At 35.0% G+C, this 66,501-nt stretch overlaps 3 protein-coding genes across 3 annotated transcripts; all 3 read right to left on the bottom strand.

Annotated features, from left to right (window-relative positions):
- Window positions 1-27,482: 27,482 nt before the first annotated feature.
- Window positions 27,483-38,479, bottom strand: LOC123539992 (uncharacterized). Its single transcript, XM_045324776.2, has 2 exons — window positions 38,145-38,479; window positions 27,483-30,263 (listed from the first exon to the last, which is right to left on the bottom strand). Exons 1-2 carry the CDS (start codon window positions 38,477-38,479, stop codon window positions 28,907-28,909), a joined length of 1,692 nt encoding a protein of 563 aa, XP_045180711.2. The 3' UTR covers window positions 27,483-28,906.
- Window positions 38,480-47,467: 8,988 nt separating this feature from the next.
- On the bottom strand, window positions 47,468-53,557 carry LOC123540243 (E3 ubiquitin-protein ligase TRIM33-like). The gene is made up of 2 exons (XM_045325097.2): window positions 53,223-53,557; window positions 47,468-50,392 (listed from the first exon to the last, which is right to left on the bottom strand). The coding sequence occupies exons 1-2, from the start codon at window positions 53,555-53,557 to the stop codon at window positions 49,447-49,449; spliced, it is 1,281 nt and encodes a 426-aa protein (XP_045181032.2). The 3' UTR covers window positions 47,468-49,446.
- A 5,437-nt stretch (window positions 53,558-58,994) lies between these two features.
- Window positions 58,995-63,433, bottom strand: LOC128545972 (uncharacterized). Its single transcript, XM_053533682.1, has 2 exons — window positions 63,426-63,433; window positions 58,995-60,327 (listed from the first exon to the last, which is right to left on the bottom strand). Exons 1-2 carry the CDS (start codon window positions 63,431-63,433, stop codon window positions 58,995-58,997), a joined length of 1,341 nt encoding a protein of 446 aa, XP_053389657.1.
- Window positions 63,434-66,501: the final 3,068 nt, after the last annotated feature.

Below are 66,501 nucleotides of genomic sequence, written 5' to 3'. Positions count from 1 at the left end.
CTTTATTAACATCATCACAAAGTTGATTTAATCGAACGTTATTATCTCCCTTTAACTGGTTGATTCAGTACTCTAACGCAAAGGTATTAAAGGCTAAACACCACTGAATCCGTCTCATTATCATTTGATATAAAATCCCCTTTTTATTAACTTTTTTTCTCGATGTTTTCTAAGATATATTGTTTTCTGAGCCTTATATTTCCGTGAAGAACTGATTCATTTCTATAGAAAAAGAAACAAGAGGACCAAATGGTCCTAGGTCGCTCACCTGAGGAACAAAAAGGTGCAAGCCCTATTGCATACCATACACAAAGTTTTTCTTTGAGTTGACATTGTGACCTTGTTTTAACCGCAGATAAATACTAATTTAACCTGAACTAGATTTCATCAAAATAATCATTCTGATCAAATTTCATGAACATCCAGTGAAAAATGCAGCCCCTTTTGCATGCAAATTGTTTTTCTTTGATTTTACAGGGTGACCTAGTTTTTGACACTAGATAACCCATATTCAAAGGTGTCCTAGATTTCATTATGACGGACGATGATCTTGTCCGGGTAAGCTTAAAGGGTTAAGGGGTATTAACGTTTTTATAAGACTTCATTAAAACTCCCTCTTCATATACTCTTTTTCGCTCCTTTCAATTTCTATTTTCAAGACATAAAATTCTTTCGGCACTATTTTTATCTAGCACGCGGCTTCTGAAGAATGCTCTATATATAGAAAATTGGTTGTTATTGAGAAAGTGCAAGATGAGAGGAAGAAAGATTAGGACAATTTTTATTTGACAATTAGACCAGCATAGGCCTACATTGAATTTTGGTAGTGATCGCTTTATTCGGATTTAGCATCCATTCTCAAGATACACCTATTACATAACGATGTCCATAGTTTCTTTACACAATAGTCAGAAAATCTGGAAAAATGAGCATTTAATACGGGACCCTTTTCCAACAATACGCAAAATATAACACTGTGCAAGCAATATCTTGCATTTCATTAAATTGTTCATGCAAATCTGCTTCAGGATCCATTTAACAAATGTGTACGTAGTATCGGCCTGACACACTTTAAGAGGGGGTGCGTGGGCCCTTAGATTTACCATTGTCCATACGTCTGCCCGCCCGTCCATACGAAATAGTGTCGTGCATATCTCATAAAATAGCTGACCTAGAGTCATCAAACAATTTAGTATTGTTATTCAGCATGTAAAGTTGTGTACCTAGGGTTTTTTTCATGTAGTAAGACCATAATCATGGCCCTTGATAGTCAAAAACATGCATAATGGGAACAATTTTAGCCTATTTTACTAAAAATAACCAGCGTTTCAAAACAATTGTATTAGTAATGAAAACTAACAAGTCAGTATCTCTTAAATCTGCCTGAATGAATTAAAACTTATCTAAGTTTTAACAATAATCATACCTGTGCGTCAAAGCCATGCAACTTGTGCAACCCACCACGTCATGGTTTCCACAGTACATATCCATAACCTTTACTTTATGAATCTTGCATCTCAAGGTCGGTAAATCCGGGAGGTCCGTCGTAATACCTGTCGACTTAAAATCTGATTTATCAAGAAGCTGATGTCCTTCTAAAGTAGGAAAATCTTCATGTATGTCTACACATGACTTACAACAATATCCCTGACACTCCACACAGTATTTTACCGCTTCTCTGTTCTTATTTTTCTTGGCACAAGGCGTACATTTAAAGTTAAATATTTCATCCGAAGTAACTTCACATCCACCTGTCGCCATTTTGTTCAGATAACAATTTTACTTCCTCTTTTGTTTTCACGGGTCATTGAAGTTATTCATGATCTAAAATGACTACAATATCGAGGTTACGATAGAGAACGATACGTACACCTGTCTATTTAGGTTAAACTAAAGGATAGCGCTAACCTTATACATGTTCACATGCAGTTTATTGACAATTGTTTTTTAAGACAATGTATATCTCTGAATAAGATTTCGTATATTATTTTGAAATGTTTCCTTTTTAAAAGTTGTCTCATTGAATTATTATCATGGCCGATCTATTTAAAAACACTTGAACTAACCTTGATAAAAGCTACTCTGCAATGCCGTGACAATTTCAAAGTTTAACGTTTTATAACATCAGTGATGTCACGTTCTACTAAACTGATTATTTAAAGATGCCTAGTAGACTGCATACAATTAGCGAAATTATGGAGCGAACGATATCTACGTCACATTATTAAACTGACAGGGAAAAAATACATTTCTTATTAATAGGGATCTAATTTTATCTAATGTTTCCTGCTGATAGTTAAATAGGTCTCTAACAGTTTATACAAAAAAAAATGTTATAAATTATTGCGAAAATGTGATTGGCCACCTTTAACTTAAACAAGTGAGCGGTGGTCTAGCCGTTAAGATGTCGGCCACTCAGCACGGAGGTCGTGGGTTAGGCCGCGACCATGCCTTCTCATATGACACCAGTACTGGAGTATTTTCCAGGAAGCGGACTAAACAGTGATTCAAATAAGCTCAAAGGTTTCATCACAGTCGAGCTAAAATTTATAATTAGAATAAGCAGATTTAATTTAATTGACTGGCAACATAAGAAGTAGTTTTAAGTTTCATTTGAAAAATACTTCATGACTGAGCTGATCTTTTTACCTAGTAAGATTGTGTCCTAAGTCTATGCATACAAGCATATGAAATTTTAGAGGATTTCATTACATTATTGTAATCATTCCTCTATCAACTCAGAGATGATCCTGGAAGAACATGAACAACTAGAGGTGTACTGGTCAGGAACCCAGGCAATCCTTGCGTGTATCAGTGCTATACACTGGGCACGTTAAAGAACCAGGCTGTCTATTCGCAACGAGCTAGGCTAAGTTAGCCGGACAAGCCTGTATCTGATTTCTGATCTCTCTGTCGTGGGGGCTTTGTCTCACTCTGTCCCTCTGGTCAGATCGCTCTGTGTCTGTACTAGTAGAGGATGAATTATGCGCCCTGTGTGGCTGCATTTGAACTATGTAAAGCGCCTTTGAACGTGAAATTGATCATGAAAAGGGCGCTATATAAATCTGGTATAATAATAATAATAATATAATAATAATATAACAACGCTGATCACTGTGATGGGATCCATGCCAACAATCGAGAGCCAGACTGATGATCTTGTGGAACACGTGGAAATCTGGAGTAGGGCCCATATTCAACTGAAACTTAGAAAATGTGCTCTGGCATGGATTGCAAGGAAACCGTGCTGCAGCTAATGCAACAATTTGGTATTTATAAAAAAAGATGGGCTAACATATACAAGTGTATCAGTTACCAAAAATTAAAAAAAATGCGTTTATCACATGATCTTTACAATGGCGATGCCAAGTAGTAATGACTCAGAGATCCTTGTAATATGTTGATTAAAATCATTTGAAACTTTTTAATCTTAACCGCAAGGGTAGTCAATTATGTAAGATCTTGAATATCAGTTATTCCTGGTCTATATTAATGTTTTCATGAATTAAAAAATGCTAGCGCAGGTTTTTCTTGCATATATATTATAAAAATGGTGAAAGTATCGTGTAGTCCATTTATATTTGAGAAAACAAATTTATAATAATTAAAATCAAAGCACTGAGAGGATTGATGTGGGCAGCGGTTGACAGCTTCTGGTAATTGTCATGAACAGTTAGCTTGAGTTTGGTGATTCTAGTTAAACTACGTTTGATTAATAAGCATTTTCAACCCTTATTTTTTTACCAAATAAATGGGTAAAACTCTGCTTTAACTCTGTCATTGGGGATAAAAAAATATATGAGCAAAGCTCATTTGCTTATTGAAATTTTGTGAGGATTAGTTAATCTTGCTCAAAATCTTTTTTGAATTATAAGCATTCTTTTAATAAATCAATGGGAAAACACTGCTTTTACTGAAACAAGTGGAACAACAGTAAATGTGAGCAAAGATTATGGACTAATTGATAATTATATGATGTTTGGAGATTCTAGTTATAACCAGAGCTTGTAGTGCACTTGCATGAAGTAACTGACAAGGAACAGAAATTATTTGATCACTGCCTACTGGACATTACTGACCTTGAGTTAATAATTATGGGTCATTTACCAGTCCTAAATGACCTCCGTATCAATTATGATCTTAGACCAAAGCATAATCTAGTTTTCTGACCTACTGAACTCAATTTAATAGGGGTCATCTGCTGGTCATGACAAATCTCCCGATCTCATGATCCTAGGCCCAAGCGTTCCCCAGTTATCATTCGGAAACCGATTGGTCTACAGACCGACCAACATCCATCATCAAACAATAATATTTACAGTATACTCCTCCTCCTTCGAAGGAGGGCAGTTAATTTTCAAATTAGAAGATACCCATGTCTCCGCCAATGTATAGTTGTAATCGTAATAGGCAAGAAGTCAATAAAGGATAGGAGCGCAAGACAAAGAGACACTTAATATGGTTGGCTTCAATAAAAATCATCTACTTGGCATGTCCAATCACCCTATGAAGTTTCAAAATTCTGCGTCAAGTGGTTCTCAAGTAAACCGTTTTCCATGTTCAGGCCCCTGTGAGCTTGATCTTTGATTAAGTGAGCCCAAAATCAACAGGGGTAATCTACTCTGCATGTCCAATCATCATATGAAGTTTCAACATCTGGGTCAAGTGCTTCTTAAGTTATTGATCCAAAAAGTGTTTTTCCATCTTCAGGCCTCTGTGATCTTTCCCTTAAGTCAAGTGACCCCAGAAATATTAAGGGTCATCTAGTCTGTGATTCCTATCATCGTGATTGAAGGTTCTGGGTCAAATGATTCTAAAGTTCTTGGTTGGAAACTGTTTTCAAAGTTCTGGTTCCTGTGACCTTAACTTTTGATCAAATGATTCAAAAATCAATAGGGATCATCTACTCTACTCTCGTATATGTCCAATCATCCTATGAAGTTTCAACATTCTGGGTCAAGTGGTTCTCAAGTTATTGATCAGAAACTGGTTTCCATGTTCAGGCCCCTGTGACCTTGACAGATGATTTTTATTTCTTTTTCAAATGAGATCTCATCTTGGCAAAAGCAGGCTATGAACATATTATACATAAATTACATAGATAAAAGACACTTCAGAATAGTTCTTAAACTAAAAGCAACCATAAAAGAATATTAACAATAAAATTAAATGTTTCATTCAATTTTAAAACAACCGAAACAACTACTTCTGTCTCCACAAGAGCTCGAAGAACACGAAATGCCACCCTTGATGCATTCAGTAATTGCACAAGAAACAGAAATTATTTGGTCAATGTATACAAAAGGTCTAATGTTCTGGATAAATGTGACCTCGACCTTTGACTTATTGACCATAAAATAAATAGAGGTCATCTGCTGGTCATGATCAACCTCCCTATTAAGTTGCATGATCCTAGGCCCAATCGTTCTTGAGTTATCCTCCAGGGCCCGTATTCAGAAAGCTCCTAAAGAGAAAACTTAGGAAAATCCTTAATTTTGTAAAATTTCCTTAACAACATAGCACAAAAGAAAACTGTATACTTAATAAGATTTTTTGACATTCTTCATTATTATGCCTGACTCCATGTGACAATATTTTAGACATTCCAACTATTTCGACGATTGTCCACAAAATGCTTTGGAACTTTTCCCTTAGTAAGTCCCTTAGTGAAAATTTTCCCTTAGGAGCCTTAGGAATACCAGCCCGAAACCGTTAAACTGTTCGGGGACACTATGACCTTGACCTTAGACCTACTGACCTCAACATCTGCTGATAATGATCAACCTCCCTATCAGTTTCATTACCCTAGGCCCAAGCATTCTGAAGTTATCGTCCGGACCACATATAAATGTTCTGAGTCACTGTGACCTTGACCTTTGACCTACTGACCTCAAAATCAGCAGGGGTCATTTGCTGGTCATGATCAACTTCGCCATCAATTTTCATGATCCTAGGCCTAAGCGTTCTTGAGTTATCATTCAGAAACTGTGACATTGACCTCTGACCTACTGACCTTAGAATAAATAGGGGTCATTTGCTGGACATGACCAATATCCCTATCAACTTTCATGGTCCTAAGCTAAAGCATTCTATAGTTATCATCCGGAAACCGTTTAACTAGTTCGTGTCACTGTGACCTTGACCTTTGACCTCAATAGGGATCATCTACTGGTCAAGACCAACCTTCCTTACAATTTTCATGATCCTAGGTTTAAGCGTTCTTAAGTTAATCCGGAAACCATTTAACTGTTCTAGGTCACTGTGACATTGACCTTTGACCTACTGATTTCAAAATCAACAGGGGTCATCTGTTGTTTATGTTTAATTTCCCTATCAACTTTCTTGATCCCAGGCCCAAGCGTTCTTGAGTTATCATCTGGAAACGGATTGGTTTACATACCGACCGACTGACAGACCGACCGACAGACAGACATACCGACATCTGCAAAACAATATACCCCTCCTTCTTCGAAGGGTGGCATAAATATCAGCACACATCATGATCTTCAGGTTGCATTCTGTCATTTTTCAGCTGTACACCGCCTCGGTAGCCTAGTACGTGGTAGAGCGTCCGCTTCGAGTGCGTGAGGTTGTGGGTTAGATCCCCGGCCGCGTCATTCCAAAGACGTAAAAGATGGTACTAGTAGCTATTTCGCTTGGCGTTCAGCATTTAGAGGATAGTGCTAGGACTGGTTAGCCCAGTGTCAGTATAATATGACTGGGTGGGTTATCATGCCATGTGTCTACTACGTGATTTCCAGTGAGGCCGTACTATGAAGCTGGGCGTTGTGCTGATTGCTACAAGTAGATACCGTCGTTAATATGACTGAAAAAGATTGTTGAAAAAGACGTTAAACCAAAACACACACACGCACTAGATTAATGTAATGTGCCTCATAATCATGACAACAGGCATGTTTTATTGTTGTAAACCGCCCGCTTGGCTCAGTAGGGAGAGCGTTGGTCTACGGACCGCGGGGTCGTGAGTTCGATCCCCGGGCATGTGTCTGAAATCATTCGTCCTTCACCTCTGATTCATGTGGGGAAGTTGGCAGTTACTTGCGGAGAACAGGTTTGTACTGGCACAGAATCCAGGAACACTGACTTGGTTAACTTCCCGCCGTTACATGACTGAAATACTGTTGAAAAACGGCGTTAAACCCAAAACAAACAAACAAAGGTAGCAGATGCCGGTTTTTTTATAGTACTTCGGACTTCAGAGCGATGTGGTCAAGTCAGACGGCTTCTGATATTTTACGAGATGCAGACCTGAAAATAAAAAGATACCTGTTTACATCTTACTTAAAGAAGAAATAAAATACATAGTTACTTCATACAAAGCATAGATTTTTAAATCCACCAGCCACATAAAAGATAATTTCAGCCCGCGAAAATACATGACATTTCAGCCCAAAATAGCCATTTTTCCATGTGGCCTTAAAATGTTAGGGGAAATGATAGAGCCAAATAGCTACTTGCATTCTGTACTCAGTTTCAAGTATTACTTGCAGAGGTGGACAAAAATACCTGTCAACCGATTACTTTTTTCACTATTTTCAACTGTGTGAGGCCTATATGATATTTGGCAGTTCACGAGAAGCTGAATGCTGATAGTGGTATATACGCATTTCAAGCAGTTATACGAAAATAATGCCACCAAGCTTACATTCGCATCTGCCAGAATTTCTGCAACATACCATTCTTAAACTTGTTAATCGAAAACTCACATCAACAAATATTTCAAACATCAAAACAGTCTTCACTTCAAGGTTTTATCTCTAATGACAGATTTTGACCCTGGCCAATCTATGGCTGGAAACTGTTTTGGTAATAAGGTACAGTTACCTGCCCTTCGTTAACTAAAGGAAGTGTATCCGAGAGAAAAGAGGTCCCTCATTTCGTGATGGATTTGATTGTAAATAGATATCCTGAGCTTCTGAAAGTAGCCAAATTTTATAGATCTGATGTAAATGAAGAGAAAGGGGTAAAAATTTGCTGGAAAATCATGTTTTCTTTTGCAAATGACTGTCTGCGGATTTGTAAAAAAGTAGGCTGGACCGCTTCACTTTGTAAAAATGCAATACACTATTCATTCTGACAGATGTGAGGAGAAAAGTAGCAGGTCAACAGGTCACTCCAAAGTGATTTTTGTGTTTCTCTCGGATAGATTTCTAAAGAGAAGGTATTTGCATTCTTCAGAACATTGTGTCAAAGTCTTGCATTGATATATTTGTATGTAACCCTATGGGAAATTAATAGTACTTTTGGGCCTTTTAGTGTTGTTATATTTTTGATCCTTTTGGATCATGGAGTCCATTCAACATAATGTGTAATAGAGTTCCGCTTAAGCCGGTGCTAGGGGGCGTAAGAGGTGTTACACATTTCATTACCTGTTATGAACAGACTCATTCAAACCGAGTCTGCTATTATTCTTCCTGGTTGCATTCTATGCTCCCAAAGGATCATTTTACGAATTTTATTGTTAAAAAAAAGAATTTTTTCAAACTTAGTTTGAATTGTCTCAAATAATTTGATTGCAGTCTTCCGAATCCCGCTATTGTATAATTATCCGATAACAAATCTACGCCAGTACGTGAATATTTGGGGACGAAAACACCGCGAATCTACTGGCGATTAAAGGGCGAACTTGTTAAAAATAATGTTTCTTTCGAATTAATTATACCTTTAATGATATGTCAATCACAAACACCAGCTAGAATCAAATTGAAGTGCATATGTTCGTATTTTCGTAAAACAGGTTCGAATTTTTCGCCCCCTCCGTTACGGCTGCAATAATTTTCCTAAGTCGTGCAAATAAAAATTATTTACGTAAATATTATGAAAGGGTCGTATCTTTCTCTATGAAAAATAACTAAGATAACACCTCTTTTGTTGGTTTAATGAAATATATCTTTCCATAAACCCATTTCTATGCTACAAACTTCGACGGATACACGGGTGCAATTTTATCATTCAGTATCGTATCTACGTATCGAAACAGAACGCACGCTGTGATAGTTCGTATGACTAAAACAAGCTATTTGGTGTTGTTATAATAATAAAATTTCGATTAGTATTTCTAACAGGAATTGAGTTTTTATTTAAAATGTTTACAAAAGATGCAACTTTGTTTTAATACCGATTATAGATCTACGCTGATGGTACTTTTTTGTAGGTTATTTATAGTTTAATTTGATCACGTGATGAAGAATTGTTTTGGTCATGTGATCAAAACAAGCATGCTCATTTTCATACACTTTGTTTTAGTTATAAGAGTACGACAAATATGTACTTAAGCAGTGCATTTTTTTGTTTGATAAAGTTGAATCTCAGAAGCTTTTGGAAAGTAAATCAGACATGAATTACGTAAAAATTATGGAGGACATGGAACTACTTGTTCTTCGGTTCCGGATAAGCGTATCGCCTGTAAATTTGTGGTGTGGTAAATCTGTGGACACGCTTCACTGTCCACAAAAACAAGTGTCAAGCCGTCTGGTAACTGGAGGCCTAGGCTGCATTCTAGCTATCCTGTAACCGGACGGCTGGCATATCTTAATTATATAATTTTACCTATTCGTTTCGCCATTATTGCCATTATTGATTTTGGCAACCTTCCGTTTTATCGGCTGAAAATGCAGTACCTTAATCTTTCAAAAAGGATTTAAATATTTACATTTACATTTACATTCACAGTTTTTATTGGAGTTTAAGGTTAGGCAAAGCCTCTTGTGTCCAATGTCCGTTGGCTACGTTCGAGTGGTGGTCTAATCTTTTTATGAATGTTGTAACTGTCTGAGCACTTACATCCCTTTCGAGCAATTAATTCCATGCATTTACTATTCTGATGGAGAAAAAACAATTTCCGAAGAAGAAGTCCCTTCTTAAGAATCTGTTTATAGAGCATGAGTGCATGTCCTCAGGTAGATGAAAATCTGATAACTTGATAAACTTTTCAGGATGAAAATTGTATTTACCCGTCAAAAACTTTTAGGTTTCAATCAGGTCACCTCTTAAACGCCATTCTTTCTGACTATACATATTTAATTGATCCAAACGCTCTTCCTGATTTAAATCCGCTAACTAGAGCACTAACCTTTTTGCATATATATGTACTCTTTCAAGGCATGCAATATCTTTCACAATGTATGGATTCCATGATTGTACAGAATACTTTGGTATGTTTTCAAACAAAACTCTGTTTGCAGGTAAGTATTATTGTCAAATTAAATGGGATCACTCAATAGCCCCTGACTAAAAAGAAAGTGCCTTTGTACACCTAGGAGTCCTGATCGTGAATGGGAATATACTAGCCATTTCAATAGCGTATTTCTCACCTAAACAGTTCGTTCAATGGATCCCATGCATACTGACCAAGTGGTAATTTATCCATCGTTCACCATTCACACTGTCTCAATGCTTCTTATTGCAGAGACACTATAGTTATGTTTTCGTCGACGTTACAGAAAAATTGGACGAACGTCCCTATTTGCCGTCCGGCCGAGCCGACAACATATATTCTGGTTGGCTGACGTAGGCATGCATGTTAATAATCGTTTCATCTATACATCTACACTTATATGTGTATGTGCAACATGAATATACAGTGGGAAAGGTTTAATACAAATAAGTATAAACTAATTGCCCATGAGAAGAGTCAAGTGCACATTTGAATACATTTTGGAGAGGATCCTATTTTAATGCTACAGACCAAGTCTTTTTTGAATATTCATAAAGCAGTTGATGAGAATAAGACATTTGATTTGATTCCTATTTTTTAGCTTTAGCGACCCCTTAAAGTGGCCAAGCGCGCCCATTAAACTAAAAGGACCTTATATTGATGCTACTGTTTAACTTTGCTAACTTTGATGAAAATCCATAAAGCGATTCATGGAAAGAAACCGTTTAAAGATATTTATATTTTTAGCTCCAGCGGCCTCTACAAGGGATCGATTGCTCCTATTTGACAAAAATTAGGAGAATACATGTGTAAAGCTTTAATTCTTCAGATTTTGGTACATTTTATTGAAAATTCGCTGTTTCCTAAAGAATTTCTCTCGACTATACGTTGCCAAATACATATACATGTATTTATGCAGATTTAACATAGATTATAACAAGAAATGATATCATTCGTAAAATCTAAGCTGTCTGGTATAAACTGCGCATTTAATTCAATTTTAATACGACCTTGCATATTTTACACACAAAAATCAACTTGCGACGTCCATTTCTCCTTGTTTACCGAAACATACTGTTTTTATACTGCAACTTATTTGCAAAGTCGTAGTAAAATTTATCCGGGTTTGTATCACAAATTTACGCTGGTTCGAAACTAGTTTATAAGATTTTAACGATAGTTTAAAATTTCGTCCTCTTTCTGTATAGACGGGCATTTTTCCCAAACAAATTTAAATGCAATAGTGCATGGAAAAATGAAAATAATATCAATGCATGTTAAACAGATGAGATCAGCCACGTATCTTCAGTTTTTATTTCTTTTCTTTTTTCTTTAGCGGACATCTACATCATTCGTCTGAACACATACGAGCAAGTAAGATCTTAAGTCATATAAGTCACACATATGATAAAAAGTTATCAACATGTTTCTTTTTGGAATACAGAATGCAAATGAACTACATGTATATGGTAGCACAGTCACTCCGTTTGCCTGAGTCCGTTCAAGAAATGTAATCAAAGCTTCAAAACCCCTTATACTTCTATCACCGACTGAAGCGGACTTCTATTGTAGCAGGAATCCATGAGCCGACAAGACCAGGAATGATATCAGCAATCTGTCCAGATACGGAGTGATGTGTTATGACAGCCAAATGATGTTGTTTATATACAAATGTAGAAGAAATTCGGGAATCCAACACGGTCGCTGGTGATGTAATGCGAGCTGCTTACTACTGCGCCCCTGGCGTTAATCTATAATTTATTACAAACCTCTCTAGAAGCATAAAGTGATAGTAAAAGATAGTAGCGGACTTTCCTTTATTAAAGATATTAATGTGACATACAAATAATGTGCAACTGCAACTTTTCATCGAGACACCCTCAGCTCAGCTTGTCAAACTATTAGTCCACATATGGAGACGCTTTTACATAAAACTTTTTTTTCTTTCTTTTTTTTTATTATCGTTCAAGGACTAGTTTTATATTTCAGCAAGTATAGATCACATTACCCTTAAAAGTCGTATAGAGATACCCGCAGCTTGTCAAACTACTAGTCCACATGTTGAGACGCTTTGACATCATAACGTTATTGAACATTTGCACATATACCGATGTTTATCTTTAAACTCGGCTTCAGCTGTTGCTTATCCATTATTGTTTTGTATTTTACAAGACTAGTTCAGGACTCATGTCGAGAAGCTTAACAAAAGGGACATTTAAAAAGTGCATATCAATCTTACCTTAGGCAATCTGATAGGAGGGCAAGTCAAATGACAGACCTTTCTATGCAGCTGGAACCAAGGATTCCATTTAATGTATCTGAATGAAAGAGTTTTACGAAAACCGGTGCCAGGGACGTGACATGCTATTTTATTTTTGTTTTTGTGTTGGTTTTTTTTTTGTTTACTGTCAAGACAGTCTTTATATAAATTTGATGTGTAACGGCTGTATAAATTCTCCAAATACTTAGATTCAATGTTGTTTTGATTCCTTTGATTGATGCAGTCCAGTAGATCTCTGCTACATTATATTAGTTGTTTGCGCACTTTTAATGGTAATGTGATCTATACCTGCTGAAATACAAAAGCTAGTCATTGAACGACAATATCAAATACCGTATAAGTACTTAATTCTGCGGGCTTAATATTCTGCAATATTTTATAAAATGTGGTGGTATTAAATTTCTGCGTACCTTATTTCTGCGGTGTCTTCCTTCTCACGTTTGTGATAGGATTTATTTCTGCGGTTCTGTATTCACCGGTTGTTTCATTAATTTCAAATAGACAGGTACGTATTTTGTTGTTATTTTGACAGTTAAGTTGGCTTCCGGTTTGAAAATAAAAGTTGACGGATACTGATGTAACATCGTCATCATCACATAATGCAAGGAGAAACAGTCATTTTATGAATACGGTCATGCCAAACAGACACGAAAAATGCCTGAATCTATATTTTGTAAACATTCTCAACTGTGTATTGTAACGGTATGATATTTTTTGTTAATCACGCCTTTTTCGAGTCCCATACAAATAACGATAAATATGACCATCGCCAGACAGATCAGTTAACAATAGACACAAAGAATACAATGTATTGTGTTTGTCACACAATTTAAGAAAATTGAAACTGACAGCAGACTGCTCAATGGTGAACGTAAATTAAAACAAATTCGATGTTTTTATTATGGTTTATTTAACAGCAAAGCAATAATAAAACGGTTCTATTCTTTTACTGTTACTACTAAAGTTTCACCTTCGGCTACATGTGGGACAAAACCAATAACGCTATCGGATTATAATGGCGGCTTGTATCGTCGTATCACGGCATGTCAGGACAAAATTTTCTGCGGATTTTAAATCTGCGGTCATATTGTCTTCCGCAGAAAACGCAGAAATAAAGTTCCTGCACAAAAAAGTACTTATACGGTATTTGGTAAACAGTCTGTTTTGAGAAATAACTAGTCATATTAAACATCTCCATATATGGATATAAAACGAATAATTTTAACGAAAATGTATATTTCGCTATAAAGTGTATTCTTCAAGAATTTTCACATGTTATATAACAAATAAGATTCACTTAAATACAGTGTTTGCATCGCCGAATATTTGCAAATGCTAAATAATTTTGGAAGTGCGAGTCCAAATATTCGTATTCTTAAGTCTTTCTCAGAGAGATTCTGAAATGTATATTTTAAACCAACCCCAAAACAATCGTTAGATTCGACTCATAAGCCTACAATGAGTGGTGCATATAATAAGACCAATAGAAGCTGTGTTGCTATGTTGTGACATTTTTCTTTTAGATGGAATTGCTTTTCAAACTAATTTCCTTCTAAAATAGAAATCTGTCGGACACTATATTCATTCAATACTTCCAAATATTACATTTTCATATTATAACTCAAAGCTGATATCGCCGATGTGCAGAGCAAATTTTACGCCTTTTCTATAGATGAAACATTGTAACTGTAACATAGCACACAATCATTAAACTATTTTTCCTAACTGCATAGGGCATAAATATATTCTTTGGAATACAGGCCTACATGTCTCCATATTAAAGAAAGAAATGAATGAATAAATTATATTAATAATTCTAATATGCTTGTCTCTGTTAAAACACTCTAACGCTAGAATGACGTCACGTGAACGTGTGGTGACGTCAAAGTTTTTGTTGCGACGAAAAAGAGGGCTTCTATATTTTATCTACTGTTTTATATTGAGGACATATTAGAATCGAAATAATTTATAGCAAAAGAGTGCTTTTACACTATTTATACACTCGGGCGGTAAAACGTTCTACATATAATTTCACTTTGCTTCGCCCTCGTGATATTATTACGCCCGACGTATAACCACCCATCATGCATAAATAGTGTTAAAACACTCTTTTGCTATAACTTTTTTCCTAAATAAAATTTTGAAAAATAAAGTTTATTAATTATTGAAACATAATGTCATAATTAAAACTTGCTTCCTTTGGAATTATCTGTTGTGCCAATTGAATAATGCATATGATTTTACATTACCTGACAGTTTCAAATAAGCAAATTTTAACATCGTGTATTTGGTTGATTAGTTTGAGTTTCAGTTTTGAAGACGTGTTCTTTTATGAACGCGAGTGATGCTCAAGCAGAGGATTTTTCGGGGATTAAAAATGTTGTTTGCTCTATATGATAGCTTCTTATTATATTTTTAACAAAACTACGTGCTTAAAGGACTGATATAAAATACCCTGACTATCTGTTTTATACATAGTTCTTGTTTATTTGTAAACATACAACAATCTTTCCAGAATACGAAATGAAAAAAGAAAAGAATGTTATATCTAAATGTCACGTTAGGGGCTCCGTAGTAAATGAAACACGTAACATATTTACCTAGAAGTTTTTTTTTAATTTTTCTCACCTTGATATAATATTTTTATTCAGATAATACAGGCTGTAGAAATAGAAAACAGAATACTTCACTATGTTCATTTAAAGATTAATTTAACTTATGTTTTCACACGTTATCAAATTGAATTCGTGATAATTACTGAAAAAAAAACCAATTTATTTTAGTATATTTCTAGAATATTACTTGTACTGAAAGATGAAGCACAAAAACATACTTAATAGCGAGCATAGCTCGCCTTACGGCAATGTGTAGGCGAATTTAACAAAGGTGTGCCGAATGAGGCAAAGTGATGCACCTGAAAAATTTTCGTCGACGTCAGGGCGCCGCCATTTTGTTTTACTTCCGTCAATGTCGGGAATTTTTTTTTGTGTGTGTTTTAAATTTCATATTTGATTTACAATCTCTATATTCATTTAGGTTTTTTAAATTGTTATTTTATGGAAATAGTTTCAATTTTACGTTTATTTTACGAAAAACGCGTCCTTAGCGGACAGGTGCTCACAGGAAATGCTTTTCTCTCAGTGAATATAAAACTTCATTTGATTGCTGAATATTATCCATCACTCAAAAATAATGCAAGAAAGATTTCCAGTTGAACAAAAAAAATATTATTATTTTCTTTTAAAAGATCAAGCATTGGCTAGAAAATGGAATAAAATGTCATTAATAAGCGTAAAGCCACATGAACGCGGCAGTTAATGATGTCACCGTAACACCGGCTTTCCATAAATTTTGCAACGTATGATATTCGCTGTTACAGGTACGATGTCACTAATTTTCTGTTTCTTTTCAAGTGAATAGGTTCTCGCGAATTATTTTGAGCAGTGAATAGTTCCTTTGACGTTTAAGCTACGCTCGCTCAGAGGCTTTGTCTTTTTCATATTAGGTGATGAAAATCCCCGAGGCGGTGACGTCCTTATATTATAGTTATTCGTCTTTGTTGTCTGAATATATCGATGCAATTTTCTCGATGTCTTCCGGTTCCGTTTTATATCTTTTCCGCAGACTAGTTGTCTGCATGAGTAACAGAAGCCCCAAATCAGTTTCAGAAATACGTAAACCGTGCAAACATGTTTTGCTTTTTTATTTCGTTTGCGATTTGAAAATGTATTTGCAACTGAATGGGTTTTTTTAATTTTCCAAATGTTTAGGAAGTGTAAAGGCCGTCAAGTTTCTGCGCGGAGTGCAACCACAAAAAAAGAAAACCCTAGATTTATCAAGCGAGAAAGGACAAAGATATACTTTTTTTTCTCCGATGTTTATTAAAACATAACTGCTAACGAAATGAACTTTATCTTAAACATTTTATTATGTATGGACAATACTGAAACAAAAATTAGGATAAATCGCAAGCTTTGAAATTGTGTGCAAATTATACTAGAGTATCATATATTGTCAATGGCGGAACTCGACAAGTGTGCTGGTTTTTATCTGGTTGCAACAGCGTGATGCATGATGACTACAATGTATAACATTGTCATTTGAGTCATTTGTCCTCGATGTGTTTTTAGAAACAAATCGTGTTTGGTTTTAGTGTAAAATGATATTTATAGACATAAATGTTCTACATATTAAAGTTTCAAGGCTATCGGGGTATAATCAAGATCCGGAGACAATTTTCATTCTTGTTAAAAAAACCCATCTTGTAATTGAACCTATTTTAATAATGTGTATAATATTGTTTGCAGCCAGCACCTACGCTTATGACTCAGTATTATATTGCATTTTGTTATTGTGGAAATAAAGCTAACTAGGACGGTACGCAATGACGTAACGTGCTTTTCTTACAAAAAAATATGGGGAGCAGTAAATGTTATATTGAAATTTTCGAGTAAAATTACATTACACTACCCCTACCCTCAAATCATAGCTTAGTTTACTTGCTTTTCTGATATATCTCTTTTAAAATCTTAATATTTTACACTCTAATTCATCAGAGGTGGCTCATTACATATGTGAATCGCGGTACGTGAGTAAGAGAGTTTTCTTTTCAAAAGAGGTCTTTATAACTGTAAAACTGGCGACTTAAGTTCAAGATGGTTTCAATACAGAATGTTTAACATACGCCATGCGACAACTTTGCTTAAAATACTGATCATGTTATTTTGAAAATGGCTTTAAATATATTTTCTATATAATAATGATTGTTTTTTCTCGTCTTTTTCTTATTCAAAGTACCAATAAACAAGTTTTCTGTTGTAATACACTTATGCATATTTAATTGTATATATCATTATTGTAAAATATCATAGTTCAATATTATACAACAAGTTCAAATAGTTTTAAGTTTATGACCATTGACTTAACCGCCCCGCCACGGGAGTAAATGTTGTTTGAATCTTGTCCTTTCTTGTTATTATCCCTAACCCACCCAATAACTTCATATTAGGCGCATTCCATCTTAAGTACCGCGATAGCTATCTAGCTTTATCCTGTCACTTGCAGTATTTTCGACCCGATATGAGGGTGCCGTATATCTTTTTTGATATACCGTCAATTGACACGTGACCAGTGATATACGGTCAGTTGATCATGTGACCTTATGATCGATATTGTTGTCATAAGAAAATGAGTGGTCAAATAATGAGTTTTTATTTAAAAACGAAGAAGTTATTGCGATTTTGTCGTTGATTACGTCATTATATAAGTGACGTCATTACGAATATGACGTTATTAAAACGGTTGTCGCACGCTTATTTTTGTAAAATAAATTGCCAAATATCGGAAAATGAAGTAATGACAAGATAAATAGAATAATAGGTTAGTGCCTAAGATGGAGAAAGTTTATCAGGCTCGACTCCGGATGTTATCAGGTTCGCCTTCGGCTCACCCGATAACCTCCTCCACCTCGCCAGATAAACTTTCTCATCTACGGCACTAACCTATTATTCCCTATATCTCGTGGCCGAAATATGCCACCATAATTTGCGCTAACAGATTTTTCTACATTGTATATATTAATAAACTTCTCACGGTGGTAAAATAAAAATATGATCTACAATATGGTGAAATGAAATGTATCTAGATTTGTGTGCTGGTTTTTGAGGTATTTGCCTATGATTAAAGAGACCTGCACATTTCACGCAGATTATAAGACATTATTTGGTATGATTTAAAGTGTTAGATATTATATTCTCATACGCTTGTCTCGTTTAAAACACTCTTATCTTCTGTTTTAGATTAATGGCATATTTGAATCGAAATAATTTATAGCAAACCCGTGTTTCAACACTATCTATACACTCGGGCGGTATAATACGTCGTACAAATATTTTCCCTTGGGCTGCGCCCTCGTGATATTATTACGCCCGACGTATAACCACACATCGTGCATAAATAAAACACTCTTATGTTATGAATTATTTCTTAAATAAAATCTGCCTTTAGAAAGATACTTGTGACGTAATCTTAACCGCCATTTTCACTTCGGTCTGATAATACATCCAGCACAATCATGTACGGAAACAAGCAAAATCATTAGAGTCTCACCTCCAACAATAAATTGCAAGCTCCGGAATGTAAGAAATGAAAGTATTTTAGTTTTCTGTAGGCTATATATATTAGTTCATACTCATCAATACTTTCCAATCAAGTTCATTGTTTTACGACTTTTATTCCTCCCTTTGAACGATACGTGTTTTTTTTTTTCACAAAGATGGAACATTCCTCTCTTTGCAAAGCTTGTTATTTCTTCTCTTTAAACATTAGGGTATTTTACAAATAAGGCGTATATCCTACTATTGAGAGGATAGAAGGTTCCCCACTTTCCCTAAACTTGAGAAATCATATGTAAACAGTGTATATTTCACATTATTTTCGAAATTTATAAGACAATACTTAGAGCGTTCCTCCCTTTTATAAAACTTTCAACGAAACATATTTTTACCAATAAGGTTTACATGTAAATTATACTGAAACAAAAGGTGGAACATTCCTCCCTTTTGCCGAACTTATAGAATCATGTCAAAGCAATTGATATATCAAATACATGTGTATTACAATTAAAGTGCATATTCTACCAGTAAAAATGGTTAAACGTTCCTTATGCGAAACATAAGAATTCATGCTTAAGTAATTTTAATTCCACAACCACTTCAAAGGGGAGGAATATTCTCCTCTAAATTGTCGAATTAAACTTCAAAGGCACAACACAGAACGATGACAATAGATTTTTGATACTACAAAATACGGTGTCGGTGTTCCATACATTTTTAACATATACATGAGATATTTGTTCGCCAATTTTTGAAATGAAAATAGAATATGTACACAAGTATGGTTATAATAAATCGGAAATTCTTTGCAAAAAAGACTTCAATAAAATATATAAATGTATATAAATATCTACACTCCATCGTACTAATATATAAAGAAAACAATGAATGCCACGCACCAAAAACGTAGCCTCCTCAAAACGAAACCCCCAGCACGCAGACGCGTGCACCACACAAACACACACACACACACACACTCAAAGCCAACACATAAGGACAAAACGAACAACACACACGCACACAAAGCCAACACATAAGGACAAAACGAACAAAACACACGCACACAAAGCCAACACATAAGGACAAAACGAACAACACACACACACTCAAAGCCAACACATAAGGACAAAACGAACAACACACACGCACACAAAGCCAACACATAAGGACAAAACGAACAAACAAAGGAACACAGTGGGGCACCGCCTTGGAACGGTCAGTGGCAAAAACACCACTGGGGAGCTTAAACCGGTTTATGGTGCACCTAACCTCACTCTTACCCACACAATGTTCCAAAGACAAGGGACAGTGTAAATAAAAGTAATCCCTTCCAGTTGAATCTCTTACACACGTAATGGAAACAAAAAGGCATGGCATGTAAAACACAAAAATGCGCGTGTATAAATATATAAAAAACAAACCTTAAGAACCAAAAACGTATGTACTCAATGCCTTTTCAGAAGACAGAGCAACAAGAGAAACACCCTTAAGGGCGCGACGAAACAGGCCAGAAGACAAATATCAAAACAGTTCAGTCCTGGTAGGATTTAAAAACTGCTTATCATAGAGTCCTCCCCCTCGTCCCTCAGACGCAATCAAAGAGGGAAGCGTAGTGTCCAACTGTAAACGGGTTGAACACTAAACATGCGGTATGTCTCAAAACAGTTGGGTCGTAACCTCTTTTAATAAAACGTTTGATAATCTTTCCAAATACATTTGGAAAATTACCGTGACCCAAGATCTTACGAAGTTTGTAAACCACATCCCCATAAAAAACGGGTTTAGAAATACCTTCTCGCAGAAGTGTCTTTAAATTACTATTGAATTTTAAAACTAAATCAGAATTACGATAATAAAATTTAGCAAAATATTTACGCAATTTGTAATAACGGTAGCCTTGCTGAAGAAGTTTACCTGTAATATATTGATTACGTTCATTGAAATGCTTGACATGACTACACGCTCTGGCAAACCGAATTAATTGTGAAGTATATACCCCGTAAGATGTAGCCTGAGGTACATCCCCATCCAAATGGGGAAAATTTACAATACTAAAATTAAAATCATCCCTCTTGTCATAAATTTTGGTATGTATAAAATTGTCATAAAAAGAGAGATATAAATCTAAAAATGAAGCATCAGTATCCGAATTGCTAGTTTTAATTTAAGCCTGAATTCTTATTAACTATTTAACCGGGAATGTTGACAAGGTACAATGCGCATGTCGGTGCGCAGGTAAAATGATACATAAAATAAAAAGATAACAGGTTTGTTTCAGTGTAACATCGAAAGCTATTTCACCTGTGAACTTTTTTTAAATTTTCGCTCGTGGCTGCGCCACTCGTAAAAATATTGAAATATTGCATGTTGCTTCACTCATCGCATTTTTTTTATCTTACATTGAAACAAACAAATATCCTCTATGTAATCGTCTAACAGTTGTTTCTTGCAAATATGAGAGACTGTCAAACTATCAACGATATTCAAATAGACAATACTGGAAAATATAGTTGAAAATATAGTTGACATTTTATATTATGACATTTTGGTACATAAGGCAGCTGTTGCCTTTTTATTCAAATACTGGACAACATTTATTTTATCTTTTTATTAAAGATTAGTATTTTCCTATAAGAATTCGTGAAAAAAATCCGGGAAGCATATAAATGCACTATAACGTTAGACGTCGATTATCATAGAGTCATTTCAATGGTATGGTAATAATTGCAGTTGACTGGTGATATACGCAACCTCTTTAAGCATATGATATAAGCAAAATTATGATTTTCATTAATCTCGTTACGTTAACAGTAAGGATTCACATTTTATGTACTTTACAGCTTGTTGCAGATGGTTTAGATATTTTACAATTTAACACATGCAGGATTATGTTTCATGTTGTGTGACCACCCATAAGGCAAGCAATAATTCTATATTGTCAGTCAAACTACATGTATACTTGCACACATACGAACACAGTTGTTTTTTTAGTACAAGTTCGTTATTAGGAATGCATACCCATTCTGAACAAAAATGTTCTAAACAAATGCAAATACTTTAAAATTTTGATATCTAAAATAAATAAGTATTTCATATGAAACGTTTTCAAAAGGACATAACGCCGCCCGGCGTCAGATACCACGTTTATTTAAACTGTGAAAATATTTTTTAGCCGAATTTAGAAAATGCTAGATATTCTGTCTGTTCAGAAAGGTGAAATATCGTCAAGTGACAAAACCGTATAAATTCATCGTACTATTTTCGTTTTTTCAGCTTCCAAGAGAAAATAGTATAAAAGTTGAAACATTAATTATATCCCGAAAATAAACAAATTAATAGCATTTAGTTATAGCAATATTGTTCTTCCCGTGCACCTGCTCTTGCACGCGAACGTTAGGGTTCGTTTTCTAGGCGCTAGCATGTTATATCTGAAGGTAGCGAGCTGTACATGCTCTACTTGAGTCTATAGCTCTACCTATGTAGATGTTAGGATATACAGAAGTATAAGAGGCCGGCTGGCTCAGTCAGGAGTCTATATCATGTACTCTATTAAACTAATGGCCCTGGGTTCGATTCCAGGTCAGACTTCATTTCTATAACACAGCTCTTTCATACTGGGGACCTCTTCGGGTTTGTAATAAGTAGATCTATATGGTTACTACACTACATAACACAACACAACCCCTGCTCAAGGTTATTAGTTTTAATGAAGTGATAAGTATCTCTTCATATATAGGACTAAGCTCAACGTATGATGTATATATAATATAGGCTCTTCGTAGTAGCTCTATATAGTGTACTGTAGAGAAAGGATTCTATAACCGTAGACAACAAGAGTATACCTATTAATAAGAATATATTTGTATACGTTCATAGTGTTCTTGCACAATATAGTCGTCTAAGTAGTGTAGATCTTAGTAGATAAACAGTGTAAATTCTATTTATCCCTCTGGGTGGGGTAATTTTGGGGGAGACCACAAGTACCAGTTAGTATAGACCAGAGCTACTCATTGTAGAGCTTTATTGTTGTAGAAATGTAGAGACAAACCTCGCTCTTTGGTCTAGGCATAAGTACTAAGCTCTTCTAGATCTAAATATAGAAAGTAACCAATGATGTAGAGCTAAATTCGATTGACCTCCAGTAAGGGTCAACTTCACTTTAAGAGGAGATTTGATTGGCAAAGAAGAGACGGAAACCGATGTATTTATACCCGTCATAGATGTCTGCCTACGTCATCAACATGATGACGCAGAAGAGCTCCGATAACGCATTTCGGGTGTTTCCGTGGACATCGAACTCGATTTATTTGGTTTCGTAAAGAATCGAGCACAACCGGAAACAACCGAAGTAAACAACCAAGATGGCGTCTGACCTAGGTAGAGCAATGTAGAGATGAATATGATTTAAAGGACAAATAAGGGTCTAGGGGCCAAGTTGTAAGGAATACCCGGGCTAGTTGGGTAAGGTAGTTGATAACCAATTGAACAGATAGGGTTGACCACCGACAGCCATGGATAAGCTGGGAAAACGAGGAGGGGCGGGCTGGCACTGGTCTCCCGGTGAGATCTAAAATCTTGGATACAAAAGTAAATGGTAAATAACATCAAGTTCTGACAAGGCGGGGTGCCTAACAATATTGCTACATGGAAGTTCCTCGAAAACCGCGTAAAGGGATTTTACTTCAGCTTTTGAAATAAGTCGTGTTTCACGTTAACTTCAACATTTTACTATTATGCCATTTTAAAATCTCATGTAAGTGCGATAATTGAAACTAGAAACCTGAGATGTGTCTAGATAAGTGTAATTGATAATGCACGTGTGTAAGAAATATTTTGGATACTTAAATTTCTATGACCTGAAAAAAGGTGTTTTTGCCTCTCCATACAAAACATATATTGTATGCCTCTCCATACAAAACATATATTGTATGACGATTTCCTCCTATGTTAAAAATAAAACAACAAATAAATGCTCCTTATAAGGTGTTAAAAATCAAAATTTGAAATGATAAATAATTGAAAGGAGCAGAAAAAATTATGTTTGGTCTTAAAAGTTGTTAGAATAGAAATAAGTCAAATATGAGACAATCTTCTTCAAATGTAGAGTTGTCTAAAAGTTTTTAAATACTTTTTCCCATTTAACCATAGATTTGAAACAGAAACATGCAAGTTATTTTAATTAAAAAATGAGCATATAACTTTTTGTGACTTTTACCATTCAGAAATTCCGGAATGATACCCAAATGGTTATGGTATTTAAAGTACTTATCCTACTTTTGAACTTCGCCAGAGCGTGTACTTCATAAGGATTAACTCCATATTTATTCACTTCAGCTGCGCCATAAAGTTTTTGAAGTGCGTTTTGCCTCAATATATGTCTCTTGGCAAAATGTGAAAAAGTCCGTTTCCAACACATTAATAATGCACATGAAATTATACCGATATAAAAAATTGTCAAGAGAAACAGAATTAAATATTTGTTTACTCGGAATTTTACAAGTTACTTATCTAGAAATTATCTATGACAGAGATAAAGATAATTTTAATGTTCATAGACATGCATATGTTGCACACTCGTGAATGTCGATCTTCACGCCAATCCTGCTATGCTCAATCTTGAGATTGCGCACGCATTTTAAGGATCCCTAAATTGAGCAATATTCCTAGACTGGGTACAACAGAGTTAGCAATAGAGCAATAACAGCATAACTTCCGACCGTATTACTGCTATTACTGATGGAACTTTATAGCAGACACATCTCTATTACTTCTATTACTGTTGCTGAAAGTTAAAGAAGTAACAGCAGTATTACTGCAAAGTCACAATGTTTATGAGGACTTTGGGACGCATTGGACAATCAATATATAAATAGCGGACTTGTTAAAAATAGAACATACGGCATTGCCAACGGATTTTAAATATCCCGGCGTCATGTGTGCAAAGGAGATCAAATTGTGAAATCTGGACATGTTTTGGTTTTCAGTTACTGCTGTAATCCGCAGTGGTCACGAATCAAGTTTTGGTAAACCTAGATAGTACTGCTGTTACAGCTGGATGTAATAGCAGTAATATAAGAATTACTGCTATGACTTTTGGAAGTTACAGTTACAGTGTCAACAGTGTAAGTGTTATTATTACATTAACTAATAACAGCAATAACGACAGTATTACTGCTACTATTGTGATAACTACCAACAACAGAAACGGCTGTATTACTATATCATTTGTTACTTCTATAATTTACAATGTTCAGGAGGGCTTGTGGATACATTAGACTATGTGAATATATTAGCGTGCCTGTTAAAATAGTCCATACAGAATTGCCGAAGGATTTTAAATATGCCCACGACATCCGTCCATAGAAGATCAAAGAATCCAATCTGAACATGTTTTGGTATTCAAATTACTGCTGTTATCAGCACCGAAAGGGTGGCCTCGAGTCGATATTTGGTCTACCTAGGTCACAGTCGGTGATTGTTCGAGAAACACTATGTAATCGGTTATAGCAGTCATTGGTTCATGCATTGACAAAAAACGATCAAATCTATTTACTATTGTAATTTTAGCTAATTCTATGTGTCGTAAAATGTGCCAAGTCTCTATTACTGTTGTAATTAACAATGTACATGCAGGCTTGAGGATGCATTAAATCACGTTAAAATGTCGCTGGTATTATTCTCCAGTACATTAGCACCGTCCAACATTGCCGTCGGATTTTAGATTTGTCGGCGTGATACGTCCAAAGGGGATCTTTACGGAAATTATATATATTTTGGTACCCAGTTACTGCGGTATTCAGTTATTGCTGTACTCTGCACCAAAACGATGAACTTCAGCCATGATGTTGTCCGCTCGGGTCATCGTCGGGGACTTTATGAGATACACTAAGAAATAAGATATTCTTTATTCCATAAAATAGTGAAATTGTATTTACAATGCGCATACAATTTTATACAACCCTGTATAAGTTTATAACATCTAAATACCAATACCTTATGTTTTCACATTTAATCATCATTTATATAAAATGTTTATCACCAAAATATAGTTCAAAATGGTATCCTCTATACTCTCATTATCGTCTGTACCCCATTTTTTGTAACATACCATTCTGATGTTTCAATTCTAAATATGAAGTGACACATACAGTAAACCTCACTTATAAGGAACTCGGATATAAGGAACACTCGGTCACTTAACAGTTTTCAATTCCCCGATCTAATTCCTTCTTTATTCAATGTAAAAATCCTCTGTTATAGGGAACTCGGATATAAGGAACACTTTTTCCTGTCCCAAAGTACGAAATTCAATGGAAAACCCCTCGGTTATAGCGAATATAAATTATTAAAAACCGGAAATAAACTGGAGAATCGCTGATGACGTCAGAGTAACGTCGGCACTTTCACGCACATAAACACCAATTATTTCATTACTATGATCTATAGTTTGTTAATTTACGGATACGATAAAAAGAAATAGATAATATCATCATTAACATTTACCGGCGAATACTAGACGATTATGTATTATGTTTTGGTCTTTAAAGTATATTCGTAAAAAAACCAACTTGTGCTGTTTAGTTTATATCCAACATTTGTAGAGACTCACAAAAAGTATTATAATCAACGTAACCAAATAAGACAATACGTTTATTTTATTCCTGTGTATGATGACGAATACAAGGACGCTCGAAAATCCCAAACGCGTTTCCCCGGGACGCATTTTTTTTTGCCATGCGCGTGCTTGCTCAATACACAATGAATTACATTAACGGAAAACAGTTGCGCCTGTCAGTCAAAAGGCGGAGTTTACGATGACTCTTTTTGCTGCTGGCCAATCATAGATCCACGTTTTCCAATAGGTGAATGGTCGATTAAGGTACATGTAGTATTGTGTGTTTGCGTAATCATCAACACGTGACAAACCACTCTGATTATGTCACAAATGATTTTAATTACACGCAACGTACTTAGGAGTTTTGAATTCGCCGCTAATTGGATTAAATGATGATTGAAATTAGAATGTTTGCAGAATCACAGGACTTGATTGTATTGTTTTTCATAGCCGTTCCCGAATCAATTAAACAATAATTGGCTCACATTGTTTCCAAAATGGATGCGGTACGAAATATATTCCTTTTGCTGGTATCGTTTGGTCATTTTAAGAATAGAGTTTCCTTGAAAATATAAAAATGGACAGAGACTCGCAACTTCCTCACATAAAGATTCATTGTCGGTCCGGAATGAGAACACATAGCCCTTTTCAAACGTCAGTCAAATAGTGTTAGCTATACAAATTGTGTTCGTTATACCAATCTCGGTTACAAGCAACTTGTTTGCTATACGGACATAAGGAACCTCGGTTATGAGGAACAATTTTTAAAGGTCCCAACTTGTCCTTTTAAGCGAGGTTTACTGTATAAATATTCATGATCCAAACGAAGTCTTTAACTACTGTCTATATCACATTTTGTGTAACACAATGATATGTACCAAAATTTATTCTAACACAGTATATTCTACATACAGTTGTGACAACTCTGTTTTATATAGGTGTTACACTTACAACTTAAAATCATTTGCAAAGCAATTGCATTTATTTCAAGTGAATTAACAGATTCTTTGAAAAGATACACAATATAGCGTGGCCATGTTTTTCAACTGTCTCGCATACAAGGTGTTCATCCGGAAGTGCTTCCGAAGAATTGGAGTTTGTTCTTATTTCCAATCAGTTCCACTGATTGAAGTTAAATGACTTTGAAACCTTGAATGATTGTTATTATAAAGTCACGCGATAACGTCATTAAAGTTTTATCGGCAGAAGGCAGAGAGATGTAACTTCATATCATTATGTTATCATATAACTTTGTTCGTTATACTGAGGTTAACTTACAATGGTCTTTATTTATTTTTTACTGTTAACGAAGTAAACATTATTTTCGCGTGTGGCGAAATAGCGTCGGTTTTATCTCTATGTGTTTAAAAAGGAAACAACCCTAGACAATAAAATTTAATCCCGTAACCAGGACAGGTTACGTTGTTTTTTATCAACCCTCGTACTTATTAAAACAGTTTAGTTCGTTGTTTTGTCTTAGTGTTCTTAAAAATGAATGATTGGCTTTTGGGCTCGAGTCCTCCTGGTAGACAATCTGACCTTAGAAACTGGTCATTACGTCGCCGTGTGCTTTATTCTGTTGCATACAGGTATACTTAAATGCATTTAGCCAAGCGATAAGAATACATGTTTCCATGCATAAACGGATTCTGGGACAAATAGTCGTGTTTTACATAGAACAAGCATTGTCACGAATTAGTTATTGTGTGGCCACGAGACACTATTTCGTGCAAACGAGATACTTTATTTATTTATTTATTATGGTTTAACGTCGCACCGACACAATTTTGGGTCATGTGGCGACTTTCCAGCGTTGATGGTGGAGGAAGACCCCAGGTGCCCCTCAGTGCATTATTTCATCACGAGCGGGAACCTGGGTAGAACCACCGGCCTTCCGTAAGCCAGCTGGATGGCTTCCTCACATGAAGAATTCAACGCCCCGAGTAAGGCTCGAACACACATCGATGATGGGCAAGTGATTTAAGTCAGCGACCTTAACCACTCGGCCACGGAGGCCCCTGCAAATGAAGCTCCGGAGCACAAGTGTGCGTTTTTCTTAATCTCATGGCTACGCGATAGCAAACGAGATATTATCGCGTAGCCATGAGATTAAGAAAAACGCACACTTGTGCCCCGGAGCTATATTACATTTAACACAGTTTTTCTTTGCATAATGGTTGCACATAAACGTCATGAAAGGAAAGGAACTATTTAACGACGCATGTAGTGGACAAAATTATACACATTAGTCATAGTCATGTATGGTAAACTTTATGATAATATACCATACCACCAATCGTGTTGTCTTTGCCTAAACTGGCATAGAATGATTCATTTCATGACTCCTTATATAAATCGCCGGTCCACAGTTTGTGTCATTAACCTATCTATAGTTCAAGACAGGTTTGTTGTAAAACGTTGAGAAAAATGCACTTTGAAATTCATTTCTTATGTCATGTAATAAAAAAGTTCTGTTTATTGACCGGCAAACCATTCAATAAATAAATAGTATTCTTGTCTAATTTCAGTGTCTTTGCTTTTATACAGAACAATGTGTATGTAAAGATTGATATAGTGTGCTCATTTTCATTTCAAATTAAAGACTTTCATTTTATTAATTGTTTCTTTGTGTGACAAACAATATACATTGTAGTCCTTCTTCAGTGTCTTTTCACTCAACCTAGATGTGCTTTGTCAGGATCTGTATAGTGTAAGTATGTTCATTTAAAATTAAAGACTTTTATTTTGTCATTACTGGCTTGAGTGACAAATAACATATTCTGTTTTGGATCAAAACAAATGGAGCATGGCCTCGCAATTCCATCTGATGCTGTTGCGATCACTCCTTTCTTCTTTCCATCTTGTCCTATCTGTACAATGTTGTTTGATCCGTATCCACATACAAATATGTTGCCTCTTCTGTCAGTATCAACTCCTGAAACTTGAACTAAATCTGAATCGGTGTATGTATCTGTATGTTTTCCGTGAATATCAAGAGTTCTCATCCTATTAGTGAAATCGACGGCGAACATTTTGTCTCTGTTGTCGCTGAAGGCAATGACTCTGCTACATGTGAAGAGGGGATTCCCGGAACTGTCTTTTGAGACTGTCTGCAGCAGATTACCTGCCATATCATGTATGTAAAGAGAAGAAGTGTTATCAGTAATGTACAATTTGTCTTCCTTGTAAGCAATACCGTAACAACGATGACCCAAGGTTATTTGGCGTGTTTTTGTCATTTGGTTTCCGAGATAGACAAATTGAACTGTGTTGTCATAAAAGGTAACTGTTGCTTCCTCTTTATTTGTATTGCAAACAAAGCAAGGGCCATAAGGAAAGTCGCAATGATCTATCGCAGACAAATTGGTAACGTATGTACGTTTCAGCTTTTTATTGCTATAATCAGTTAACAGCAGCATTCCTGTTTCTGTTAAACATGATCCAAAGATACTACATGTGTTTCTTTCATTTGGTAATTTGATATTCATATCATTTGTGCCTGTAATTGAATAGACGCTTGTCTTAGGTTTCAAGGCTGCGGAAGAACAAATGTTGAGTTTTCCTAATGATTTTAATCGATGCAAAGTATCTCGCATATCTGTGTCCACTTGAAAGTATATCTTTGTGTTAGGAGGTGTCTTCAATGAATTGATGAGCTCATTTGCATTTGTAGCTTTCTCTTGAGCGATTTTCATACTGACAAATGTTTCAGCTTTGTTTGTTTCTAGTTGCCGAATATCATTATCAGCTTGCTTCATATCTTCCATTTCAGTTTCAGCTTTCTTCTTCTCTTCCTCTAGCATACGCTCCCTTTTGTGATATTCTTCTTTAACTTCATACATTGATTCCTTTTTAAGATTCTGAAGTATAAGTTCCATTTCTTTTATGAAGTTTGCAATCGCAGTTATTGCTTCAGCCTTCGAATCTTTCAACTCTTCAATAAGTGACAAACGTGTGCTTATAATTTTCTCCAACTGCTTTATCTTCTCCTGTAGCTTTAGTGATATTGCACCTGCGTCTTCCTTTTTGAAAATAGTGTTGATAATTTCGGGTATCAGTTGTACGTCTGTGCAGCTCCTGAAAAGTTGTGAAATGCTTAAATGTAACAAAAATATGTGATATTTATCTGGAATATTATCCTTGGAGACATTTCTACAAGAGATACTAATCGTAGAGTCGCGAGTCATATATAAATCGAAGAACATCCATGCGCGGATCCAGATGGGGGTCCGGGTGTCCCTCCGCCCTCCTCTTTCTCGGCCGCGATTTTTCTATTTCAGCCTGTTCGACAAAGACTTATTGACAACCCTGTTCTTTTATACGGCTTACATCCAAAAACACAAAAAAACACACACCATCAGAATATTTAGTGTATAAAGACACATGTTTGTCATAGCTGGAACGATTGATACGTAATTAGCTAGACCTTCCTGGTCTTGATGAGGGGGGCCGCTGGATCCGCGCATGAACATCAACGAATACAGATTGTAAAAAAGGAAATCACTATATATACAACACTTGATATTTATCAAAATCTTTAAAGGCAGACGTTGATATTTTATCAAAGTTTTTAAAGGCAGACTTTCAGGGAACAGCAAGGGAAACTCGAAAATAAATCATATTTTTGCACTTCCGTTATACTACCATACATTTATATTATTCAGTTTCTGCGATACTCCTAGAGCCAGATTTAGGCAAACTTTTTCAATATATCCTCAGAACAGTTTCCATAAAAGAAATTCAAATTACAGGTTGCTATAGATGCTACATTTTGCGTCTAGCGCATCTCTAATGAGTTTGTAGGGTACAATACCAGAGCTGTCAAGGGAGACAGCATTGACAGCACGCGCTCGACTATTGCTGGGTAGTGAAACAGTGCAAAGCTAAGGGAGCTAGACCTGCCACTGAAGTGTTTAATGACCTTAGTGTAGATGAAAATAGTTCAAATGTATTTAACAGAGATAAAGTGTGGCATAACATTAACTATAACATTTAATATAAAAGGGCCATAATTCATGGAAATGTTCAGCAAGAGTAATGCAGCATGTGTCATATCATGTCAGTTTCAATCAAATTTATTTAGTAATAACTGAAATAGAGCAAAATTTCATTAAAACACTCTCCTGAAATCCTTAGTTAAGAGAGCACATAACTCATAATTAATTGCTGCCAACGGTATGGAGCTTTTGTCATATGATGTGGGTGATGATGTGAAACAATCATTGTAAGTTTGTATCAAATCCATTTAGTAACAATAAAGCTATGGTGAAAAAAATATCAAAAGTAAACTGAAATTTTAAGAAAAAGGGGTCATAATCCAGAAAATATTTGCACCAGAGTTATGGACCTTGTGTCATGATGATGATGATAATGTAGAACAACTTGACATTTTTGAACCAAATATATCAAGTCAAAACAAAAACATTGTTAAAGTGCACAAAACCTGTCTAAAATTCTGAGTTAAGAGGGGACATAATTCATGAATAATTGGTTCAGGAGTTATAGCTCTTTTCTCATATGATGTGGGTGATGATGTGGAACAGTTATTTTAAGTTTAAATCAAATCCTTTTGGTAGTAACAGAGATAAAATGAATGTGCGTCAAAATTTAAACCTGAAATTTTAAGTAAAAAGAGGGCATAATTTATGACAAATTGGTGCAAGAGTTATGGCCCTTGTGTCATATGATATGTGTGATGATGTAGAACAACTCTTTTAAGTTTGAATCAAATCCATTTGGTAATATCAGGGACACAGTGAAAAGCATCCTAACTTCTAAGTAAAAAGGGGCATACTTCATTAAAAACTTGTGCCAGAGGTATGTACCTTATGTCATACATTTGTATGATGTAGGACGTGACGTGAAACAATTATTTTAAGTCTGAAATAAATCCATTCAGTAATAACTGAGATAGAGTGACAGTTCACCAAAACTTTAACCTGAAATTCTTAGTAAAAAGGGAATAATTCATGAAATATTGGTTTGAGAGTTATTTTCCCTGAACCCTGTGATGTGGGTGTTGATGAGGAATAACTTTTCTAAGTTTGAAGCAGATCCATCAAGTAATTATAGTAAAAAAGAGAAAGTGCACTAAGGTGTGGCCGCGGAACGGACGCTGACGCCGGGTTGAGTAGGATAGCATATAGTCGAGCTAAAATGACATATATTTTCCACTAAACGGACTAGTGTTCAAACAAATTAGACATCATATATGATACATCTTCCTGGAAAATCATTGAAAAGACCGATAATATGTACATTTGAATTAAATTTTCATCCGTTCTTTTTTGTGAAAGGCAGTATCAGCTAAAGAAACGAGATTTATTTATAATCTATATTGTATAGTGAAACCTCTGTGGTAAACTTTGGTTTTGGAAGTGAAATATTTTGCTTTTTGTTAAAATCTAAATAAATAGTTTCAACTGAATGTTTTGGCCATATATTACAGAGTATATTATAACGAAGCTTTGCTGAAACGGAACTTCATTGGGCAAATATTGCTGGAATTATCCCCAAAAATATAGTTCCTAATACTCCCGACTTCGGGAAAGATTATCAGCAGAAATCAATAAATTCTCTTAAAGTTAAATTTTACATTTCTGGTGCCGTTCTCTTATTATGTATGTTGTAAATACATGTCTTAAAATATATGCAAAGTTTGAGGACTCGACATTTTGAAGTTTTAAAAAAACCTTGAAAAACGTTTACATTTTTCTTGTCAACTAACTTTGTGGCTAGAGCCGTCCAAAGAAAATTATTTATTAAAATATTTTAAAGTGTTTTCATGAAGGAAACTTTACGTTCATGTCAAGAATGTTGGTTTTGAGTTAAAGTCAACTTTATAGATGTTTTACAAGTTTTGATTTATTTCTTGAAATTTCATTTTCTTATCTAGAAATTGTATGATTTCGGCATCCCCTTTACTAAGTCCTTCGTAACAAGAGCCGTTTGTAAAATACGTATGTCCCCCATTATGAATTATTAAATTTTCACTCCCGTTAATCTATGAAATAGACATATCCGGTTCTGATATAGATGAAAAACACTGAGAATGCATAAAGTACAAAAACAAGCATTTGAAATAACAGACTTAGCTACTAATCCACCGACAATTTTTGACAGTGACGTCATTTTGTCAACAAACTATAAATACACAAGGTATATCCCCAAACAGATGTATTCTTATAATAGTTAGAAATATGTCCTTATCATATGAAAAACCCTAAGTGAAGTATAACCCATAGCCCAGTGGATGCGTTGGCTACTTGTCACGCAGGCGATGTAAGTTCGAAACCAGTGATAGACGATGTATATTTTGTTTGAAAGACCAGTTACATTTGCTTTCCTTGATTTTGAAAATTGTTGTTTTTATATGTTTTCCTTGTTGGTTTTTTTTAAATCACCAATCATTTATTTTATTATGAAGTATACCAAATGTTAATGCCACATATGCCTGTCTCACCGTCAGTACATTGTGTTTTAGAATAGATATTGCTTTCTTGTTATTCTCCAAAGGTTCGTTACAGTTAAAAACGTGTTCATAGCCATTTTTAGCCATTTAATGAGTGAAATGGTGGATGTTTTCTATACAGTTATGTACACATAATTCGTGAAGAACTAGAAAATCAAGATAACTATATAGCTGAATAAGAAAATGCCGTGCGGGAAAAAAGTTCCGCCGACCGGATTCGAACTCGGTACATTTCGGTTACTACGACAGCGCCGTTATCCTCTGGGCTACGTATCCATAAACACTATAAGTAAAGAAATATAATGATAATCCAGTACAATATAAGGTAAATATTGGAAAGTAAACACAATATGACGTCACTGTCAGGTATCCCTGGTCGGATAGTAAGCACTTACTTACGTTTTTTTTCATGAAGTTGGGACCTGTGGTCATCTACATTAAAAGCCCAATCATTCTATCAAGATTGAAGACATTCGGCAAAGGGGTTGTTAAGTTTTTGCGCGGAAACGGTTTTCAAGGTTCAGGGACCTTTTTCTTTGACCTTCGACTTCTTGATCCAAAACCAAAATGGGTCATCTACGTCATAAGATCATTCACGCCACCAAGATTGAATATGGTGTGTCGAATGTTTCTCATTGAGAAGAAATTGTTTTCAATGTTCATAGTCCCTATGACATTGGCCTTTAATCTACTGACCCTGAAAACAACATGATTGTGTCATTTATTTGATTAGCCCAGGCATGCTACCAAGTTTGAATGTTCTAGGTCAATGAATTCTCAGTTATTGAGTGGAAACTGTTTTCAAGGTTCAGGACCCTGTGCCCTTGATCTTTGACTTACTGACGCCGAAAACAACAAGGTTCATCTACGTTATAAGTCCAATTATGATACCACGTTTAAATGTTCTTTGTCAAGTGCTTCTCAAGTTATTTCGAGGAAAACATTTTCAAGTTTCAGGCCTCTGAATTGACATTTGACCTATTGACCAAAAGCGACAGAGGTCATCCACCTTATACGTCCAAGCATGTTACCAAGTATGAATGTTCTTGGTCAGGTGGTTCTTAAGTTGTTGGGTGGAAACCGTCCTACAGAATGACCGACTGACATACAAAATGTACCACCCAACTCGACCGACAGGTGCAAAGGGGTCGGCATTGCGTGTACGCACGCATTGAATGTACACTATTAAACCTGTGTTAAACCTAACCGTACACTTTACACACAATACATGCGTACATCCATTAGCTGCGATTTTTTACAGACTTTATTAATGTTGTCGGTGCAAAGGAATAAGAAGTTTCAAACACACGTTTATAAATATATAGTTTGACGTTTTCTCTTGGAAATAACATTATAATCCGACCTTTTTATATTTTGTTTAAACTGCTAATTCAACTGCTATTAAGATAAGAATGTATATCATAATACGAAAGAAAGTATTATAATGTTATGGATAAGACAAGTTATTTGATATTTCCCAGATACTTATTGGTGCATTAATGAAATAGAGATTTAAAGCGGCATGACTCCAGATCGTTCGACAACAGAACAGAATTTTTTAGATATCTTGGAATAAATGCTATATTTCTTAAAAAGGCTTTAAAACTTAATTACTGACAAACTTTATGTTACGGAAACAAATTTTATTATGAGAATTTGCTGTTTTTACTACTTTTTACGATGAAAATCGAAAAGCGTTTGTCACGCTTTTGCTCCAGGTTAACTGTCTCGATTATAAATATCTATAGGTTGAAGTCATTATTCACTACTTCAGCTATAGCGCTATTGGTTACGACGACGGGAAAATGTCTTTATTGCCGCGGCGGTCCGGGGTTCGATTCCCGGCACGGTCATCTTTCTTTCTTGATTTGGAACTTTTAAAATACTTTAGAAACAAAAAGTCATATCCTTATGTTTATCATATGACCAAACTTCAATTTGAAAGAAAGATTATTTTAGCCAAATCTGGAGGCATGCTGCTTTAATGTATTGGTTGTGTCATGATGTACTATATTCAATGTCAAGATTCTTACAAGTTACCCTTTTAACTGTATCAGTGTTAGCATAATAGCAAAGTTTTACTCCAACATTATGAAAGATGTTAGTATAACGTTACAGCAATTATGTATTTAATACGAAACAGTAAATGAATACCAAAATTTATAGATCAGTTTACGTAAAGTCATATTTTCATCCGCCACCGAATGACGCCGTGGGATACGGTAATAGTCTCCTGCCGTTCATGCGTATGTTTTACACATTTTTCGTGAGCATCTCTCCAAAAGACATCTTAATTAACATCATCGCAAAGATAATTTATTAGAACGTTATTATCCCCCTTTAACTGGTTAATTCAGAACACTTACCTAAAGGTATTAAAGGCTAAACACCATTGAATCCGGCTCATCATCATATGATATCAAATTCATTTACTTAATAACGTTTTTTTTTCGATGTTTTCCGAGATATATGGTTTTCTGAGACTTATATTCACATGTTTCACTTCTATAGGGAAAAAAAGGGTAAAGGGATGTTAACGTATCTATAAGAAAGCTGCAGTTCATTAAGGACAACTCTCTGAATTAACTCGTTTTTGCTCCTTTCAATTTCTTTTTTCGAGACATAAAATTCTGACGGCACTATTTCTATCTAGCACGCGGCAGAAACACGTCGATTCCAAAAGATTTCTCTATACAGAAAACTCGATGTTATTGAGAAAGGACACGAGGAGAGGAAGAAAGATTAGGACAATTTATATTTGACAACTAGACCGGCATAGGCTTACATTGAATTCTTGTAGTGATGTCACTATAAGAAGAAATTTGTTAGAATTTTTTCGGATTTAGCATCTATTCTTAAGATAAACCTATTGTATAACGATTTGCATAGAAAATCTGGAGAAATGAGTATAATAAATGAATATAATACAGGTCACCACCCCTTTCTAAAAAATACGCAAACTATAGCCCTGTGCAAGCACTATTTTGCATTTCATTAATTTGCTCATGTACATCTGTTTCAGGATCCATTATCTATCAAGATAATATTTTATGAATACTGACATATCACTTTAATGAATATATAAAGTAGAAAGATATGATATGAAAATCTTATGATTAATCCACTGCTGAAGAATTTCGAATTTACACAAAAGTAGTGAGGTGTATTCAAGGTATTTAGGTTGGCATGTCAAATTGATATACTTGGGAGTAATTGTGCATTGCTCTTTGAATATTTCATTTAAAATTGCTTTTACATAATGCTTTATACATATTTTATTGTGCCCATACCCCAGCCCACCCACCCAAGTTTTCTTGTTTTTGTTGTTGTTTTTATGGGGGCGGGCGGGGGTGCACAGGCACTTAGAATTACCATTGTCCGCATGTCTGTCCGTCCGTCCATCCGAATTTCTATCGTGCATATCTCAAAAAATGTCCGACCTAGAGTCCTCAAACATTTAAGTATTTTATCCAGCATGTAAAGCTGTGCACCTACAGTTTTGGTTTGGATTTCAGGTGGTAAGACCAGAATTATGGCCCTTGATAGTACAAAAAGAATGTATAAGGTTTTAGGTCAGTAATTCAAATCCTTCTTTGTTACATATAAAAAACAACAACTTCAGGTCGTCTTTACTTACATACATAGAACATCACTTTTTTCCTACACCTATTTTCAATAAAAGTCCTATTATAAATTAAAGAAAAAAAATAAAAGAAAATAGGGGGGTGAATAATTTCCAGTGAAATGCCATTTAGCTGTGGTCTGCCATCCTAAAATGGCGCATATATGCTCTTGTCTGCGCAGTAAACGACTTCTTTCGGTTTCGATACACACACAACTTGCCATATGGGGTGTATAAACATGAAATCCCTTTCATTTCATGCAGAATGTATTCTAGCAGTGAAAAAGTCCGTTCTACACGAATTTGCACAAAACAATGAAAAATTCGGATCTATTTACTGTGTACTTCTTTCTATACACCACGGAAGCACATTTTCGACCGAATTACTGACCTTATTCCTATAAAGAGAAAAAATTTCAGCTTATTTTTCAAAAGTACCCAGCGTTTCAAAAATATTGTCTTAGTATTGTAACCAAAGTATAACGCATTGTCCTACAAGACCTGTAAAGTGTATATATTAGCTGTTTACAGCTTGAATCTTGCATATACAGCTCTGGACTAAAACTAAAAAAGTTACATTTCATCTCGCTTGTTTGTATATAAGTCTATTTATAGTCCCCACCAGTAACCCATATGGGCAACTTCTCCAGAAGACAGATGAGGTTCCAATTCCAGAAGTTTCCCTTGTTCTTTAACGTGCCAGGCGTAAAGCACACATAAACGGGACTCTATCCCAAAGTTAGTCCGTAGTCAAACAGTGTAACCACTGGACCACTGCGTCCGCTCTACTTTCATCTCACAAGTCAGTCTCTCCTAAATCTGAATAAAATTAAGTTTTGTCAAAGTTGAAACAATTTCTGCATACCTGTGTGTCAGAACCATGCAGCTTGTGCAACCCACCACGTCATGGGTTCCACAGTACATATCCATAACCTTTACTGTATGAATCTTGCATCTCACGGTCGGTAAATCCGGGAGGTCCGACATAATACCTGTCGACTTAAAATCTGATTTATCGAGAAGCTCATGCCCTTCTAAAGTAGGAAAATCTTCATGTATGTCTACACATGACCTACAACAATATCCTTGACACTCCACACAGTATTTTACCGCTTCTCGATTCTTATTTTTCTTGGCACAAGGCGTACATTTAAAGATAAATATTTCATCAGAAGTAATTTCACACCCATCAGTCGCCATTTTGTTCAGATAACGATTTTTTCTTCCTCTTTCGTTTTAAAATATCGTTAACGGTATCAGATATCAGTTCAAATTAGCTCTAAAGATAGTGATAATCTTATACATGGTAAACCTATAGTTCGTTTTAGATTATATTTTAACTTCTGTAACAAATGTTTTAAAAAATGTGTAACTGTATTTGTTTTCGTATTTGATCTGACCTTTGTTATTTAAACGACTTTAAAATATTGTCTCATTGAAATACAGTACATTTACGTTTCACATACAAACCAATGTATTAAAATTACATATGAAGTGTAAACTAGCAAAAGCTGTAGTGACTATTTTTAAACCTTTTATAATATTAGTTTTGCATTAAGTCATGCCTTCCAAAGTGATTATTTTACCATGGTACAGTGGTGCACACAGGTGGCGATATGTATGCCACAATATGCCCTAAAACAAATTTTCCTGACATGTCGTATACATGGACTTAGACAGTTAGCCTTCTTTAATTAAATCTGCAAGTAACGGACATTTTAGAAACTTTAACAACTGAATGAACTGATCATTTACTATTATCTGTTTTCTCTAAATGCTAAATACAGGTTTCACTGATTGATTCACCAGTCATTGTTGCCCAACTAAAATAGAGTTATTTTAAAAATGTAATATTACATTATTAGTATTGCCTGCGTTGCCAATCTTGGTTTCAAGACAGGTTAGAAATAAATAAAGTTTGAAGGCACACGCCGTTTTAAAGGGCCTTTTCATTCAAATCGTTAAAATATCCCAGTATCTATCAAAAGCAAATGTTAAACTAGAAATTGTATTGAAATAAATGATAATAATAAACCAAAAAAGAAACTAGAGATGCTTTTGAGAAAAGCGCATGTCTCCCACAACTGCCTAATCATCTAAATAGTAAGTCAGTCTTTATATACTGTTTATCGTGCACCCAAAACGTACCCTATACTACTAATAAAAGTAGTACAGGGTACGTTTTGGGTGCACGAAAGCGCATGCGCTCTGAGGATTTTTCGGTAATTCAAGGGCCATAATTCCGAAGTGCCTAAGCCGATTTGGCTAGTTATCGAACATGCCGAGGTCTTATGGTCAGACATAATTTGTTTAAGTTTGGTAAAGATCGGTTGAGAAATGTTCGACTTTGAGTGCGGACAAGCTTTGTGACAGACACACAGACAGGGGTAAATCAATATATCCTACACCACTGTGTTTTGGGAGACATAACAACAGTGTGCGGGTTTAAAAACTTTCGTATTAAAGGTGGGTAATTACAGCATTTCATAGAAAATAGTAATTATAGTACTGTTATTTTCAAGAAGTAGACCCGAGAGTGATTCAAATATTTACATTTACATTTACATTTACATTTACAGTTTTGATGGGAGTTTAAGGTTTAGGCAGAGCCTCTTGTGTCCCATATCTCTTAGTTACATTCCAGTGGTGGTCTAATATCTTTTTGAATGTTCCAACTGTCTGAGCACTTACAACCCTTTCCGGCAATCCATTCCATGCATAATTTACTATTCTGATGGAGAAAAACTTTTTTCGAAGAAGGAGTCCTTTCTTAAGAGTTGGTTTATAAAGCTTGAGTGAATGTCCTCTGGTAGATGAAATATCTGATAACTTGAAAAACTTACTCCAAGCTTTCATCACAATCGGGAAAATATGAATTTCCGTGAACCTTCAGACATCGCTTTACTGATGCTATATGTTGCTATTACATTGTTTTTCAACCGCACACGATTCTCGTTCTGCATATACTATGATGAAAAGTCTATAACAATCCCATAAGTTTGGTGATTTTAAACACACTACCCAGGTATAGTCAGTTTTAATAATTCAGTATGTAACATGCACATTAAAAATTAAGGGTGGCTAAATTTAGACTAATTATGACGTCAAATTTCGTCAACGATGGAAAATTTTGTCGACATTCATGTCACGGACCATTTTATTCATGCATCGTCGATCCAGGGAGTAATCAGCAAGTCAATCACAAATAATTACAAAAAAGTGTATCCAGACGGCAGTTTGTACGTTTAAATAAACTAGAATGTGTCTGTAGGACACAGTGTGTGCCCCCCACTGGTACATTTGTCACAAATAAGGGGCAATAATTCAAATGTTTGCAGTCTTAATGGGGTATAGCCTCAACAAATATTTTATGAAAAGGATTCATTATTCTAGGCCCTATACTTTTTGAGCTATGAGCATCACAAACAAAAAATCCCCTATTTTGGCTATTTCAAGGACCATAACTCTGTAATAAGAGCCAACATTTTCAAGAAGAATGCCAAGTGTGCAAGATCACATCACGATAAAGACTCCAGCAAGGTTTCTTGAATTTACATCGAATACTTTTTGAGCTAGGCACATAATAAGGTGAAAAAGTGCATTTTTTACTATTTCAGGAGCCATAACTTTAAAAATAGTGGGTGGAGCCAGCCAAAAAATTAGAGGTGTGCAAGTTTATATCATAATAAAGACTTATGCAAGTTTTTAATCATTCATATTAAATACTTTTTAGCTAGGTGCGTCACAAGGTGAAAATGTACATTTTTGACTATTTCAGGGGCCATAACTCTAAATATAGGGGGCGGACCAAAATGAAAAATAGAAGGTGCGCAAGTTCATATCATGCAAGGTTTCATGAATCTATACCAAATACTTTTTGAGCTAGGCAAGTCACAAGGTGAACATGTGCATTTTTGACTATTTCAGGGGCCATAACTCTGAAAATAGGGGGCAGACCCAATAAAAAATAGGAGGTTCTCAAGTTCATATCATGATTAAGACTCATGCAAGGTTTCATGAATCTATAACAATACTTTTTGAGCTAGGCGTGTCACACGGTGAAAATGTGCATTTTTGACTATTTCAGGGCCCATAACTCTGTAAAATAGGGGGCGAAGTCGGATGAAAAATAGGTGGTGCGCAAGTTCATATTATGATTAAGACTCATGCAAGGTTTCATGAATCTATATCAAATACTTTTTGAGCTAGGCATGTCACAAGGTGAAAATGTGCATTTTTCACTATTTCAGGGGCCATAACTCTTAAAATATGGGGCGGGGCCTCATGAAAAATAAGTGGTGCGCAAGTTCCTATCATGGTTAAGAGTCATGCAAGGTTTCATCAATCTATATCAAATACTTTTTGAGCAAGGCGTGTCACAAGGTAAAAATGTGCATTTTTGACTATTTCAGGGGCCATAACTCTGAAAAAAGGTTCGGAGACAGACAAAAAATAGGAGGTGCGCAAGTTCATATCATGATAAAACTCATGCAAGGTTTCATCAATTTATACCAAATACTTTTCGAGCTAGGCGCGTCACGAACTTCGGATGGACGCACGCACGCAGGGACGGACGGACGGACGCACGCACGGATGCACGGACAAGACCAACTCAATATGCCCCCACCACTCATGGGGAGCACAAAAATACGTTGAGAAATCATATATATTTTTCTAAGTTATAAAAACAAACTCATTTTCTTTATTAAGTAGCAAGTTTTCGTCTCTACATTTAATTGATGAAATAGTCCTGTGGAAAGGAATAAATCATTATTAGGTTTCAAATGGTTCATATTTAATATGTGTATAGCTTGAGACAGTATAAATGTGTACTTCTGCTAAAAAAACTGTCATTTTTGACAATTTACTGTCATTTAATTATGAATGCACATGTACACATCTCTACACACATGCACTGTTAATTTATATATTTAGTAAAGTTTAATACATTTTATCACGAGTGTCTTCATCTGAAGTAAATATCTAAAGATAAAATATTCCGCGAAAGATGGGCATTAGATATCTTGAAAATTTAAGAACAGTAATGTCAGCTTATGGATCATACTGTCTGACAAATTTCACGCTACACCGGCGTACAAAGTGGAAGTAAAAGTATCAAGATTAGCTGCTGATTACAATTCAATCTCATCCATCAGAGGTTCGTCAAAATCCTGAGAATGAGGTTCCAATGAGTATGTGAGAATTATTACAATTGGGAATGACTGCTGGAACGGAACATCAGTTGCGAAATGACCTAAATTAGACAGAGATGATGTCAAAATATTTTTCAGTTTTCACAATAGCACAAAATTAAGAGAAGAACTGGAGGCAGCATGTAATGTTTAGATACACACATGAGTGGATACGGTGTTGCAATTAGGAAAATAAATAGCTGCAATGCAACTGATTCTCGGTCATTTTCGAAAGCCACTTCTGATTGTGTTTTGTACCACGAAGAACCTACAGATAGACATCCAGCAGTATAGGCACCATTTTCGAGCATAAGTTTCAAGTCCTTGAGGCATTCATTTATGCACAAGAATGCATTCCTGAAATAAATGTCGCTAAAATAGCTTAAGTAAAGTTATTGGAGTTTTTGTCAGTGAAAGTAACAGATACTCCACCTATATTTAAGAAAAAATATTTATAAATGCAAAATATATCATTATGAAAACAAGTGTCTAGCCATCCGGTAACTGGACGCCTAGACTGTATAATGTATTCTAGCCATCATGTAACCGGCTAGCCTATCCTAATAATATATAATTTCACCTTTTCGTTTCGCCATTATTGATTTTGGCAATCTTCCGTTTCATCTGCTGAAAATGCAGTACATTAATCTTTCAAGAGGATTTAAAATATACTTTGGTATGTATTCAAACAAAGTTCTGTTTGCAAATAAGTATTAATATCATAATGGAAACACTCAAAGGCGACTGACCAGAAAGAAAGTGCAATTGTACATGTTATACACTACACCTAGATATACTATGAGAGCCCTAGTCGTGGACGGGAAAATATACTACCCATTTCAATCGCGCATTTCTCACCAAAAACAGTTCGGTAAATGGGTCCTATGCATACCGTACAAGTGGTAATTTTTCTTCCATTGTGCACCATTCACACTGTCTCGATGCTTCTTATTGCTGAGACACTGGATATGTTTTTGTAAACGTTACAGAAAAACTTGGATGAAATTTCCTATTTCAATCCGGTCAAGCCGACAACATATCTTCTGGTTGGCTGATGTAGAAATGTATTTTAAAAGTCGTTTCGTCTATACATGTACACTAGAATGTGTATGCAGAATGAATATACAGTGTGAAAGTTCAATACAAATATGTACTACTGTATTATGTCAAATTCAAAATCATTTAACCTTCTAATTTCCGTATTGTACCTTCCGTATTGTATGCTGCCAGACTACTTTTGTTAATATGCATGACCTGACACAGTTCTATAAATAGCGCACATAAAAACTTCACTTAGTTCCATTTTAATATCGATAAACATTGAAGATTTCGTTCAAGAACAAAACAACAAACATAAAGGTAGAGGTATATCATAAAAGAGTCATTATAACAGTAGCTCGATCTGGGATTTCGTATTCGGCTCTCGTGAATTTTGCGCGCCTCGTGAGATCCGATCTGGCAAAAGTCCACTCGAGCCGAATACAGCATCCCAGATCGAGCTACTGGTATAATAACCCTATTTTATCTCCGCCTTGCTGATCTCAAATAAACGTCTTTTTTACAAAGAGGACGCTATGTGAATCAGGGACATGCTGAAGTTATGAATTATACCATTAACTTGTAAATAAATTTGTTGTCGTTTTTTGGGTTGATATATAAGGCAAGACTCGAACTAAAACCGGAAAAAAATAACAAAGCATATAGCATTATTGTTACAAAAAAGACACAGACAAGTGTCTCTGAGTAATTGTTTATACTGAAGGCAGGCATTAAGTTCACGGACTTCGTGAATAGCTATGTTGTTATGCTATAAAATGTGTTTAAACGTTGATGAAATAAAGGTTATTAACGACGATTTTGAAAAATACAGGTACGCACGGGGAACTTCAAACATCAGAAAAGTCGCATTTCTCATAAATATATCTATACCATGTCGAGTCCCATCTTGACACTATTGTTAAGACAGTCATTTTGAGCTCGTGTATCGATTCAAGCATATTCTGTCCAGATAAGCGTTTAGCGAAGTCCATACGCACGAGGTCTGGAAGAATTGAGATGCTCAGAGCGAAAGAATTTAAGAATAATCAGTATGTACTCAACACGATGGTTTTGTGAATTATCTGAATGAAAGATGAAACTCCGTTTTGAGGAAATTATGCGTGCTTGTCAGTGTCACTTTTACAAGAATACAAAACGTAATAACGGTATTGACGTCCGCTTATGTAAAATAAGTACTTGTTTCTTGGTACTAATCCGCAACGATAACTTGAATCCCGCGCAAAAACGCGGACGCGTCCATTTCATGATAATTTAATATTGCGTGTGTATATTATTTGATAAGTAGGTATCAGTATATCTTTAATTCTAATTACCCAGTATGTACAGCGCAGTATGTTCTGTATATGGCAAAATAGCCCAGTCGGGTAAAATGCAGATACTCGTAGCAAACCAGACTGTATCAAATGCTACATTCACTGAACAGTTAGTTCAGTTCTAATATATTGGAGATAGATGAACCATTCTTCATATATTTCAGTATTTATTGATTTCATTTTTTGTAGGAGACTGAAAAAATGCAGGTTTAAGATAGTGGATCCATAATCGTAATCGGCAATTTCCGTTTGTTTACGAATTCTCCATATGTGAATTCGGTATTTTCCGGTCGGTAGGAATGCCGCCACGGTAACGGCCAAAGAACACTAAAGAAGAATTAAGAGATTACGTAATTGCATGGAATTGCAAAGCGTATAGGACTGTTACCTTGAAACAAAGATAAACAGTTTAACTTTACTTATTAAACTATCAATAAAGAGTGTTAACTCTTATCGACTCAAATCAGATATGAGAGGAGGCGATTAATATTGTTTTACGTATTAAAATTTAAATCTTAAATTTAAAAAGATTATATATGTAAAAATTGAGTTCTTCTTCTCATGTTGGCTGAAAAATAAGTTATATAAAGTTTCTAAAGAATTATCTCGGATGTTACAATATAATTCACAATTAAAACAATGTAAGCACATGTTTTTACTTTCAATCTGTCTTTTACAGAAGTGACATAATCTGTCATTAACAGGCAATGGTCGCAGACGCCACATTTAAATTTAGCCATAGCTAATTGGATACTGTATTGATGATGCGTCTGCATGTATAAACCTTAATTGCCAGGCCAGCGTGAAAATAGCAATAGAGCAAATACAGCTTTTGTTGGTATTATTCTCTCTAGTACATTATTAAACACATACACCACATTGCTGTCGGATTTTCAGTTTGTCGGTGTGATACGTCCAAAGAGGATATCTTACGGAAATTGAACATGTTTAGGTGCTCAGTTACTGCAGAATTCTGTAATTAGCTGTCTTCTTAACCAGAACGATGAGCTCGAGCCATACTTTTGTCCGCTTAGGTCATCGTCGTGGACTGTATAAGATACACTAAGAAATAAGATATTCTTTATTCCATAAAATAGTGAAACTGTGTTTACAATGTGCATACAATTTATATACAACCATGTGCAGTTTATAACTTTATCACATGTAAATACCAGTACCTTATGTTTTCACATTTAATTATTATTTATATCAAACGTTTTTTACCAAAATATAGTTCAAAAGGGTATCCTTATATGTAGGATACATGTATAAAAATTCACAACACCCACTATTGCCTGTATCTCATTTTCTGAAAAATACCAATCTGATGTAACAGTTTCAATTCTGAAAATGAAGTTGATCATATATAAATATTCATGATGCAAAGGAAGTCTATAACTACTATCACATTTTGTGTAACACACTAATATTTACCAGCATTTATTCTAACACATTATATACTATATACAGTTGTGACAACTCTGTTTTATATAGATGTTACACTTCCAACAATTGCTTTAACAGATTCTTTCAAAATAATACACAATATGGAGTGGCCTTGTTTTTCAATTCTCTCCCATTCAAGGTGTTCACCCGAAAGTGATTCCGAAAAAATTGGAGTTTGTTCCGATTTCCAATTAGTCCCACTGAAGTTAAAATACTTTGAAACCTTGAATGATTGTTATCATAATGTCAGAAATTAGCATTTTTGTCATTAAGAAATAACGACCGTTAGCTTAAAACACGCGATGACGTCATTAAAGTTTTATCGGCAGAAGGCAGAGAGCTGTTACTTCATATCATTATGCTATCATATGACTTTGTTCGTTATGTTGAGGTTAACTTTCGATGATCTTTATTTTTCTGTTTATGAAGTAAACATTATTTTCGCGTTTGGCGAAATGGCGCAGGTGGTATCTCTATGTATTTAAAGGAAACAACCCTAGACAATACAATTTAATCGTGTAACAATGACTGGTTACGTTATTTTTTTTATCATTCCTTGTACTCTTTAAAACAGCAGAGTTTGTCGTTTTGTCTTAGTGTTCTCAAAAACTGAATGATTGGCGTTTGGATCCGAGTGACAGTCTGATCTTAGAAGCTGGTTATTACATCGCCATGTGCTTTATTCTGATGCATATTGTCATATTTAAATGCATTTAGCCAATCGATAAGAAAACATGTTTCGACTTCTATGCAAACGGTTTCTGGGACAAATCGTCGTGTTTTATACAGAACAAGTGGATTTTCGCGTTGTCACGACTTAGTTATCGTGTGGCCACGAGACACTATCTCGTGCAAACGAGATACTATCGCGTAGCCATGAGATAAAAACGCACATGGAGCTTCGGTATATTTAACACAGTTTATCTTTGCATAATGGTCACACATAAACGTCATGAAATGAACTTTTTAACGAAGCATGTAAAGGACAAAATTGTTCACATTAGTCATGTAAGGTAAACTTTATGATATTATACCAAACCACCAAATCGTGCTGTCTTTGTCTGAACTAGAATTATGATTCATTTCATGACTCCTTATTATAAATCGCGAGTAGACAGTTTGTGCCATTAACCTATCTATAGTTCAAGACAGGTTTGTTGTAACAAATTAAGAAAAAATGCACTTTAAAATTTATTTCTTATGTCATGTAATAAAACATTTGAATCCCAGGTTAATAGTTCAGTTTATTGACCAGCAAGCCATTCAATAAATAAATAAATAGTATTCTAGTCTTATGTCAGTGTCTTTGCTCTCAGACAGAACAAGCTTTACTGAAATAACAATGTGTTTTGTCAAGATTGGTATAGCATTATCATTTTCATTTCAAATTCAAGACTTGCATTTTATTTATTGTTTCTTTGTGTGACAAACAATATACTAGCTTTATAGCCCTACTTCAGTGTTTTGCACTCAAGCTAGATATGTTTTGATATGATTTGTAAAGTGTTCGCATGTTCATTTCAAATTAAAGACTTTTATTTTGTCATTACTTGCTTCAGTGACGAATAACATACTCTGTTTGGGATCAAAACAAATGGGATCACTATTCCATCTGATGCTGTTGCGATCACTCCTTTCTTCTTTCCATCTTGTCCTATCTGTTCAATGTTGTGCGATCCGTATCCACATACAAATATGTTGCCTATTCTATCAGTATCAACTCCTGAAACTTCAATTAATCCTGAATCGGTATATATATCAGTATGTTTCCCGTGATTATCAATAGTTCTCATTCTTTTAGTGAAACTGATGGTTGTCTTTGTTTTTCTGTTTACGAAACAAAAACATCATTTTCGCGTGCGAAAAAAATGATAAATGTGGTATACTTTGAATCTCTATGTATTTATAAGGAAACATCCCGGGACAATAATATTTTATTGTGTATCCAGGACTACTACATAATAAAACAATGAATAATTGCACAACAGACACAGTGCCATTTTTTTGGAGTATACCTCCACATGTTCAGACCGTTTAGTTTGTTGTTGTTTTGTCTTAAAGATTTGTTTAAAAATGGCATTTAAAACTAGAGCAAACGGCGTTTGGGTTTTAACCCTCCCGATGGCCCAATTTATCTAAGAAGCTGATCATTACGTCGCATGGTGATTTATACTGTATATATTTAATACATTTAGCTAAGATTGTCAACCCCTTCGATAAGAATGGTTTCTGGAACGAATTTGCGTGTTGGATTTATATCTTTTTGCCGCGTTCCAACGAGATACTACCTCGCCGGGACAGGTTGATTATCGCGTTGCCATGTGAACTATATACCATCGTGTAGCCAAAAGACAAAGAAACGGAGCTTCGTTTATATTTAACACGGTATTTCTTTGTATGATTGTTGCAAATAAACATTTTGAAATAAACTATCAAACGACGCATGTAGCGGAAAAATTTTCTCATTAGTTACGTAATGTTTCCTTTAAAAGTTATAACCAAAAATCCTATTCGAGCTGTTTTTGTCAGCGATTTTACTACTTCCTATATAAATCGCCGGTATACAGTTTGTGCAATTGATCGGTCTATTGATCAACACGGATTTACTAGGCTAAAGTAAACAACTGAGAAATACTTTAATTTAATTTCTTATATCATACATAACATATTTGGTCCTCAGGCAAAAAGTTTTTATTATTGACAGGCAAGCCATTCAATAAGTATATTTTTGTCAAGATTGGTATAGTGCTATCCGTTTCATTTCAAATTAAATACTTTCATTTTATTATTGTATCCTTGTGTGACAAATAACACACTCTGTTTTGGATCAAAACAAATGGATAATGGTTTACAAAGTCCATCTGACGCTGTTGCGATCACTCCTTTCTTCTTTCCGTCTTGTCCTATCTGTACAATGTTGTTTGATCCCCATCCACATACAAATATGTTGCCTCTTTTATCAGTATCAATTCCTGAAACTTGAACTAAATCCGAATCGGTATATGTATCAGTACGATTTCCGTGAATATCAAAAGTTGTCATCCTATTAGTAAAATCGACGACGAACAGTTTGTCTCTGTTGTCGCTGAAGGCAATGTCCCTACTACTTCCGAAAGGATGATTCCCGGAAATGTCTTTCGATACTGTCTGCAGCACGTTACCTGCCATATAGGGAAGAACTGTCATCAGTTATGTACAATTTGTCTTCCTTGCAAGCAATGCCGAAACAACGATGACCCATGGTTAGTTGCCGTGTTTGTGTCATTTGGTTTCCAAGAGAGACAAATTGAATTGTGTTGTTATAAAAGGTTACTGCTGCTTCCTGTTCATTTGTAGCGCAAACAAAGTGAGGATAAACAGGAAATTCCCACTGATCTATCGCAAATATATTGGTAACGTAAGTACGTTTCATTTTTTTATTGTTATTATCAGTTAACAGCAGCATTCCTGTTTCTGTTAAACATGATCCAAAGATATAACATTTATTTGTGTCATTAGGCAATTTGATATTCATATCACTGGTGCTGGTAATTGAATAGACGCTTGTCCTAGGTTTCAATGCTGCGGAGGAACTAATGCTGAGTTTTCCTAATGATTTTAATCGACGCAAAGTATCTCGTACATCTGTCTTCACTTGAAATTTTATTTTTGTGATAGAAGGTGTCTTCAAGGAATTAATGACGTCATCTGCTCTGGTAGCTTTCTCTTGAGCGATTTTCATATTGACAAATGTTTGAGCTTTGTTTACTTCTAGTTGCAGAATATCATTATCAGCTTGCTTCATGTCTTCCATTTCAGTTTCAGCTTTTTTCTTTTCTTCCTCTAGCATACTCTCTCTTTTGTGATATTCTTCTTTAATTTCATTTATAGATTCCTTTTTTAGATTTTGAAGTATAAGTTCCAATTCTTTTATGAAGTCTGTAATCGTAGTTATTGCTTCTGCCTTTGAATCCTTCATCTCTTTAAGAAGTGACAAACGCATCTGTATAATTTTCTTCAACTGCTTTATATTATCCTGTAGCTTAAGTGTTGTTGCATCTGCGTCTTCCTTTTTAAAAATAGTGTTTATAATATCGGGTACCAGTTGTACGTCTGTGCAACTCCTGAAAAAGAAGTAAAAATGCTTAAATGTAATAAAAATATGTGATATTAATCCGGAACATTATCCATGGCGACATCTCTACAAGAGCGATGTACATTAATGATTCTAGTTTGTAAAACAAGAAATCACTACTTCTACAATATTTGATACTCTAAAAGTCTTTAAAGGCAGACGTTCAGGATACAACAAGTGAAACTTGGAGATAAAACATAAATTATGCACTTTTGTAATACTAACATTCATTTGTCGTCTATAGGACGGATTACACCAAACCGGAAGTGACTACTCAGTGTTACATGTGAAGTAGTTCAAAATGTAGTTCCATGCTATGGATGAAATCTGGTATAATGAGTGACATGATGAGGTGACAGTTAAATTTTTGGCTTCTGTTTATTGCTTATAGTATTGAGAATAGATCTAGACCATTTTCGTTGTAAATTTCTTGGAATAAGTTTTATTCTTTGCGAAAAATGTCTACCTACGCGTAACTGCTAAACGGCTGTTTTCATGGGGGCATTTTTAGAGGGTGATGTTTCTCAGAACAGATTATTTTTCTTATATTCAATATAACATGTCAATATTTTTCTATTTTTGATAAGAAGACATGTTATACTAAATGACCATATATGGTTTTCATATCATTGAAATGCTCTAAAGTGCTGAAAATGAGGTCTGAATGTTTTGTTATTAATATGAAATAAATAAGGAATTGAATTGGTAGAATGTAACCTATAAGTTGTGCAGGGGTAAAAATTTAAAATTGTTTAGATGTGGCTGTAAACAGGCTAGTTTGGCCAGATTATGATAGAAGATGACAATTTCAGTGCAATTTAGAAGAGAAAAAGAAGAAAAACTAAAAATATTTCAAAATCACTGTTTTGGGTGTATTTTTTTCAAAAAATGCATATTTATTGACTAAATATTGGTATGTTTTAGGTGTCAGGGGTGGGTTTGGGTATATTTTACAGTAACAGCGTGTGATTTGAGTGCAGTTTATAGTAAAACTTGATAAAATATGGCAAAAATAAGCTCAAGCAAGGAAAAGTGGTCAAAAATGATGTCGCGACAGCTTTTTTCCAGGAAATTTGGCGCGCTAGCATACGTTACTGAAAAAGCCATAAAACCTTGAAAATTGATTGTATCAAACTGAAACTGGTTTTTTTTTTCATGCATTTAGGTTACTGGTACAATTTAAGTGAAAATAACACATTTTGAGTATGAAAAATGTTTCTTTAAGGACGGATTACACCAAACCGGAAGTGACTACTCAGTGTTACATGTGAAGTAGTCCAAAATGTAGTTCCATGCTATGGATGAAATCTGGTATAATGAGTGACATGATGAGGTGACAGTTAAATTTGTGGCTTCTGTTTATTGCTTATAGTATTGAGAATAGATCTAGACCATTTTCGTTGTAAATTTCTTGGAATAAGTTTTATTCTTTGCGAAAAATGTCTACCTACGCGTAACTGCTAAACGGCTGTTTTCATGGGGGCATTTTTAGAGGGTGATGTTTCTCAGAACAGATTATTTTTCTTATATTCAACATAACATGTCAATATTTTTCTATTTTTTGATAAGAAGACATGTTATACTAAATGACCATATATGGTTTTCATATCATTGAAATGCTCTAAAGTGCTGAAAATGAGGTCTGAATGTTTTGTTATTAATATGAAATAAATAAGGAATTGAATTGGTAGAATGTAACCTATATTTAGTTTCTGCAATACTCCTAGATTTAGGCAAACTTTTTCAATATATCCTCAAAACAGTTCCAGTAAAAGAAATAAAAATATTTTAAGTCTGAATCAAATTAATACAGTTATGATAGAAATAGAACAAAAGGGCATCAAAACGCAAACATTAAATTCCTAGATAAGAGAGCGCATAACTCATAACATATTGCTGTCAGAGTTATTGATCTTGTGCCATATAATGCGGATGATGATGTGAAACAACTATCTTAAGTTTGTATCAAATACATTTAGTAACAATAAGGATATGGTCAAAAAGCATCAAAAAGCTAAATTGAAATTCTAAGGAAAAAAGGGACAAAATTCATGAAATGTTTGCACCAGAGTTATGGATTTTGTGTCATGTGATAACAAGTTTTAATTTACTTCTTAATTTTTCATTTCTTAATTGAAAATGTTTTTTTTATTTTTTATTTTTTTGGAATCCTTTTTCTAAGTCTTTGATAACAAGAGCTGTTTGTAAAACACGTATGTCCCCATGATGGATTGTCATATTTTCATTACTGTGATTACTATGACCTTGACCTACTAGCCCCCGAAACGTCTGCGGTCATCTACACCACAGGTCCAATCACTCTATCAAGTTGGATCAAGAACAGGTAAAATCGTGCACGTAGTCTTTAGGAGGAGGTGCGTGGGTACTTAGATATACTATTGTCTGCCCGTCAATCCATCAGAATTTCTGTCTCGCATATCTCAAAAACAAAATCTGACTTAGGATCATCGAACGTTTTAGTAATGTCATCAGCATGAGAAGTTCTGAACCTAGGATTTTGTTTTGGATTTCACGTAGAATTATGACACTTGATAGTCAAAAACATGCAAAAATGGACAACAGTTGAAACAGCCTACTTTTCTTAAAGTAACCAGCATTTCAAAAATATTGTCACAGTAATGTAATCTAAGTATGAAGCATTGTCTTAGAAGATCTGTTAAGCTTATGAATTTTATTATTTACAACACGAACCTTGCATAGACAGGTCTGAACAAAAGCTTTCATCTTACATGTCAGTCTCTCTCAAACCTGTTATAATGAATTAAGTCTTGTCTAAGATTTTAATAATATCCGCATACCTGTGTGTCAGAGCCATGCAACTTGTGCAACCCACCACGTCATGGTTTCCACAGTACATATCCATAACCTTTACTGTATGAATCTTGCATCTCAAGGTCGGTAAATCCGGGAGGTCCGACGTAATACCTGTCGACTTAAAATCTGATTTATCAAGAAGCTGATGTCCTTCTAAAGCAGGAAAATCTTCATGTATGTCTACACATGATCTACAACAATATCCTTGACACTCCACACAGTATTTTACCGCTTCTCTATTCTTATTTTTCTTGGCACAAGGCGTACATTTAAAGTTAAATATTTCATCCGAAGTTTCTTCACACCCACCAGTCGCCATTTTGTTCAGATAACAATTTTACTTCCTCTTTCGTTTTCAAAGATCGTTTACGTTCAGGTTAACTTAAAAGATAAAATACAAATAAATACATGTAAACCCACAGTTTATTTTAAATTGCGTTTTGAATTCTGTTGAAAAACGTTTTTAAGACATTGAATGTACAGCTGTATCTGTTTTCGTATTTCCTCTGACCTTTGTTATTTAAACCAGTTTTCAAATATCTCTTGTTGTCTCACTGTAGAGATAGATCTAGTACCTAAAATTTTAGATTATGAAAAACACAAATACAGGTTATATTGTTTGACAATATACCTGCGCGGAGGTTGCATTTACGTTTCTTATCCTTACTGATTTTGTATTATTAGTATTGCCTCCGTTTGTCTATCTTAGTTTCAAGACAGGTTGGAAATAAAAAAGGTGAAATTTCTGGTTTTGGCGCGTTGTCGTCTTTTCGCTTTGTCGCGGGCGCTAGAGCGAAAATGCGAGATTTAGAACTCGACAAGCGACAAACCACAACGCGACAAGGCGAGAATCTTGAAGCTTATTATTATAAAGATTTATATTGAATTGCTTGTCTTTCATAGAGTTCTTAAATAAGTTACACAAAGCATACAAATAGAACACTTTTTACCATTGTCCTGCTTGATGATTGCTAAAAAATAATATTTTTAGATGCTTGAACAACACTTATTTCTGACAACCACACAGTTTATATTCGTATGCATGCAGTTCTTGTTTTAAATGTTACATGGCTTAAACTTATACTAGCCCAAAATGATTTTATACAATAGTAAGAATCATTAAATGCTTTCATAAAATACGGACCTTAACAAAAAAAACTGAAAACATAAAAAGAATGAAATAGGGGTCGTAATATTTACTGAATGCAATTAAATGTAAGTACGGTATACATATCTTTGTTTCGCGACTGGGAAGTTAGGTTTCCTGTTCAGGAAGCTTTAAAATTCAGAAATGTAAAAGAATACAAATTTTGTTCAGGCATTAACAAAAAAAAATCTGAATGGTTGAAAATTTAATGATGCCTTGTATGCTCTTATATGCACATGGTCTTTTTATGGAAATAAGTCAGAAAATGATGACTTTGCTTCTCGAACAGGAAACAAGTTACTACATTCAGTAACAAGTTTCCATTCGAGAAAAAAACATAAATTAATTTCCTGAATGGGAAGTTTTCCCTGCTGTTTTCATTCTCATCAATTTTTTATTACTTCTGTTCTTTCATGCTGCTCCAATTTTCACTCGAAATTTTCATCTGATCTCAATAAACTATGCCACAAAAACATGATCGTCCACTTAATAAATGGGCTAAATGATATATAACTTTCCATTTGGAGATGAAATAGTATTTTATTTAGAGACTTTTTGTTATATTTAATGTTAGTTTTCATCACTTATATAAGCTTTGGTAAAAAAACATTTTTTACAACATCCCGCTGTTTCACATGCGATTAAATGTTGTGAAAATCTCACTAAGTCTTCTGGTTTATGATGCAAGAGAATTATACTTTCATAGCAGCGTATCCTCGAAGATTCCATTTTTAAATTAGTATTTTTCTGTTGTAGTACATTGTACTCCTTCTTTGTTTGTTTTGGGTTTTTTTTGTATTTTTTCGTAATGTACTTTTTCATTTTACCATGTGTATGCAGTTACTGTCAGTATTGTTATTGCCATGAAATTATTGATATTATTTGTTGTTCTGTAAACTGTTTAACAAGAATCAATAAAGTTGATGTTCTGTTCAGTTCTGTTCTGTATCTTATCTTGACACTCCATATATACTGTATTGCAAAAACAAGAACCTTGTATATAGTACTACATTTTGTATTTATAACATTCTTATACGACAAAACCATGTTTTATTTGTAATAAAACAGCAAGGCTGGTCATACCTGTGGTGACTAAGAATTTCAGTTGTATGAAATAATACGAGCATGGTGGAGAGGGGTGGGGGAGGGGTGAAACAAGCTGAGATATAAGTGTGAGTGTGAAACATGTGAGAAATTAATAAGAGGGCCAAATTAGCCCTAGACCGCTTGCCTGAGTTTCGCTACTTGCTTGAACAGTTTTTATAAATGGTTATACAGGAAAATGTCTTTAATATTTTTTTTTGAAATAGTGCCTGTATTATCTGACTGCAATATTGTAAAATATTCTACTAAATTAATATGTTTGGGGGATGGGTAGGGGTAAGAGGTTGGGGAAATGATGACATAAGATACTTAGAGACAATATCAGACAAAAATCAGAATGAACAATCTTCATAAAAGTCACCTATGGAACATATGTGTAAAATTATTTTAAAATTATGTATGCTGTTTTGATAAGAACCTAGCTTTTTTAAAGTTAGAAAAAGTGACATTTCCCCCTGGTGGCCATGTTTTTGACAAATCAAAATAATTTTAACTTTTGTGGTAGTGGGTCACACAATGACAATTTACTTGGTGTTATTTTAAATTCAGGGCATTAGTTTTACACAAGATTTGTAAAGTTTCTACTATATACATATAGGGAAACTTGACCAAACCCTCTGGCAACCACATTTTTTTTCAAAAATTGTAAGAATTTTAACACTCTTGATAGAGGGTTACAAAATGATCATTTATGTGAAATTGTTTTAAAATCAGACCAGATGTTTGACACGATTTTAAAAAGTTTCCACTTAATACATTTAGGGAAAGTGAACACATCTCTTGGCAGACATTTTGTGATGAATCATAATATTAATTTGAAAATCCTGGTAGAGGGTTACATTATATGGACCACTTGTGAAATTAATTAATTCAAAATTGGACTAGCGGTTTAAGATTAGAAGATGTCTTTTGAAGATTTTTGTATTTTTAACTCTGGAGGCCCTTATGTGCAATTAAGCAAAACAGCTTCAACAACTGGGAACAAGACCACCCAAAGAACATGAAGGCTAATTAAGTTTCATCAACTTCCATCTCATGGTTTCAGATGAGATGTCATTTTAAGGAGTGCGGAGCGACAGATGGTGAAAGATCACAATAGCTCACGGGAGAATTTTGTCCTCAGGTGAGCTAAATATAGAGGGTGGAGCTAAATATAGAGGGTGGAGGTAAATATAGAGGGTGGAGGTATGTGTGCTTGCTATAAAACTTTAACCAGCAACATTACACTTTTTGACCCCAGTGACCATGACCTTCGGGATACCTGACCCTAAACTATCAGTTGTCTGCCCCTTACCAAAACCAACTCTTGCACGAAATTTGATGATAACTAAAGGTGTACTGGTCAGGAACCCAGGCAATCCTTGCGTGTATCAGTGCTATACACTGGGCACGTTAAAGAACCAGGCTGTCTATTCGCAACGAGCTAGGCTAAGTTAGCCGGACAAGCCTGTATCTGATTTCTGATCTCTCTGTCGTGGGGGCTTTGTCTCACTCTGTCCCTCTGGTCAGATCGCTCTGTGTCTGTACTAGTAGAGGATGAATTTTGCGCCCTATGTGGCTGCATTTGAACTATGTAAAGCGCCTTTGAACGTGAAATTGATCATGAAAAGGGCGCTATATAAATCTGGTATAATATATAATAAATATAATATATAATATATAATAGGTAAAGTAATTAAGAAAACGAAGAGACACCAAGAAGCTTGACATAAAACTTCAACCTGTAAGTAACGATGGCACTGATCCAAGTGCAAATATCACAGTCCTTTTTATCCTTCAAATAGCCAAACTAAAAACAAGAGCACCGCCTTGTGGGTGCTGACGCTAATCTGATTTTTTGAATACCTATGATTTTCTAAGTCTAAAAAGGGCCATCATTCTTGCAAAAAGCAGGATGGAGTTAAGTTTCTTGCTGTACAGGGTCAGCTTATGATGGTGAAAAACTGTTGCAAGTTTTAAAGCAATAGCTTTGAAAGTTTAGGAGAAAAGCTGACTTAAACATAATACTCAACCAAGAAAACTGATTTTCTAAGTCCAAAAGGGGCAATAATTCTTCAAAAAGCAGGATGGAGTTATGTTTCTTGATGTACAGGGTCAGCTTATGATGATGAAAAAGCGTTGCAAGTTTCAAAGCAATAGCTTTGATAGTTTAAGAGAAAAAGTTATGGCATACGTACAAAGAATATCAAATTATGAAATCTGGACATGTTTTGGTTTTCAGTTACTGCTATAATCAGCACCGAAACGTTGGTCATGAAACAAGTTTTAGTAAACTTAGATAGTACTGCTGTTACAGCTGGAAGTTATAACAGTAGTAAAAGTCTTAGAATTACTGCTATGACTGTTGGAAGTTACAGTTAGAGAGGCAACAGAGTAACTGCTATAACTACCTTAACTACCAACAGCAGTAACGACAGTATTACTGCTATTAGTGTGATAAAGACCAACAACACTAATGACAGTGTCACTACTTTTTGTTTCTTCTATAATTTACAATGTTCAGGAGGGCTTGAGGATACATAGACTATGTGAGTATTTAATTTGTGTGCCTGTTATAGTTGAAAGAGTGCATATAGAATTGCCGACGGATTTTAGATATGCCGACGACATCTGTCCAGAGAAGATCAAAATATCCAAAAAGAACATGTTCTGGTGTTCAATTACTGCTGTAATCAGCACCGACACGGCGGCCTCGAATCAAGACTTGGTCTACTTAGGTCACAGTCGGGAATTGTCCAAAATACACTACGAAATCGGTTATAGCAATCATTGGTTCATGCGTTGTCGAAAAACTATCAAATCTATTTCAATTTGTAATTTTAGTTAATTTTCATGTGTCGAAAAATGGACCAAGTCTCTGTTACTGTTGTAATTAACAATGTACAGGCAGGCTTGAGGATGCATTAAATCACCTCAAAATATGGCTGGTATTAATCTCCAGTATATTAGCACAGCCCCACGTTGCCGTCGGATTTTTATTTTGTCAGCGTGATACGTCCAAAGGGGATCTTTACGAAAATTGTACATATTTTGGTACTCAGTTACTGCGGTATTCAGTTATTTCTGTATTCTACACCAGAACGATGAACTCTAGCCATGATGTTGTCCGCCTCGGTCATCGTTGGAGACTGTAGTGGAGATACACTAAGAAACAAGATATTCTTTATTCCATAAAATAGTAAACGTGTATTTACAATGCGCATACAACTTTATACAACCATGCGCAGTTTATAAGTTTATTACATCTAAATACTAACACCTTATTTTTTCAAGGTGTTCATCCGGAAATGCTTCCGAAGTATTGGAGTTTGCCCTGATTTCCAATTTGGACCTCCGGAAAATAGTTCTGAGTATTGGCCAGCAAGCCGTTTAATGAATATATAGTATTTTAGTCTTATTTCAGTGATTTTGCACTCATACAAAACAAGCTTTAATGAAACAAAAATGTGATTTTGTCAGAATTGGTTTAGTGTTATCATTTTCATAACAAATTAAAAACTTTCATTTAATCATTGCTTTTTTGTGTGACAAACAACACACTCTGATTTGGATCAAAACAGACGGATAATGGATTGACAAGTCCATCCGATGCTGCTGCGATCACTCCTTTCTTCTTTCCATCTTGTCCTATCTGTACAATGTTGTTTGATCCGTATCCACATACAAATAAGTTACCTCTTCTATCAGAAGCAACTCCTGAAGCATGAACTAAATCTGAATCGGTATATGTATCAGTATGTTTTCCGTGAGTATCAAGAGTTCTCATCCTATTAGTGAAATCGACGACGAACATTTTGTCTCTGTTGTCACTGAAGGCAATATCTCTGCTATTTTTGAAAAGACGATTCCCGGCACTGTCTTTTGGTACTGTCTGCAGCAGGTTACCTGCCATATCATGTACGTAAAGGGAAGAAGTGCTATCAGTTGTGTACAATTTGTCTTCCCTGTTAGCAATACCGTAACAATAATGACCCATGGTTAGATGGCGTGTTCGTGTCATTTGGTTTCCAAGAGAGATAAATTGAATAGTGTTGTTTGAAAGGGTTACTGCTGCTTCCCGTTCATTTGTAGCGCAAACAAAGGAAGGAGTATTAAGAAACTCGCAATGATCTATCGCAGACAAATTGGTAACGTATGTACGTTTCAGCTTTTTATTGTTAAAATCAGTCAACAGCAGCATTCCTGTTTCTGTTAAGCATGATCCAAAGATATGACATGTTCTTGTGTCATCTGGTAATTTGATATTCATATCACTGGTGCCTGTAATTGAATAGACGCTTGTCATAGGTTTCAAGGCTGCGGAAGAAGAAATGTTGAGTTGTCCTAATGACTTGAATCGATGCAAAGTATCTCGAATATCTGTGTCCGCTTGAAAGTTTATTTTTGTGTTAGAAGATGTATTCAAGGAATTAATGACGTCATCTGCATCGGTAGTTTTCGCTTGAGCGATTTTCATATTGACAAATGTTTCAGCTCTGTTTGCTTCTAGTTGCCGAATATCATTATCAGCTTGCTTCATGTTTTCCATTTCAGTTTCAGCTTTCTTCTTTTCTTCCTCTAGCATACACTCCTTTTTGTGATATTCTTCTTCAACTTCATTTATAGACTCCTTTTTAAGATTTTGAAGTATAAGTTCCATTTCCCTTATAAAGTTTGCAATCGCAGTTATTGCTTCTGTCTTTGAATTCTTCAATTCTTTAAGAAGTGACAAACGCGTGCTTATAATTTTCTCTAACTGCTTTATCTTATCCTGTAGCTTTAGTGTTATTGCATCTGCGTCTTCCTTTTTGAAAACAGTGTTGATAATATCGGGTATCAGCTGTACATCTGTGCAACTCCTGAAATATTGCAAATATGCTTATTAATAAATATAACAAAATATGTGATATTTATCTGGAATATTATGCTTGGAGACATTTCTACAAGAGATACACATAGTGAATTCGCGAGTAATACATATAAATCGAAGAACATCAACGAACGCAGAAATATTAGAAATATTAAAAAAGAATTATATACAATATTCTTTAAAGGTAGATGTTCAAGGTACAGCAAGTGAAACTCGGAGAAAAATCATAAATTATGCACTTCTGTAATAACAACATTCATTTGCCACCAATATTTAGTTTCTGCAATACTCCTAGAGCCAGATTTAGGCTAACTTTCTCAATCTATGTTCAAAATAGTTCCCGTAAAAGAAACCCAAATTACAAAATAAATGCTACAATTTGCGTCTAGGGCACCTCTAATGAGTTTGTAGGGTACAATTCAAAAGCTGTCAAAGTAGACAGCTCACCCGACTATTTTGATGCTGGATAGTGAAATTTTGCATATCTGAGGAAGCTGAAGCTACCACTGCGGTGTTTAATGACCGCAATGTGGGTGAAAATCTATTTAGTAATTACAGAGATAGAGGTAAAATGTATCGAAACATTGACTAAGTATAAAAGGGCAATAATTCATGGAAACTTTCTGCAGGAGTAATGTATTATGTGCCATATCATGTGGCTAATAATGTAGGTCAACTATTTTAAATCTGAATCAAATAACTGAAATACAGCACAAGCGCATCAAAACACAAACCTTAAAAGTTAAGAGAGAGCATAAGTCATAACATATTGCTGCAAGAGTTATGAACCTTGTGTCATATATATGGGTGGTGATGTAAAACAACCATCTTAATTTGTATCAGATCCATTTAGTAACAATAAAGATGTTATAAAACAGCTTCCAAAAGCTAAACTGAAATTCTAATGAAAAAGGGAACTTAATTCATGAAATAATTGCACCAGAGTTATGGATATTGTGTCATGTGATGATGATGATGATTATTATTATTATAGTTATTATCATCATCATTTTTATGATGATGATGATGATGATGATGACGATGATGTTGATGATATAGAACAACTAAATTAAATTTGGATCAAATTCATTAGGTAATAATACTCCACATAACCAATATTCAAACTGGACCTAGAATTTATCAAGGCAATCATTCTGATCAAATTACATGAAGCTAAAGTAAAAAATTCAGCCTCTATTGCATACACATGCTAAGTATGAACAAACGACAAACGACGGACGAAGGAATCGAGCGATCTTGCTCGGGTGAGCTAAAAGGGTTAAGGAGAGTTAACGTTTTTATAAGACTTCATTAAAGACAACCCTCATTATGTACTCTTTTTCGCTCCTTTCAATTTCTCTTTTCGTGAAATAAAATTCTTAGGACACTATTTTTATCTAGCACGCAGCTTCGAAAGAATGCTCTTTATACAGGAAGCTCGATATTATTGAGAAAGTGCACGAGGCGGGGAAAAAAGATTATGACAATTTATATTTGTCAATTATACCGGCATAGACTTACACTGAATTTTGGTAGTGATCACTTTATAAGAAGATTTTTTTGCATTTTTATTCGGCTATTTGTATAGTTCCTTTACAAAATATACAGAAAATCTGGAAAAATGAGCATTTAATACAGGACCCTTTTCCAAAAATATAACCCTGTGCAAGCAATATCTTGCATTTCATTAAATTGTTAATGTAAATCTGCGTCAGGATCCATTTATCGTCAAGATATTTGTTATTTTAAATAAAAACCTTGCTAATTTTAGTAACATTGAGACATTTACAATGATAAAATGCGTATGGATGCACTTGCTAGGTCCTTAAATCGACTAAAATAGTTCCAACAAAGTAGAACGGATTTTAATGTTATTTCCAAGAGAAAAATTCAAGCTATACATTTATAAGTTTTGGGTTTGAAATATAATTACGAATGTTTTAGTAAAAGGGATGCAAATACATACCATTTCTAGTCAATAAAACCCCAATAAAATTCGATAAAAACTGTGATGGTTGATATCATGAGGCACCTTTACTAGAATCTTCACAAGTATCGGACAATCGGATAAAAATGCATGTGCTCTTTACGTGTGGCAAAAGAACGCTCAACGATAAGAAAGCCTACATAAGATTATCAATATATTACGAATCGTTTTGCCACTAGAAAGATAATTTCAGTCAGGTAATTTATTATACATTTTAACAATATCCGATTCATTTTCCTATTAAACAAAGAAGGCTGAAAACAGTGAATTATTATACAACAATTCACTGTTCTGACGTCACAATTATTACGTCATAGCGTCAAACGGCATATAGCGGCGCGCTGGAAAAGAACCAATTGAAAACGGGCAAATATTTAATGAATGCCGTCAATGATGTACTTTAAAGTCCTTGGTAACGTGTTAGAATCGAAATAATATATCTCATTTAGTGATTACTCTTGAATAAAATCATTGTCTGTCGTTCAGATGCGTATTATGCGCCCTCGTGATATAATTCCTTCGCATCTGAACTCCAAACAATGATTTATTCAGCGACAAATCACTAAATGAGATATAATATTTCTTAAGTATATGCTTTAATTAAAGACGTGTATGTTATTAATCATATCTTACCTGAAAAGCCTTCTTTATTTTCATTTTCGTCAGAAAAGAACAAGCATTTCGAGTCTCCCCAAAATTTCCACACATCATACAAATATAAAACTTGTTCCTTATATTTCAAAATGTCATATTTTCTTTCATTTTATCTATTTTTTCCTCAATCCAAATAGTTGTTGTTTATATTTTTCTCCGACTTGAATGACATTTACATACTTAGGAGACACGGCTACATGTCACTGAAGTTGCTGTTTTAAGTAATATACCGGAAATTATTACGTAACTATTATGCAAATGACAGGATAAAACATCTATATATATAGGTCACCTAGGTAATCAAGACCCTAACTTAATTTCGAGGGTGTCCCCTAATTAGTGGGGATCATAAAAAGTTACTGAAGCATACAATATGAAAAATTAAAAGACAGTGAAGAAACTCTTGTGAAAGGTAAAATTTCTTCTGATAAGTTATTAAATAATACATAACCATGGAACATAAGGACATTTCTACTACTCCTGAACTGTTTAAAACATGTGATTTTATATGCATACAAGAACACTGGTTATTTCAGGCTCAAATTAATTTGCTAGGTGAAATAAAATCTTCCATTGACTTTGCTGGTAAGGGAGCAGACTGTAAAAACCCGTTGCCGCCAATCCAGATGCCACGCGGGTATGGAGGTGTTGCCGTGCTATGGAAGGATCGGTATAGCAGATTTGTTACTGTACTTTCAGATGGTTCAGAGCGCATTCAATGTATTGAACTTGGAAATAAATCCAATAACTCTCGTAAAACTCTATTAGTATCAGCATATTTTCCTTGTAGAGGTTATTCGACCAGTAATGATGACATTTGTGCATGTGTTGATGAGCTTTTTGAAATTTTTATTAAATACTCACCTACTCACAATATTCTAGTTGGTGCGGACTTGAATGAAGACCTTAATAGAAATGGTTCTGATAGGAGATGAGTTTACATACATGAATTTATTACAGACTGTAGAATACAGTTCAGTTGTTTATCTTCAACTTTTATTCATCCCAATGGACATGATAGATCTGAAATAGATTGCTTCTTCATATGTGGTGACACTTTTTTTGCAAACTGTGATAAAGAAGTTGTCGAACTTGCATCTATTGTATCTGACCATATGCCAATAGTTATGAATATTTCTGTACAGTTGAAAAGTCTAGATAAATCAAGCTCTACTGGGAAAAGCAAATCACTAACTGCTAGAATAAATTGGGATAAGGTTGATAAAGAACTGTATTTGACTTCGGTGAATGCAAAGTTGGAAAATTTTTCTCCGAGTGATAGCATTGAACACACTGTAAACCAACTGAATAAAGTCATTTATCCTGTCACTTGCAGTATTTTCGACCCGATATCAGGGTGCCGTATATCTTTCTTGATATACCGTCAGTTGATCATGTGACCAGTGATATACGGTCAGTTGATCATGTGACCTTATGATCGATATTGTTGTCATAAGAAATTTTGCAACGAAACCATCATCATTGTGTTGGAAATGTCCGAGCTAAGAAAATGAGTGGTCAAATAATGAGTTTTTATTCAAAAACGAAGAAGTTATTGCGATTTTGCCGGTAATCACGTCATTATATAAGTGACGTCATTACGAATATGACGTCATTAAAGCGGTTGTCGCACACTTATTTTTGTAAAATAAATGCCAAGTACCGGAAAATGAAGTAATGACAAGATAAATAGAATAATAGGTTAGTGCCTAAGATGGAGAAAGTTTATCTGGCTCAGCTCCGGACGTTATCAGGTTCGCCTTCGAACGGCTCACCCGATAACCTCCTTCACCTCGCCAGATAAACTTTCTCATCTACGGCACTAGCCTATTATTCTCTATAACTAGTGCAAGTGTAGATGCCTCTGGTAGAAAGAAAAGCGGGAAAAAGTCAAAACCCAAATTAGCGGTCTAGAATGAAAATATATCCAACACCTTAAATGCAGCTCGCATAGCACATAAAGCCTGGGTACGGGCTGGGAAAAACTGTAATCCGAATGATTCCTTGTTTATTGAACGTAAAAACTGTAAGAAAGAATTTAGGCGTCAGTGTCGTATTGCTGTGGCTGACGAGCTTGCAAATGAAAGAAATGAGATAATGACTGCAAGGACTGGTAATACCAAAGTGCTATTCGGGTGAGGACGCAGTACTTGAGGGGTTCAGGAAACATTTTGAAGGTTTGGCAAAGTCTTCAAAGCGATATTTTTGATAAGACATTTCAAGAACAGATAGGGAATGAATTTCAAGTTATTGCTGAAAACGTGAAAAATAAATCGATAGAACCGGTTACACACGAGGAATTTAATAAAAGCGTTAAAATCTATACACACTGGTAAATCTTCTGACGTATATGGTGTTACCGTTGAACATATCCTTTCAAGTTGGCGGTGAACTTTTGCAGTATGAACTGTTGAATGTTATTAAAGATATTTTTAAGCTCGCAGAAATTCCAACATGTTTGAAAACTGGAATTGTTTCCCCAGTCTATAAAAATAAGGGACATCCGTCGGACGCCGCAAATTATCGAGGTATAACAGTATTACCAGCAGTTTGTAAAGTCATTGAAACTATCATTAGAAATCGTATTCAAGACAAAATTATGTTAAATCAAAATGTTACCCAACGTGGTTTTACGAAAGGGTCATCTCCCTTAAATGCAGCTTACATACTGGAAGAGTTTTACAGAGAATACGCTGATTTAAAACTGGACGCTCACATTGTTCTGTTAGATGCAAAAGCCGCGTTTGATGTCGTCTGCCATATCCATTTAATGAGAAGGCTTTATCATGCCGGAGTAGACGATAGGCACTGGCTACTTGTTAAATCGCTACATGAAAATACCTCCAGTGTGGTAAAGTTAAAACATCTCACTAGTGAATGTTTCCAGATTTCCCAAGGTGTACGTCAAGGAGGAATCCTCTCCACGACTTGTATAAAACTTATGTAAACCCTTTACTGAACCAGTTAGAGTTAACGAAAATTGGAGGGGAAATCGGTACTATGACTTTGAACAATTGTGCATGTGCTGATGACATATGTTTAATGAGTAACGTAGAGTATGAACACAACTGCTGATAAACATCGCCAGCAACTTTGCAAATGAACAACGATATCTTTTACAACCGTCTAAAACTGTATCCACTGAATTAACAAACCTAAAAAATCCTAGTAGTAGGTGCTCAAACTTCAATATGGGTAGTGAACAGTTAAGGAACGTGAACTCATCACAACATTTGGGAATCACAAGAACACCGTCTGTGGTAGAAAATGCTGAAGTCAATGTGACCAGTAATCTGGCTAAAGCAAGGAGAGCATTATACAGTTTGTTTGGAGCAGGTCTTCACGGTGAAAACGGACTTGACCCAGTAACTACAATTCATTTATATAGAACATATGTTTTACCAGTTTGGCTATATGGAATGGAATTGTTAATGCCATCTCAAAAGCTTGTAGATAAACTTAAACTATTTCAAAAGAAGACATTAAAGCAAATCTTGTCACTACCAGATAATGCGGCTGATC

The sequence above is a fragment of the Mercenaria mercenaria genome, unplaced genomic scaffold (assembly GCF_021730395.1).
Source record: "Mercenaria mercenaria strain notata unplaced genomic scaffold, MADL_Memer_1 contig_2986, whole genome shotgun sequence".
NCBI lineage: Eukaryota > Metazoa > Mollusca > Bivalvia > Venerida > Veneridae > Mercenaria > Mercenaria mercenaria.
Note: the sequence above shows the minus strand (reverse complement) of the source record. Positions and strands in the feature narration are given on the sequence as shown.

What these genes read in the sequence shown, in the direction of transcription:
- LOC123539992 (XM_045324776.2), bottom strand. Translation starts at nt 38,479, where the DNA reads ATGGCGACTGATGGGTGTGAAATTACTTCTGATGAAATATTTATCTTT. An exon ending in TGCATGGTTCTGACACACAG is followed by an intron (nt 30,264 to 38,144) that starts GTATGCAGAAAT and finishes ACAACTTTTCAG; the next exon opens with GAGCTGCACAGACGTACAAC.
- LOC123540243 (XM_045325097.2), bottom strand. Translation starts at nt 53,557, where the DNA reads ATGGCGACTGGTGGGTGTGAAGAAACTTCGGATGAAATATTTAACTTT. An exon ending in TGCATGGCTCTGACACACAG is followed by an intron (nt 50,393 to 53,222) that starts GTATGCGGATAT and finishes CTTCTTTTTCAG; the next exon opens with GAGTTGCACAGACGTACAAC.